This window comes from Musca domestica, unplaced genomic scaffold, assembly GCF_030504385.1.
Source record: "Musca domestica strain aabys unplaced genomic scaffold, Musca_domestica.polishedcontigs.V.1.1 15, whole genome shotgun sequence".
NCBI lineage: Eukaryota > Metazoa > Arthropoda > Insecta > Diptera > Muscidae > Musca > Musca domestica.
The window spans coordinates 11,407,634-11,479,722 of NW_026712207.1; the positions used below are offsets into that span (position 1 = coordinate 11,407,634).

A 72,089-nucleotide genomic window follows, 5' to 3' on the forward strand; every position below is an offset into this window, starting at 1 on the left:
CTCTTCTATGGCCTATAGAAGACCTTGAGCTCTTCTATGGCCTATAGAAAACCTAGAGCTCTTCTATGGCGTATAGAAGACCTTGAGCTCTTCTATGGCCTATAGAAAACCTAGAGCTCTTCTATGGCGTATAGAAGACCTTGAGCTCTTCTATGGCGTATAGAAGACCTTGAGCTCTTCTATGGCCTATAGAAGACCTTGAGCTCTTCTATGGCCTATAGAAGACCTTGAGCTCTTCTATGGCCTATAGAAGACCTTGCGGTCTTCTATGGCCTATAGAAGACCTTGAGCTCTTCTATAGGCCTATAGAAGACCTTGAGCTCTTCTCTGGCCTATAGAAGACCTTGAGCTCTTCTATGGCCTATAGAAGACCCTGAGCTCTTCTATGGCCTATAGAAGACCTTGTGGTCTTCTATGGCCTATAGAAGACCTTGAGCTCTTCTATGGCCTATAGAAGACCTTGAGATCTTCTATGGCCTATAGAAGACCTTGAGCTCTTCTATGGCCTATAGAAGACCTTGAGCTCTTCTATGGCCTATAGAAGACCTTGAGCTCTTCTATGGCCTATAGAAGACCTTGAGCTCTTCTATGGCCTATAGAAGACCTTGTGGTCTTCTATGGTCTATAGAAGACCTTATGGTCTTCTATGGTCTATAGAAGACCTTGTGGTCTTCTATGGTCTATAGAAGACCTTGTGGTCTTCTATGGTCTATAGAAGACCTTGTGGTCTTCTATATATGGTCTATACCTTGACCTTGTGGTCTTCTATGGTCTATAGAAGACCTTGTGGTCTTCTATGATCTATAGAAGACCTTGTGGTCTTCTATGTGTCTATAGAACACCTTGTGGTCTTCTATGGTCTATAGAAGACCTTGTGGTCTTCTATGGTCTATAGAAGACCTTGTGGTCTTCTATGGTCTGTAGAAGACCTTGTGGTCTTCTATGGTCTATAGAAGACCTTGTGGTCTTCTATGGTCTATAGAAGACCTTGTGGTCTTCTATGGTCTATAGAAGACCTTGTGGTCTTCTATGGTCTATAGAAGACCTTGTGGTCTTCTATGGTCTATAGAAGACCTTGTGGTCTTCTATGGTCTATAGAAGACCTAGAGCTCTTCTATGGTCTATGGAAGACCTAGAGCTCTTCTATGGTCTATAGAAGACATTGATTTTTGCCATCCCCAGTAACAGAAGTACGACAACCCTATATCTTTCCTGCATTTGCGTTGCATATTCCAACAGCTGGCTGGCTGACAAGAAAAGAGAACATCAAAATATTGACATAAGGTGAAATGTTTGCGTGACACAATCAGTTAATGCGTTGCTAAATGAACACGACAATGAAAACATTAACAGTTGCAACACCAAACGACCATCACGAACAGCAGTCATGCAGCCAAATTGACGAACAACAATTTTCTGTTGCTGTCGTATGCGCGAAAATCGTGTTGAGCAAATACTTACCGCACATCTCATTTTCGTGTTATACACCCGGCATTTTAAGTCATTAAAAATTAACGAATAAATTAACATTGTTTTGGTATTTTTTTCATTTATTTTTAATAAGTTATTTTATTTTCTCTCTTCTTTTTATTATCCTTTAAAGTTATGTTTTTTATAAATAATTGTCTGTTATACATGGGTCTTACTTAATGTGTACAATTTGTTGGTATGTATTTTATAATTCATTTTTTTTAATTGTTAGCGTTTCGTTTGGATTCCTTAGTTCTTCTTTTTCTTCTTGGATATTTTTGAGGTTATTTAATTTTTTAATAATACACAGGATATTTGTTATTATTGTTATTATTCGTTTTGTTTCTCTTTTCTTTTCATTTTTGTGGGAAAATAACAGTTTATTGTGCCAGTAACTCGAATGTTAGCCGTGTTGTTTGAGTTAAAAGATATTGAAAAATTAAATTCGAAATATTTTGAAGGTTGGAATTTTTAACCATTTTTGTTTTAAAATAAACCTAATGCAGAGCTATAGATAAAAGATTTTACAAATATTATTTGAATTATTTTGTTAATGTTTTTTTTTTTCTGTTAATAAGCGTAATTTTGTCAAGTGTAGGCTTTCAAAAAACCAAAACAAATTAATGATTAGTTTAACAAAACAGTTGTAGATGCCAGACTAGATTTGTAATATATATTATTATAGCATATAAATATTAGTTTAAGTTTTGATTTTATTCATTTTAATGGATTTTGAACTGAGCTGCCCACAATGTGTCCCAATGGTGTTCGATATGGTTGTTTAAAACAAGTATTTTCAATTAAATATAAAATACTTTGTGATACAACGTTAAATATCTATTAAGAAGTGGTTCCGCTATTATGGTCATGATGATGGACAAAATATGGGTCGATCTCTTCAAACAACTTGGAAAAATTTCTATCGGAAAAATTTATACACCTTACGAACATTCATTTGTAAATATCAGATCCCCTTATATCCTCAACCACTGTATAGAGGGTATATGTATTAAGATTGTCATTCTGTCAGATGGATATCTTAGACAGTTAAGCCATGTCTGTCCATCTGTGTGTGAAAATTACTCTCTGTTTCGAACGAAATTAAGTAGGTTGATAACATTTTTACTTAGATGTATTTTGTGTTCGTAGAAGAATGCTATTGAAAATGATCATATGGATCCAGGATTTTGTAGAGCTCCTCTATAACGGTTTCTCCAAATGTAAGTTTTTTTTTGTGGTTTCAGTCATAGTTTTAAACCGAATTTGTTGTAAATTTGACGTTTGTGTTCGATCTTTGGTAATTTGATGTTTTGTATCAAGTTTTCACCAGAATCGCTTCAAATGTGAAATTTGGAATTCGTAATGGATAATATTTTTAATGACAGAAAGTTGTACTTCTCGATATTCGCATACTATAGAAAACTAGTAAATAAAAAAACTCTCAAATACTTGATTTCAGCACTTATACAATTATTTTCAGATGTTTTACTACTCAATTTTTTTACAATTAATTCACCAGCTTTAATACGTTTCGTAAGATAGCATTTTTCCTAGTAAAATCGCCGAAATTAAGTTAAATTGATTGAAAAATGCAACGGATTTTCCAATGTTTGGGAAATTGGGTTTTTGCGCCACTTTGTCCTTGATCTACCTAAATAAAAAAATAAATTTACGAATAAACACGAATCCTTAACAAAATAACGTAGTCCTTCAATGATTCTCGATTGTCTTTACAATTGTCATAGATAACATTTTCAGGCCCACGATTTTTTTCCGAGAGTAGGCAAACCAATACTGTTCTCTTAAGGCCAATTATAGTGCCTTATAAATGTCCAATATTATCCTTATAAAATGGTTTGTTGTGCTTAGTTTTATAGGCCTTAAAAGATCCATAATAATCCTAATAGGGATTCACAAGAGCCTTTTAGTGAACTGCGATTGTCCTTAAGAGATATTCGAAAATCATTTACCTGTATAGTCCTTAGAAGGATCACGATAGTCCTTAAAAAGATAAAACGATTTTGAATTTTGAATCCTTAGAAATGTCATTGATTGTCCCTAGAGGGCCCACAGTTTTTCTCCCAGAGCTCCATGCTTAGACAGACCCATAGTCCGGTTCCGACGATAGTCCTTTTAAATGTTTACGGCATCTCTTAAGTAATCCACGTTTAATAAGGATTCACAAGAGCCACGATTGTCCTCATGTTATATTTGAAATTCCTGAAAAGTTTTATTCCTTAAATGATCACGATAGTCCCTTGAATGATTCACGATTGTCTTACAAATTTCCATGATTGATATCAGCTTCTTGCTTAGAGGAGCCAATATTGTTTCAAAAGATAGACACATAGTTATTTTTGAGGATCTTCATAGAATCACTTTCAAAGTCGATTTATGCATGTCGGTGCGTCCGTCCGTCTGTCCATGTATTTTTGTGAACAAAACGCAGGTCGTATTTATTATCCGATTGAGATAAACAATATTTATTTGGCCCAAGGATGATCCCTTTTGATATTGGTGATAATCGGATCAGATTTAGATATAGCTCCCACATATCTTAAACCGACTTCGGGTTAATTATGCACCAAATGCATACATGCATATATATAATGCATACATCCCACCGAATTCAGTCTAGAAGCAAGTACATTAAATTTGGAGAAATGAATATGTTTCATCCGATTTGTGGTTTTAAGTTCCAAACATGAGTAATATGCAGTCCACAAAAAAGATATTTAATACTGGACATCCGATACTGCTCGAAAACACCTCTGTTACATTTTATCGAGATCTGTTCAGATTAGGATATAGCTTTTATATATCCTGCTGTCTGTAGTAATTGCCAAAATTCAATCCAAATGGTTAATATAAGCCAGATTAATTGGATTTTGGCAATTACGACAGAATTCCTATTAGAAACATTACTTTAAATTTGGTGTAAATTTTATCCAATTTGGGGTTTAAAGTCCTCACAAGGGTAATATGCATTCCAAAAGAATGCTATTTGGTACCAGACACAGCTCTGAAATAAGTGTATCAAATTTTGTCAGGAAACAGCCCTTCGGGTTAATTGTGCACTAAATACCAGTACATGTCCAAATGACCTGCATTTTGGCACATCGACCGACTTCAGTCTAGAAGCAAGTACACAATTACAATTCGGTGTAAATCGATTCAGATATAGCTCGCATACATATGCTTTATCCGATTTGGGGTTTAAATTCCCTCACAAGCGTAATATGCATTCATTGATATTTGATACCGGACACCAGATACAGCTCTGAAATAAGCCCAAATGGATTGAATTTTGGGACGTACGTTTCCATTTTGTGGAACTCGGTTCCAATATATATATATATATATATATATTGTATATGTGTATATATATATATATATATATATATATATATATATATATATATATATATATATATATATATATATATATATATATATATATATATATATATATATATATGTATATATATATATATATATATATATATATATATATATATATATATGTATATTTTATAATCCTTATCTAGTGCAATGTTATTTGGTATAAAAGATAAAAATGTCTCCGTAAAATTAAGTGAAAATCGATTCTGAGTTGTATCTACCTCCAATGTATTAGTTACCTCTGAATCCAATCTATAACTGCTTAAAAGCGGAATGTTGATAGGTGATATGATCTACTTCAAATTAATTATTTTGTTACGGTTGATTTACTAAATATGCATAGTGGTGTAGGCTATCATACACTCGGTCCCGCCCGACTTTTAACTTTACCCTTCTGGTTTTTTTAAGATAGCCCTTTTTTGCCCTAAAGAAGTCATTCAAAGTTCCACGAAGATAATCTGAAAGAGATAGCGGTGGAGGAAGAAACGAATTAATTTTTGAAAAGAATGTACGACTATGTTTCGGATTATTGTCGTGTTACAAAACAAAGATTGAGTTCGCAGATGGGCAATATCCGATCCTTTATTTTGGTCTATGTTGAAGTAAGTGAGAAAATTAAATAAAACAGTATACTCTTTCTGGTACTTCTCCACAAAACTTCAAATTTTAGATAAATCATGCGCATCATTTATATAGAAAGAATCATGCAGACAATTTTCGCATCTTTTTTCAAAAGGACAAAAGCAATATTTATGTTAAGTCCCCCAAAAAGGGTATACACGGTCAAATAAGTGGTCATATGCTGAGGTGATATATCCTTCGGATAACCGACTGCATCTTTGTAATTTGTTAGTTGTTTTTTTTTTTTTAATAAGTAAACTCATGTCACAGCATCCATTGAGGCACATTGCAGGCAGTGTTATTTATTGCTCCATTAAATTAGAAATTATTATCGTTATATTTCATAATTTATACAATATCATAATTTTAACGTTAAATATTTATATATAGATTTATTAGATAATATATATTTATTATTACATATTTTTGATTATTTACATTTTATCAACGGCCAGGTTACCAACAATTGCCATTGTCATGAAAAAAGGGTTATCTTGTCTACATATGGCCATATTTTATAGGCTTATCAATTAAATCTGGAATATTGAAAATTTTTAAATAAGGTCAATGACTTTTGCGTCAAATCCTCTATGTATCTAAGGACTACTGTAACCTTTATGCAAATTTCTCGGTCGTTGATAGGTTATGTTAAGAGCTTTCTTGTTTTACTAGCGAAGAAAATGTCCTTTCTACAGTGCTCTATATGTACAATCTTCACTCACATTGGCTCCTGTCTTATGTTGTAGCTATTCTATCCTTTCATTCCATCGCTTGATTATATGCAAAATAGTTTCCTTTAATACAATACAGCGCTTTACTGACTTACGTGACTACCATAAATCTAGGTTTAGATACTTTAACAACAAAGTTAAATTAGCTATTTATGCTGGAAATTATTTGAAATAAATTTAAAGTGCGTTTTGTTCATTTACAGTCCATCCATGCCGGTTGGTTGGTAGCTTGGTTGCCTTTGCGTGTTCAGCCTGACCGGGTGAAAATATTAAATACAGTTGTTTAGTTTGTCCTCCTTTTTCCTATATATATGTGTGTGTGTGTGTATGTACTATGTATATATTTATGTTTGCAGGTATTTACATTGCAATATGTTCACTTTGGGATCCCCATCAACACTAAAGGGGACCACCGATTACTAGACTGAGGAAAGGCTTTTAACAAGTAATTATTGTTTGGCTATATTGGTCTGTTTCTTGTTATTGTGTCTATGTCTTTGTATCTGCATCTGTGTGTCTGTGTGAGTTTTGTATTTATTATAGCATATTTCCAATAGTCTTCGTCATAACTCACTAGGGATGTTAGGGGGTAGGGTTATTATTATTATTTGCTGTATAATAATTAGTTGCATTGAAATACGTTGGCGAAGATTGAACGGAGTAGAAGGAGGGGGAGGGGGGTTATCAGTAGAAGTATTTGTTATAGTAGTATTTTGGCCACTTTTCTTTTACTTTTAACTATTTTATTTACAAGCTGTTTATTATTGTTTTTTGTTTTTCTCTTTTCTTTTGCTAACGCCTTTTTTGTAATGCCATTAATGTGGTTAGTGTAACCTCGTTAATTTGGTCAACAACAATAAATGAATGAAAAACAACAACAAAAAACTGGTTATCCTAACCAATTATCATTTCAGCACGATGTCAGCAGCATTCACGTCACGTTGTTGCCGCAAAACGGCATTGTTGTAGTTCTGCCATTATATGGCATATTTTTTGCAGGCATAAATTATCAGCGAATTGATGTTTAACAAATGATTTATGTTTGCAGAAGGATGTGTAAGAAATTATAAATTATAAAAAATTAAAATTATGGGAGGGGAATAATTTTGGAAAGTGTGTGAGAGTTCTTGTAATGTTTGGGGGGAGGGAGATATGTACGATTTTAGGGATATGAGTTGATATGTGTTTATTTAATCGATTTAATTTAAGAAAATTTTCAATATCAGACCACAAGATTACCTAAACTCTTCTAAATGGTGAAGGGAGGGTTTGAATTCCAAGGTTGAAGTATTTATGACACTTAAAATGGTAAGGCGATTAAAATACTTTTTTTTTTTTTGGCAAAAGTAATAAGAAAGTCCCTTTTGAATCCGTACATGACTCGAATTATCAGTCAGTGTAGGCTACCAGAGAGGAGTCTTTATTTCCAAGGTTGAAGCAGTTATTAAACGTAAAATGGAAAGACTACTAACGGGAATATTTTTTGAAATACTTTTTTTTTGGCAAACATTAATAAGAAAATCCAAACATTAATAAGATGATTACAATTATCAGGCAATTTAGGCTACCAGAGGGGAGACTTTAATCGGAAACACTAGAGAGATTTTGGAAACGACGACGGGTGAGATGAAATAACTGCAACCAGTTTCAGACTGCTGTCATTTCTAAGCCACTAGTCCGACAGCTGTTTATATTATTGCAGTGACAACGTATTATGTTGTTCACGAGCGTACAAAAGCATTTTGGTGAGAATTTTAGAGAAAAAAAGTTATTCGTGATGGAATTCAAGCGTGATAATATGATTTCTTTATATTTGGCTAGAAAACCACAAGTGGTTATCCAGCATTTAAATGTAAATAAATCTTTTGTGTCTCGTACCATCACTCGTTTCCGTGATACTGACCGTGATTTCGAGGCCCGACGTCAAGGAAGTGGACGGAAGAAAACAGCAACATCAGCAGAAATGATTAGATAAGTAAAGAAGTGACTTGATCGAAACCCAGTGGTCCAAAAGTGCAAGAACTTACACCGCAACAGAAAAAAAAAAATAGACTCAAAAGAGTTGCTTCGCTTGTTCGAAAGTGCTGAACTGCCGAATTTGGTTTTCTACATCTCCGATGAGAAAACATTCGTTGCCAAAGAGGTCAGCTGAAAATGTGCACCTTTGGTTGGCCACCAGAACTCAAGCGGTCATGGTGATGGTGTGAGTCGCCATAATAGTAATGAAATGAGGTTCCTCGGTTTATTTCCAGCGCACAATAGCCACCAATTCGTTCGACTATTGTGTCTGGAGTATTTCGGAAAGCAATGTTTTCACTAAAAAAAATACAAAAGTGTCGATCACCTGAAGCAAGCGCTTCGCCAGGAATGGGCCAAAATACCGCAGAGCAACATTTGGACAGCGTGTGACGGTTTCATTCGCCGTTTGAAGGCCATAATTCGTGTCAAAGATGATCAATTCGAACATATCTAAACTTATTCTAAAATTGGATGCTACTTCCGAAATTTATTGCTTTCATCCAATAAAATTTAGAAAAAATGTAAAAATTATGGCGTATGACTTTGTTGCATTTTTTTATCTCAACCTGTTATTCTATTCTAAAGGATCTAAAGGATCTTCCTTCTAGAGGCCAGCTTTTATGAAAGACCAGAAGTCTTTTTTTAAACATCAAAAAAAGTCGGTTTTGAATCAATGAAGCAATCATAAATGACGAAGGCAATATGGAATCACTCATTCGTCTAGAAACTGGTGTATTGAACTATGAACTAGTAAAACGGACCAACTTTGCACATAACTCTCACCTGTAGTAGGTCCTTATAGCCGAGAACTTGGAAATTTTAAACGACGTTAACTCAGCAGTCTTTCTTACATTTAAGGGATTTTTGTTGGATAACCAAACAGAAGGTCTTATAAAATATGACATCAGGTCTTATAGAATAAGACCTCAGGTCTTATGGAATAAGACCTCAGGTCTTATAGAATAAGACCTCAGGTCTTTTAGAATAAGACCTCAGGTCTTATAGAATAAGACCTCAGGTCTTATAGAACAAGACCTCAGGTCTTACAGGATAGAACCTTAGGTATTATAGAATAAGACCTCAAATATATCTTGTGGTATGGGAACTTTCAATTAAATCCCTTAAACTTTTTAGTTTGATTTATATATGAAAATTAGGGGTGTATATGTCTCTGTGTCTGATATGTGTATCCTTTTTCTGCATGTGACTGTGTGATATGTATTATTTGCATTATTGTCAATTTCAACATTTTAAAGGAGAGGGATAAGGGGAGGGGTTTCTGTAATTCATAAACAGCAAGACTTTGCGGTCGTACTCAGATAGCTAATGTGACATGCTGCCATCCATCACAATTAACTTGACATCCTTTGTATTTTGAAACAAAAAGTAAAATGAATTGAATTGAATTAAATTAGTCTCCTGCTGGTGTACGATATTATAACCGGATATGGCTGTCAATACCATGACACTTTTACGCCGTCCATCTTAGGAACATCCACGCAAAGCCACTGCAGTAGACAATTAAGTACAGTGGGGGTTTCGCTGTCCAGGCTGAAAGGTGATAAGAGATATACAAGGAAAATGTTGGGTAATTTTTAATGAGCTAATAAAAGTTATAATTTATAAAAACAAAAAATTCTAAACAAACGAAATTTAATTTTGTATATTAATAAAATTTTTCATTTTCTGCTTAATATATTTTGTTCTAATATAAAATCTTCATTTACCTGATGAATCTTCTAGGTGATTGGGTGGAAGCTCAGTATAAGACATACTCTTTCCTATCGCCAGCAGTCCCTTGCGTTCCACAGAACTACTGGATGATCCATAGATTTGTAGATTATTTCCCGTCAATGACGGCACCAGCGCTGTTGCACCCTGCAAAGCTGGAGATGTGGAATCACTCGTCCCGAGTAATTCATTTTTCAGCGAATGCACATCCGTTTGTAATGACTTGAGAGAATCATTACGAATCGGTATGATATTGTCTATGGGAAAAAAGAGAAAAATATTGAAACAATTATAGAAAAGTAATATATATATTTTTTTTTAAATAAAATGAAATATTTAAACAAGGTACTTACTTTCTCTCGTATCTATTGTAGAATGCGTCACCTGCTTTGAAGGCGTTGATGGCAGCGGAATTTCTGAAAGAGAAATACATTAAAGTGTGAAATAAGCTAATAATTGGGAATTAAGCTGCGTGAACTTTTAGGGAAAATACGTTTAAAGAAAAATTATTCATATTTATATATCAGAATATCATATTTGATCCGGGTGTTATGTATTATATGAAAATGATCCTATAGTGTAGGTACATATTTTTGAGATAGACAAAAAAGGAAAAATGAGCAGGTCAATTTTTGAATACCCTCCACCGTTCGAAGATATTTGCAAATTTTCAAAAGATTCCGATGAAAAATACTGTTAAAATTATAAAAATGTCGAATGCCGTTATATTGCGGCCAATTCGAAGGTTTGCAAGGCAATTTTCTATCATAGACTTAGGAACTTCAAATACCAAATTTTAAACAATTCCGGTGAATAATTTCGCTAATATCATCAAAATACCGATCATTGAGTGGTACCGTTACAAAGTCCCGGACCTATATATGTAATACAACTCCGGGTCTCTGTACTCATTAGGAAATTTAAATTCCAAATTTGAAACACTTTCGGTGAAAAGTTTGACGCAAATCAACAAAACTTAGACCTATATAGTCCATTTTAAATAACAGAAGTCCTGCAGACTGAACACACGTCTAAATAAAATTTTATTAAGCTCCTTCATTTTGTTCGGAAGTTAGAGCTATTTCCACAGATGCATAGATATGCGAATGGACATCAATAAATCGACATACAGTTTATGCCGGTCAAGTATATACATAATTTGTGGGGTCTAAAATTTACGTTTCGAGGTGTTACTAGGGTGGAGGTAATAAAAAAGAGCGGCATACAAATAAACATACGTATTGTCATTTACGTATGAAAGAGAATCAAAACCTTAAAAATTAAATATATATGCGCAGCATCGGAGGGAAAAGTAGGAAATATTAGGTTAAAAATGACCCCATTAGACCTGACCTAGTAATGTATCCTCTAAATGTATTAAAAAAGGGTAAAATTGCACTCAATTCAGCAAAAAGTAAGACTCAAGTCAGAACTGGAAAATGTTTGCAAAAACCTCTTAACTTTTTGCAAAAACTTGACCGGATCAAATGAGATATTTCAATATTTTAACCAGATCTCAGATTATCTAGCTTGTGCTCTCAACTGAAACATATTTGGAAGCCGATTTGTTTAATCTCGACACTTTCGTTTTATGCGGGAGCGCTCACGATTTAAATCTGTTGCAATAACTGAGCGGAGGTCAAAATACTTGAAGTAGAGTAAGAATAAATAATAAAGAGAGCAAAAACGTGTGGAGTTTGCTGATTTGTGTGTTCGTGCGTTTAAGTTGCTGTATGCTGTGAGGTTTGATCGTGTACAAAAGCTATAAAGAGAAAATCAGCAGAAGCAAAGCGCCGATTGAGTTTGGGTAGAAGAACAACAGGAACATCAACACTATCATATGAGAAAATACGCATAGGGTAACTGTACCAGTAGTCGGCACTTTTATGATTTTCGCGTTTTTAATCGCTCACCATTCTGAGTGGAACATTTCAATTACTACAAAGTTAATTTATTCAGATTCGAAATTTTGTATAGTTTTTGCAATAATAAATAAGGTTTTAATAACTTTTTGTTAAATTTCATAAATTTGTAGTTTTATTAAAACAATCCTTTTTTGCCAGTAGTCGCACCACTTGCCAATTTTCTTTATGGCATTTTCCAACAGTCAACATACCATTTTTTGTAAGAATAATTAATAATAATAATAAATTAATTCATTAAAATATAATATTTTTGTTTAGTTAAACTGATTCGACGTCTTTATTGTACTTTTCTTAAGAATATGAATTGTTGAGGACGTTCACAGACAAAAATTTAATTTTTATTAGAATAATTCATATTTTCTTAGCAAAATTGTGCACAAAGATAGCTGACAATATATTTGAAGTAAACAAAAAACATTTAGTTATAATAGTTTAATTTATTTGAGCTTAAAAATAAAAAGTGCCGACTACTGGGACATGCCGAACTTAGGCACACTTACCCTACATATAGACAAAAAACAAAACAATACTCTTTAAGATTGGAATCTGATCGATTTACGGGTGAAATCTACCCTCACTCGAAAACGAGCAAGTCTACTCCCTCTTTTCGAGTAGCCCAAAAAAAAAGTATATTAAATTTCTGTTTTTTTTTTCTCGCAAAAGTACTCCCTCTCGAATTCTAGGTTCATATTGTTCATATTAGCAACCTAAATATGTAGCGACGTTATAGAACAAAATTAAGATTCTCTTCGCCTTATATTAGATTATTTCTACCCTAAGAAATATTTCAAATATATTGAAGATCCTTGATATTTTGACGAAATCTATTTCAGGAATTTCGAAGAAGTTCTATCGATGTCCGCCCATCTTACTAAGGCGCACCATAACTCTTGCAGGGAGCATTTAATATAAACCTTGTACGTTGTAATAATTCGATGAAACGTAGAATATGTTGGCCCTCTCCTACTTGTACAACCAACACAAATGTAATAGAAAGTCCATTTTTTCCAATTTTTTTTATTCACAAAAATAATGGTCCATTTCACACTCTAATCATTATCCGATGACCATCCAAATTGATAGGCTTCTGCCCAGTACCAAACTATAACCCCGTCCAGTGTTGACATATTTATAATTGTGGCCTGTGGAGCAACTGTAAAATCGGCATTTTTTTCTGTTTTCAGTCCATATCATCCCTGTGTTATACTAAAACGTTGACCTATATAGAAAATGTTCTTCCGGGGGGTCAAGTACTCACAGAGAACTCCTTGTGTAGCATTTCAGACAATGCCATTGAAAAATGTGACTAAAATCATCAAACTACCGAATTTCGGAAGGTACAGTTATATGGGGGATATACGATATCGTGGATCTATATAGACAATTACTTTTAGGGGGTTAAATACTTTCAGAGAACTCTTTGTGTAGAATTTCAGACAATTCCATTAAAGAATGTGGCTAAAATCATTAAAATACCTAATATTGGGGGTACCGTTATATGAGGGCTATACGATATTGTGGACCGATATAGCCCATCTTCCAACTTGACCCGCCTGCAGACAAAATACAGATCGGTGGCAAAATTTTAGCTTCAGTCCACGATATCGTATAGCCCTCATATAACGGTATCTCCGATTTTCGGTATTTTTATGATTTTAGCCACATTTGTAAATGGAATTGTCTGAAAATCCACAAAAGGAGTTCCTTCTGAATACTTTACCACTTGGAAGAGTATTATCCATATAGGTCCACGATATCGTATATTGCCCATACAAGGGTACCTCATTATATTCGGTGTTTTTATGATTTTTGCTACATTTTTAAATGGAATTGCCTAAAAATCCATACTAGAAGATCTTTTTAAGCGCTTTACACCTGTCAGAGAAATGTCTATATAGATCTACGATACAAATGTACCCCCCAAATTCGATATTTTGACGACTTTAGCTACATTATTCACCGGATTTGTTTCAAATTTCGTATTTAGAGTTCGCAATAGGACCTACAGTCTATGACAGAGAATTGTATATACAAGTCCTGGTGTTCCTATAGACCCCATATAACGGTACTTTCCTATATTCGGTGTTTTCATGATTTCAAGTACAATATTCACCGAAATTATTTAAAATTTCGTATTTCAAGTTCCTAACAGGTACTACAGCCTGTGACAGAAAATTGTCTACACAGCTCTAGGTCTTCGTATAGTCCCGAAATAACGGTACTTCCCAATATTCGGTATTTTGATGATTTTAGCGACATTATTCATAGGATTTGTTTCAAATTTCTTATTTGGAGTTCGTAATAGGATCTACAGTCTATGACAGAAAATTGACTATGCAAGTCCATGTCTTCGTATAGAAACCAATACAACGGCTATATTCGGTATTTTTCATATTTTAACAGAAATTTTTACGGATTTTATTTTTGTTGAAATATTCTAACTTCGTTCCAAATAGTGGAGGGTATCAAAAGTTCGGCCCGGCAGAAGTTGCTGTTTTTTTACTTGCTAAAGACCAAGTTTTTCTGGATACCTTCCCACCATTTGGGAGAATTACTTAGCAAAAATCGTGAATTTGTATATATGATCACATGCTGAGATTACATATCTATAGGCAAATAGACTAATATGGATTTTTTCCAATTTTCATTTCCAATTTTTTTGTTTTTCATGAGTCTATGAAAAATAGCAAGAAAATTTGTTGCAACTTACCGTACACTCGTATTGATCCTTCTGTTTCTCCCAGAGAATTTTTGGATATACATCGATAGTTTCCAAAGTCGCCATATTGGAGATTTCTTATTGTCAGTTTCATGTGGGCTCTAAAGTAGCAGAGAAAAAAGGCAAATTGAAAACATCAAAATCATCAAAAGAATTTAAATCTTTAAGTGATAAAACAGGGGTAAGCTTGTGTGACCTCATTACACATTCAACATTGCTTCACATTATGAAATGTCAAAGGAGTCTATTTAAATTATTTACATATAAATATTTTCCACGTAATGTTAATTAATACCGCTTAAGAGATTTAATAGTTTACCTAAAGCTCACTCCACTTTGATGTGGAAATATTCAACAATTTAAACGGTTATAATATTCAAATAAATTAGAAAATGTTTTCCCCCATCGCCTTGTAAGCCAACACGTGACTTGGCTGTGAGACCTCTCTTCCTTCCCTTCACTCAAGAGTTTTTCCAATTTAATTAAGCAGGAATTGTTCTCGTTACGCGGTTTCCATGAATTTCAATTTAAATAATTGTCATTAAATTCATTAACTGAAAAACTTTAATGAGTGACAAGCGTGTTTATTGGCCTGAAATTTATGTTTAGTTTCAAACTTTGTGTGCAACTATTTAAAAAGTCCTTAAATATTTCCTAAGAATTTACATCTTCTTTTTGGCAAATTTTTATGTCATCCATTCCTAGCTACTTTTGGGCTCCTTCTCCACCTCTGTCTTCTTCTGCGTTCTGGCAATTTTTCATTTCCTTGTGGATGGAAACAAAAATAACAACAAACAAGTAAGCAAAGGCTACAGTCGAGCGGGGCCGACCGTTGAATACCCTACAACACTATAATAAACGATACAGTTTATAAAGGCGAGATACTCGAAAGAATTCCACAAGATATTGTGACAAATTATAAAAGAAAACCATCAGGTTTCGTTCTCTAATTTTCGAATAATAGCAACTTAAACTAATTTGCTCATTTCCAATTTATTGGTAGATGTTGCACTCAAATGGTCTTCCTAGATCTGGAACCAATATTTCCCAAAGACATATAGTCTCTCAGAAGTGGCAAAAGATTAACATTTATTATTGGTTTTTGACTGAAACGCATCTATGACAGACATTTGACTAAGTTCGTTAACGAAATTGTCAGAAGTGTGTCTTTCCTGTATTTGTGAATTCTCGAAAAAGTCTCTGGAATGGACATTTTCGTATTTTGTCTACAAAAGTTGGCAAACTATTTCACACATTGAATATTTTTGGATGGCCATCCAAAACTGCTTGGCTTTTGCAATGTCCCCCTTTCAAATGTGCGTGATGATCGGGCGATAATTACGACCTGCCGACAATTTTGCAGTTTTTTGGTCCATTTCAACCCCTAAATATATGGCGTTCATCTCCAAAAAGAGTAGGCTTCTATTCTGGCCCTCATCTTATCCCCATACAAAATTTCGTAAGGATCGGGCCATAAATGCGATCTGTATATGATATTCTGATATCCTAACTACTTAGTTTTGTTAGCTGTAGAAATATTACCAAATGTTTAATTCAAAATGAAAATATGCCAAAAATATGACAAAATTGAAAAAATATGAGAAAATTTTACAAAATCAATATTTTCATCTTTAGAGAGATATTTTTATGCGATTTTTTTAGACGTTTTTTCTTTCCTGCCAAGAGGCCATTCTGAATTAATGAGAACTGTCGAAATCAGTTCAGCCGTTCTCGACATATAAGGGATTTTTCAAGCCTATCTTCTTTGATAGACATATATATCTTATCCCCATACAAAATTTCGTAAGGATCGGGCCATAAATGCGATCTGTATATGATATTCTGATATCCTAACTACTTAGTTTTGTTAGCTGTAGAAATATTACCAAATGTTTAATTCAAAATGAAAATATGCCAAAAATATGACAAAATTGAAAAAATATGAGAAAATTTTACAAAATCAATATTTTCATCTTTAGAGAGATATTTTTATGCGATTTTTTTTAGACGTTTTTTCTTTCCTGCCAAGAGGCCATTCTGAATTAATGAGAACTGTCGAAATCAGTTCAGCCGTTCTCGACATATAAGGGATTTTTCAAGCCTATCTTCTTTGATAGACATATATATCGCACATTTTTTATACCCTACAACACTATGTGTTGGGGGTATTATAAGTTTGATTGGGCCAAAAATTATGTAACACCACGAAATATTGGTTTCCCACATAGGAAAGTATATATGGATCATCCTAGCTCGCCGAGCTGAGTCGATCTAGCTATGTATGTCCGTCCGTCCGTCTGTCCGTCTGTCCGTCTGTCCGTCTGTCCATGTTAATTTGTAATCACTCTACAGGTCGCAATTATGGCCCGATCTTCACGAAATTTGGAATGGAGGTCGGGGTTGGGCCAGAATAGAACCCTATTTCTTTTTGAGATGATCGCCAAATGTTTAGGGGTTGAAATGGACCAAATACTGAAAAAATGTCGGATTTTGCAGTAGCTATACAGGTCGCAATTATAGACCAATCGACGCGGAATTTCGCATGTAGCTAGAGTTTAGGACGGGGAAGAAGCCTACCAATTTGGGTGGTCATCGGATAATATTTAGCGGGTAAAATAGACCATATATTTTGTGTTGAAAAAATTCAACATTTTTCATTAAACCGCGAATATTTTAAATCCCGGCGAAATCACAAAGCCATGACAAGGTTACTTCTGACCTTTACATTGATGTTAACATCCAACAAATCGGATATATAGCAAAAAAAATGTGCGATATATATGTCTATCAAAGAAGATAGGCTTGAAAAATCCCTTATATGTCGAGAACGGCTGAACTGATTTCGACAGTTCTCATTAATTCAGAATGGCCTCTTGGCAGGAAAGAAAAAACGTCTAAAAAATCGCATAAAAATATCTCTCTAAAGATGAAAATATTGATTTTGTAAAATTTTCTCATATTTTTTCAATTTTGTCATATTTTTGGCATATTTTCATTTTGAATTAAACATTTGGTAATATTTCTACAGCTAACAAAACTAAGTAGTTAGGATATCAGAATATCATATACAGATCGCATTTATGGCCCGATCCTTACGAAATTTTGTATGGGGATAAGATGAGGGCCAGAATAGAAGCCTACTCTTTTTGGAGATGAACGCCATATATTTAGGGGTTGAAATGGACCAAAAAACTGCAAAATTGTCGGCAGGTCGTAATTATCGCCCGATCATCACGCACATTTGAAAGGGGGACATTGCAAAAGCCAAGCAGTTTTGGATGGCCATCCAAAAATATTCAATGTGTGAAATAGTTTGCCAACTTTTGTAGACAAAATACGAAAATGTCCATTCCAGAGACTTTTTCGAGAATTCACAAATACAGGAAAGACACACTTCTGACAATTTCGTTAACGAACTTAGTCAAATGTCTGTCATAGATGCGTTTCAGTCAAAAACCAATAATAAATGTTAATCTTTTGCCACTTCTGAGAGACTATATGTCTTTGGGAAATATTGGTTCCAGATCTAGGAAGACCATTTGAGTGCAACATCTACCAATAAATTGGAAATGAGCAAATTAGTTTAAGTTGCTATTATTCGAAAATTAGAGAACGAAACCTGATGGTTTTCTTTTATAATTTGTCACAATATCTTGTGGAATTCTTTCGAGTATCTCGCCTTTATAAACTGTATCGTTTATTATAGTGTTGTAGGGTATTCAACGGTCGGCCCCGCTCGACTGTAGCCTTTGCTTACTTGTTTTGCTATATATCCGATTTGTTGGATGTTAACATCAATGTAAAGGTCAGAAGTAACCTTGTCATGGCTTTGTGATTTCGCCGGGATTTAAAATATTCGCGGTTTAATGAAAAATGTTGAATTTTTTCAACACAAAATATATGGTCTATTTTACCCGCTAAATATTATCCGATGACCACCCAAATTGGTAGGCTTCTTCCCCGTCCTAAACTCTAGCTACATGCGAAATTCCGCGTCGATTGGTCTATAATTGCGACCTGTATAGCTACTGCAAAATCCGACATTTTTTCAGTATTTGGTCCATTTCAACCCCTAAACATTTGGCGATCATCTCAAAAAGAAATAGGGTTCTATTCTGGCCCAACCCCGACCTCCATTCCAAATTTCGTGAAGATCGGGCCATAATTGCGACCTGTAGAGTGATTACAAATTAACATGGACAGACGGACAGACGGACAGACGGACGGACGGACATACATAGCTAGATCGACTCAGCTCGGCGAGCTAGGATGATCCATATATACTTTCCTATGTGGGAAACCAATATTTCGTGGTGTTACATAATTTTTGGCCCAATCAAACTTATAATACCCCCAACACATAGTGTTGTAGGGTATAAAAAGTAAACTTTTAAAAGTCTCTTAAGACATCTTTGACAGTTTTTGTTCGACTCTAGACTATTTGCCATAAATAATGTTTTACCGTTGTTCGACACATAGATACAAACGTACGAGTATATAGGTGTGTGTGTGCGTGCGTGTGTTTGTACACACAAGAAAATTGCTGAAGCCGAAATTATAAAGACATAGGATTCTGAGTCTGTCTTTCTCTTCATGTGTGATATCAAAGTTATCAATTCACATTTGATGCATATTGTTTTTGTCGTTGTTGTTGCTGATGCATACATACTTATAAAATTCACACTATAATAGACTTTGATAGAGTGGATGAACAGCCAAAGGTCATTGGATTAATACCCATTAATTCAAATCTTTAGGTTCTATTATTATATTGTAATAAATTAGCAAATATCAATAAAGTTATATTTAAGCAGTGTCAACCTCTTGATGCTCCCTTGGTATTTGACCTTAAAAATTCTAAAACCTAGAATAGAAGAGGTCAGAGCTGAAGCGATGCTTGATAGACATATAAAAAAGTTAAATAGTATAAGTTTATATTGCCGACAGATGTTTACCCCCAGCCATGAGTTATAAATATTCCCACTCTCGTCCCTTTATGGGGGAGGTACCAGAATAAATAGTCCGATCTCTTCCATCTTAATACCAGATCTTGTGTTGATGGAAGTGTTGAGAAGTACCAAGTCTGAATGGGATCAGATGTTAATTTCGCGACTTATGAGCTTCATGGGCATTCAAAATATTGACTTTTTGTGTAGAAGCTACCGGAAGGAGGGCGCCGATATATTCACAGCAGATCTTATTTGAAGAGAACTGGATAATTATTTCGGATTTTATGATCGTTTTGATTATTCATAGTTTTGACTCATTGTGGGGGTGGTACCAGAAGAAATGGTCCTATCTCTACCATTTTTAAAACAGATATTGTGTTGCTGGAAATATTGAGATGTACCAAGTCTGAATGGAATCGGATGTTAATTTCGTGTTTTTATACCCTCCACCATACATAGTATTTAGGGTATATTAAGTTCGTCATTCCGTTTGTAACTCATCGAAATAATCATTTTAGATCCAACAAAGTATATATTCTTGATCAGCGTAAAATTCTAAGACGATTTAGCCATGTCCGTCCGTCTGTCCGTCTGTTGTAATCACGCTACAGTCTAAACGAATTAAGATAGAAATCTAAAAATGCACAGATCCCTCTTTGGTCTGCAGGCAGGTCAAGTTCGAAGATGGGCAATATCAGTCCACAATATCGTATATCCCCCATATAACGGTACCCCCCCTTTCTTAGGTATTTTGATGATTTTAGCCACATTTTCTAATGAAATGGTCTGAAAATCCACACAAGAAGTTCCTTGTGGGTACTTTATCCCTTGGAAGAGAATTATCTATATAGGTCCACGATATCGTATAGTCCCCATATAACGGTACCCCCGATATTCGCTATTTTGATGATTTTAGTTACATTTTTCAACGGAATTGTCCGAAATTGTAATTGTTCTTTGTGAGCAGTTTACCCCCTGACATATATAGGTTAACGATATCGTATATCCCCCATATAACGGTACCGCCGTTATTCGGTATTTTGATGATTTTAGCCATATTTTCCTATGGTATTGTCTGAAAATCCACACAAGGAGTTCTTTGTGAGCACTTTAACCCCTGAAAGAGAATTGTCTATATAGGTCCACAATATCGTATATCCCCCATATATCGGTACTGATTTTAACAGAATTTTTAATGGATTTTATTTTTTGAAAAATTTCTAATTCGTTCCAAATGGTGCAGGGTATTCAAAGATCGGCCCGGCCGAACTTACTGCTTTTTTACTTGTTTGAGCTTCATTTATATTCAAATTTTTGACACTTTGTCGGCGATGTACCAGAAGGAGTGGACCGAAGATGGAATATATCGAATATATCAAGCACATTTGGAATAATCATAATTCTTGCCAATTTTCGCACCTGACTTAGTGACGTAGGATTTGCAAAGTTGGAGCAAAATTGAAGTATATTTCTCTTTCTGTGGAGGAGTTACCAGAACTACTGGACCGATATTGTCCATCTACGAATACGATATAAGTTTAATAATAATATTCTGATGTACCAAGTTTGGACCAAATCGGATATTTCCCTCGAGAGTTATCGTGCGCACCAGCCAGCCAGACAGACAGACGGACGGACAACTCTTGATCGACTCCAAATGCCCTGAAACCGATTTGGTCCAAAGAGACCTAGAGTCTAAAAGAGTTATTTCGACTAGGCACGTTTTGACTATCAAATAATATATACCCTCTCTAGCCATATGTCTGAGAGTATAAAAAGCGAGAAGTTTAGACGGTACGTATTAAAAAAATATGTGTTTTCGAAATTAGCATCCTTAGTAGTTTTAAAGCTGAAATTTTCATATAAGTGTAGGATCTACTAAAAAAAAGTATATTCCCTTCAAGCCTTCTCTTTACCTCCAGTCACATCATAAGCCAGAATGGCGTTTAAAAATCGTCACCTGGTGTATATATAACTTAATTTGGACAGATTTCCAACAATCAATTAATGGAGTTTGTCCTGGGGCCCAAAAATCTGACTTGTGTACAATTTTTTCTTAATCTATATTAATAAAAGAGCACAGAAATTGACAGACTGGCTGGAATCTTGAAAATTTATCCGAAGGAGTCAGATAAGGCTGGGTTTTTGGAAATTCGTATTATAACGGTATGCTAAAGGTACCAAATATGGTACTAGATATGCTAAATATGGAGGAAGCAGTACAGCTAGAACTCTTTAATTTGTAATGAGGGTGACGGATGGAGTGAGTGCTAGATGTACCATGGGGTTTTCGCAAATTCGCACTATAAGTGTACGAAAAGTACGCATATGTACTACATTTGGTACCATTTTGTATTATGTTAGCGGTTGGAACTAAAAACCTGAAATTTGAAATGGGAAATTTACTTTGGCGTAATCAGGTTAAAAGTAACTACCCCATATAGGGGTTTATGTCATTTTGGACATAATCCTGATTATTATGTCCGCTATTTTTTGGGGATTATAACCCATTTTTGCGACGTAATTCTCATTCTATTCTATGACCGAAAAAAAGGTCGTAACCCCATAATAGAATGGGGATATGTCCGTGAGGATTATGACCTAGCACCGGGTATAATGACGATTGTAATTAAAATCTCATGCATCGTTACCCTAAATCATAATTCAATTTCCCGCATACTGTACCTGGTACTCAAGCCTCTTTCATACATCAACTTCAAACTCTTGGGACAAGTTTTGTCAACTTTTGATAAAATGACTTTTGTTTATTAGTTTAAAATCCATAGGAGAATATTAGCAACTAATGTTCGTACGAATGGCTGTAGTTGACTTAAGACATATTTAATATTTGTCCTCTTCTATTTAGTTAAATGGCTTCGTCCGTCTTTATGCCTGTCACACACACATGTCATGCATACCCTCTCCTCGTCACCGCCCCAAACATAAGTTAAGCACACTTTTGAATAGTAAATTGAAATGATTGTGACTTACCTGTAGGAATTCTCCGTATAGTCGGTTTTATACTTCTTACTTGGCAGGACCATAACCGAATTGTAAACCCAATAGATTATGGCTCTAGATGTTAGGTTTGGGGGTGACACAAGGTACGAGAAAACGAGAAAGAATATAAAATTGTTAAATAATTAAAAACTTTCCATTCCTCTCCTCAGTTTGCATGAGTAGGGAGGACATTTACGTCTCTCGCCTCCTCGAGAACACGCAATAGGCTTAATAAATGTCAACTTACTTGGGATGTGCTTCCGTATGGCAATCAATGGTAACATCAGTGCCAGCTGGAGCTCCAACAAGTTGATTCGGAACCCAAATCATTGGAGAAACTATTATGGCCAAAGGTGGGTGTGTGTGTGTTGAGGCAAAATATTGATGATGGTAAGGTGAATGAAGGAAAAGGAGAACAATAATAAATTTGAAAGGAAGAAAAAAAAAAAGCAGAGAAAACATTATAAACATCTTGTCTAGTGTGTGTGTGGTGTATGGTGGTGGTGGTGGTGCCTACCCATCACGAGAGTGAGAACAGCAAAAACGTGTAAAAGGAAAATAGAAAATCCCCAGACGTTTTTCATTTCATGGAAAATAAAGAATCCTCCAATATTTACGTGCAAAGCTTAAAATGGCTTTGTTCACAAACAGAACAAAAAATATGCAACAAAATTTTGTGGTGTCTAAAACAACAACAACCACGTGTATTGAATAACCAATTAGATTTTTTTGCCATTTCAAAATTTACAAGAAAACACCTTCAAAATTTTACTTTCGGATCCATGTTATTGTCAAGCATCAACACCAAAGACTTTAATACTTTTTTAAGTTTGGAAGAGAGAACGTAAACTCCAACAAAATTCCCTCCGCCTGTTTTTTTTAGTCAAACTTTTCCAACTGTTACTTTGTTTCGGCAAACAACACCTTGAAGTAAAATGAAGTGTAATTCTTCGAATGATTTTTAGTACGTGACTCTTGTTTCAAATCCTGGATTTTCTGTGCGGCACAGTCAAATATGGAGAGTGGTACACAACAGTTTTCCCATTGTACCATGACATTGTAAAATAATTGATAATTTGGCATATTGAAAAGTGGATGGCGGAGAAATTGGTAGCAAGTAATGGATTCTCTTTAAAACAATTGGTAAATTTTAAAATTAAGAAACTGGGAGACTACATATTTAACATCAAAAATACACAAAAATTCAAGAAGAACACTTAAGTTTTTTGGTATATATTTTTTATATATATAAAAAAGCTGTAAGTTCGACCGGGTCGATCTTTGAATACCCTGTACCATTTGGAATGATTTTGACAATTTTCAAAAAAAATAAATAAATAAATAAAAAATAAAAATAAAATAAAAACCAGTAGAGAAAGTCCTAAAGTCGGGCGGGGCCGATTTTATGATACCCTACACCACTTGACTAATTTAGTTGAGATCCACATAAAAATTAACAGTTTTTATGGGAGAATTCAATCATAGACGCTATGATTATAATTATAATTTAAAGTTCAAAAGCCTAAATATGCCAAAGCATTTGTATCTTTTAAATTCGGACTTGTATTGCCCATTTGGTGCAAAATTAATTTGAAATCAGATAAAGATATATATATATATATATATATATATATATATATATATATATATATATATATATATATATATATATCTTCTTCTATATCTATAAAAGAGGAAAATGTTTGTACGTTTGTTTGTTTGTTTGTTTGTTTGTTTGTAATTTGTGGACTCGAAAACTGCTGAATAGATTTTTCTGAAAATTTCCACATATACTGCAACATCGCCTGAAAGTAACATAGGCTATATACATTTTTGAATTTCCACTTGGAACTGGAGATATAGCATCAGAATCGGAGGTACCTCCCAAAAATTTAGATTTTATATGCACATATCTATTGATCGGTTAAAGATACAGTATACAAATTTGGAATGTGTAACGGAATTTGGAACAAAAATAAGTTTGCTAAATTATATTGTAATCGGTTCAGATTTGGATATAGCTCCCATATATATTTTCGACCGATTTCGTTCATTTGATGCCTCAAACACAATATGAATGTTCGATTCCAATGAAATTTGGAATATGTGACGGGATTTGATCCGAAAATAAATTTGTCAAATTATATTGAAATCGGTTCAGATTTGGATATAGCTCCCATATATATTTTCGGCCGATTTCAAGCATTTGATGCACCAAACACGCTATGTATCCCCAATTTCAATGAAATTTGGAATCTGTAGGGGAATTAAAACGAATATACATTTGTCAAATTATAGTAAAATCGGTTCAGATTTGGATATAGCTCTCATATATATTTTCGACCGATTTCATGTATTTTATGCACCATGCACGATATGTATGTTCGATTCCAAAGAAATTTGGAATATGTAACGGCATTTTGATTAGAAAATAAATTAGTCAAATTATATTAAAATCGGTTCAGATTTGGATATAGGTCCCATATATATCTTCCGCCGATTTCACATATTTGATGCACAAAACACGATACGTATTTCCGATTCCAATGAAATTCGGCATGAGTGGCTAAATTTGGTACAAAAATAAATTTGACAAATTATTTTCAAATACGCTCAGATTTAATTATAGCTCCCATATATATACTCAGCCGATTTCACATATTTGATGCACCCAAAGCGAGAAAGACGAAATCTGGCACCAGAAAAAATTGTCAAATTTTATTGAAATCAGTTGAGGTTTGGGTATAGCTAACATATGTGTGGTTACAATAATAAATGTGACAAATTAATTGGAAATTAGTTAAGATTTGGATATAGCTCCCATATATATATTCTCGGCCGATTTCACGTATTTGACGCACCAATTTCAATGAAATATGAAAGGTGTGGCGGAATTTGGTGTAAAAGTATTTTTTTTAAAATTATATTTAAATCGGATCAGATTGGGATATGATTTTAATAAGAACCATTGACCCACAACGCCTTAGGCTAACACTAAAAAACAACACAACAATTAATTTGAAATACGCTTATTACGGCGAAGTATGTTGCTATCTCGAATTCATTAATTGCAACAGAAATGCCACTCAACTTCAAAAGATTGCAGTTTACTGCACGCTTGGTATTTGCTATGAAATAAATAAATCAGAAGGACAAACCCTTCGTGTATGTATGTCATGTTATTGTTTTTCTAATGGTTTTGTATATTTACGCATTAAAGTAGTCCAATAATTTTTTTTTTTTAATTATAAAATTTGTTTTTTTTTAACCAACATATATTCGTAAATAAAATTTTGAATGCATTTAAAATCAAAAGGGGTAGCGAAGCGCACCGGGTTCAGCTAGTATATATATATATATATATATATATATATATATATATATAGACGGACGGACAGACGGATAAATCAACTCAGAAAGTGATTCTATGCAGATCATCAAAAGGAACTATGGGTTTATCTCGTTTCCTTTGCCTGGGTACAAAAAAAATAAAATCCGTTAAAAATTCTGTTAAAATCTTAAAAATACCGAATGTAGCCGATATATTATGGTCTATACGACGATGTGGTCCTGCATAGCCAACTTTTGTCATAAACCGTTACAATATTTAAATGCGAAGCTTGAATTGGTGGTGCACGAAGACGTGGACCTGCACAGACAATTTTCTGTCATAGGCTGTAGTACCCATTAAGAACTTCAAATACCAAAATGTGAAACATTTCCGTTGAATAAAGTCGCTTAAATTATCAAAATACCGAATATCTGGAGGTACCGTTTTAAGAGGGCTAGACGAAAACGTGAACTTGCACAGATAAATTTCTGTCATAGGCTGTAGTACCCATTACGAACAAATACCAAATTTGAAACATTTCCGTTTAATAATGCCTCTAAAATCATCAAAATATCGAATGTCAGGAGGTACCGATATATGGGGGCTATACGAAGACGTGGACCTGCATCGACTATGTTCTGTTGTAGGCTGTAGCACCCATTACGAACTTCAAATACCAAATTGTAAATAATTCTGGTGCATAATATTCATCAATATTCCGAATATCGGGAAGTATCGTTATATTGGGGCTATATGAAGACGTGACCTGAAAAGACAATTTTCTATCGTAGGCTGTAGTATCCATTACGAACTTGAAATACCAAATTTGAAACAATTCCAGTGAATAATGTCGCTGAAATCATCAACATACCGAATTTCGGCAGGTAACGTTATATGGGGGCTATACGAAGACGTGGACCTGCACAAACAATTTTCTGTCGTAGGCTGAAGTACCCATTACGAACTTCAAATACCAAATTTTAAACATTTCCGATGAATAATGTCGCTAAAATCATCAAAATACCCAATAAAGTGAGGTACCGTCATATGGGGGCTATACCTTAACCTGAACCAGTTTCATTACCAAAAATCCTGCAGACCAAACACACATTTGAGTATAATGTTATCAATCTACTTCAATTCGTTCGGAAGCTAGATGGGTTTCCACAGACGGACGGGCATCTTAAACTCGATAGAATTTTATGTTGACCAAGAATATACAGGGTACTATAAAAAACCTGCAACAAAGTCACACACCATGATTTTTACGTTTTTTTAATGTTATTGAATGAAAGCAAAACTTGTCGGAAATGGGAACAAATTTTAGAACAAGTTTAGATTTTTTTTGAATTTGTCAGCTCTGGCACGACTTATGGCCTTCAAACGGCCAATGAAATCGTCACACGCTGCTGAAATGTTGTGCTGCGGTATTTTGGTCCATTCCCGGCGAAGCGCTTGCTTGAGGTGATCAATACTTTGGTATTTTTTAGTGCCAACCTTGCTTTCCAAAATACTCCAGACACAATTGTCCAACGGATTGGCATTCGGAGATTTTGGTGGCCACTGTGCGCTGGAAATGAAGCGAGAAACCTCGTTTTGTAACAATTCTTGGGTGACGCGTGCTGAGTGCGATGATGTTGAGTTCTGTCCATGGTCTGCGGACAAAATGTTGGCGTGCCCACGGCTTTAATATACCCTTCAGAATATGTTGGCGATAATATTCTGCATTTATACTGATGCCAGTCAATTAATACGAGCGGAGAGCGACCTTCGGCTGTTATGGCGGCCCACACCATCACCATGGCCGGCACTTGAGTACTGGTGGCCAACCGAAGGTGCACATTTTCAGCTGGAATCTTTGGCAAGTAAACACGATCATTTTGTTTGTTTACAAACTGCTGGACAACGAATGTTTTCCCATCGGAGAAAACCAACTCTTTAGCTCTTTTGAGTCTATTTTCTTTCTGTTTCGTTATAAGTTCTTGCACTTTTTGGAATTGCAATGGCTTTACCCCGAGCTCATTTTTCAATATTTACCGAATGAAATATTGCGATATGTTCAGCTCACGAGCCATAGAGTCATTCGGCCACTGCAAAGCGGGTGTCGATCAAGTCGCTTCTTTACTTTTCGAACCATTTCTGCTGATGTTGCTGTTTTCTTCCGTTCACTTCCTTGATGTCGAGCTATACTATAAGTATCACGGTTACGAGCAATGGTACGAGACACAAACGATTTATTTACATTTAAATGCTGAAGTGCTCTAACGATAGCCACTTGTTGTTTTCCGGCCAAATATACAGAAATCACACTATCACGCTTGAATTCCATCAGGAATACATTTTTTCTGGAGAATTCTCACCAAAATCCGTCTGTGCACTTGTAAACAATATAATGAGCTGTCACTGGAATGATTTTAAAAGCTGTCGGACGATTGGCTTAGAAATGAAAGCTGTCTGAAGTTGGTTGCAGTTTTTTTATATCATCCTGTAATAGAATTTTATCACAACAAACTTTGTGGAGTATGTTGTCTTTCTACAATCCCGTCTAAAGGGAGTTTCACCCATTTCATAAAACAAGGACCACAAAAACCCTTTTTTATAAACTGGAAAGTTGACATTTTTGTCCTAAATATTTCTTGTATTTCTATCCGCAATATTGCCTAAGATAATATATACAGGGTTGCCCATTTTCGACGGACCCATCTGGCAACGCCATAACTTTTGACAGAGATGTCACATCGCTTAATGACATACCGCGTGTGAAGCGTCAGTCCAAGCAGATTTTTACCATGAACCAATACACGCCACGCGAGCGCTCTGAAATAGTTGAAATTTACATTCAACAGAAGAAGTCAATTGTGAAAACTCAACGTGCTTTTAAAACATTAAAAAATGTGAGAAGGGCGCCTTCTAAGAACACCATTAAGCGTTTATACGAAAAATTTTCGACTGGTAAGGCTCTTTCTAATCCGAAGAGGCCATATAAAGGTCGAACAGGCGATCGGCCGAGAATATCGCTGTCGTACGAGCCAGTGTTGAGAGGTCCCCACGAACATCCCAAAAACGCCGTTCTCAGCAGTTGGGCATGGCTCGGTCTACTTTACAACGGATTATTCGCATTGATTTGCATTTGTTCCCGTACAAAATTCAATTGACGCAAAGAATGTTGCCTGCGGACAAGCCTCGTCGATTGGAATGGGCCCAAAGGTCCGTCGAATATGGGCAACCCTGTACCTAAATTGCACGTATGAATCTTAATCCAAAAATTGGCAAAAATGTTGAAAAGCGGGGAACTTGTCCCCTCTTTTAAGGTTACTTTGCGATGTAAACTTTGAAAAAAAGCCGCTACACTTGTATTTTTATTTTAACTCTGCTTTCATAATTTGCTGGATTTTCCCCGTAATGATTGAAATTTGTAGCACAGTGTTGCTTTTTGCAGCCTAAAAATAAATTGCAATAAATATGGCCACCTTAAAAATCGAATAAAACGCAAATCTATATCTGGCATAACAAAAGTCAGTGGACAATTGTTTCGTATTTAATCTCCTGAATACACAGATTATGCTGTAGGCGACATAGCTTTGTATTTTCCACATCGCTAAGTGATGGGCTATCCACCACCACACCTAGGTCTACACATACGACTGGTCATCGACATTGATGCATTGTATGGATGAGTGTTTTGGAACTATTTGACAGAACATTTGTCTTTTAAGAGGCCATAAAAATGACAACATCAACAATCCTTAGGTGCATCTTTCCACTTTTCGTCTCACATCTTCGCACTCTCATCCCCTTCCCCCCACCCCACTACTATGTCAAATGGACAAATGAATAAATCACCATTGAAAGGATATATGTATGTATGTCGGTGTGTGAGAGACAACCACCACAAGTTAAAAGTCATTAATCTATTACTTACACTCGACATCCAGTATTATACGCTTTGATACCGAAGGTGGTACACCGTTGGTGGCGATGCAGAGATAAGCACCCATTTCGTTGCGACTCACTTTGGTCAGCGGCAGGACTTCACCGTCGTAGACCAAAACTGAGAGCAGCGACAAAATTTTGGCAATAAAATATTTGCATGGGTTATAACAAAGGATAAGGACCCAGAATGGTTGCACAGCCGATACAAAAACAGCAGCAAAAAAGAAATCCGACAATATACCGGACATTCATTGATGATAGTTTGCCAGGACAACAATTTTCATTCCATTGTTCATGTAGTTTTTTGTTGTTTTTGGATTTTTGTTTTGTGATGTTGCAGTATTTTCAACAACAACAATAAACCCAAGAAGAGCAGCATCAACAACAACGACAACAAAAACAACAACATGTAAATTGATGGCATATTGTGTTGTTTGAAGAAGCAGCAGAGGAATTTGTTTTTTTTGCAGGACAAAGACAAAAAAAAAAAAAAAACAGAGACATCCGTGGTGACGATGGTGATTTTGAGACGACGAGGCGATGTCATGCCATTGCATTGCCAAGGCATGGGGATGAATTGTGTGCATTGTTGTGTAATAGATTCATCCATCCAGCATGGCAGAAGTAGGTACCATATTCCATGCAAGAGATTACGGAGATTGTGTTTGTAGTAGTTACGTTTTTTTGGTACGCCATTGTTTAGGTTCAAAGGGTCGATGTAGGTATGGTTATCAATTCCAGCAGAGATTAAATAGACAGTTTAAGAGTCAACAAGAGAATCGGAAAAGAGACAAGAAAATGAAAAAAAAAAAAACACAACCTAAGGTTAGAGGTTTCGTTCGGTTGTAGCAGGGATTATCGTTGAATTACCTTTCTTTTTCTTTTCGACTGCAATTTCTTCGCCATCTTCTCGCCGCCATATTATTTTTGGAGCCGGAAAGCCATCTGCCCTGCAAGTCATGTTGATATTTTGGTTTTCCCTTACGGCCACCGAGGATGGAGTGCTCTCAATGTCCAATATATTGGGTGGCACTAAAAACAATGGAGACCCCAAAAAGGTAGGGAATAAGAAGGAACTCTTCAAAAAAATATAGCATAGAAGATACTTACCGACTACCTGCAGATAGCCCACTTGACTTATCATGGGATTTGTATTCACCTGGCACATGTAGTAGCCACGATCGTCCTGGTGCGCCTGGTTCACATGCAGCAGCCATGTGTTGGCATTGTCGTAGGTAATGCTGTAACGTGGTATCCTCGAGATAACATGGCGATGTATTGTCAAAATCATTTGTCTGTCAATATGTATCCAAGCAACCTGGCGGTGACAGTAAGAAAAAAAGAATGGAAGAAAAAGAAAAGAAGCAGAACAAAAAAAAAAACACATTTCAATATGTTGCCAGACACAAAAGATGCTAAGGTCGGATAAAGAAAAAACAACTTCTTCTCCTCAATACCAGGAATGCAAATTGTCAAGTGAACATTAAACAAGAAACAAATATTCTACAAAGATATTTATATTGCCCTTATTCTCTCTTTGATACTGCGGTGGTGGAGAGTAGGGGGAGGGAAATCGTTGTCCTTTGTATTGCTGGATAGCTAAGGATAAGAAAAAGAAAACTATTTCTTCTACTTTTGTTCGCCTCAAAGAGTTGCAAATGATAGCTAAACAAAAAGGAACTTCAACCAACGGAGTTAAAAGGGGACACCGAAAACAATATGGGAATACAAATGGAAATATTGTTACAAATTTATTCTCTAATAATACCATGAGAAGTACTACAGTTCAGGTGAAGTGGTTTGTCGCAACAACCTGATAAGTAGTCAAGAGGAACTCCACAAAGACATGAGAAGGTTAATGGCCAAAAAGTACCACTTAATGGGCATATTACAAGTAGTTACTAATATCTATCTTGATATGAAAGGAATTTGTAATGAGTACATGACTAGAATAGATTGGGACGGATCGAAACAGTTCTAAAAAAGCAATGAGCCAAAGAATTCCGCCATTACTTATTGGTGAGAATTTTTAATCCCCACAAACGTATATTTCAATCAAGATTTGCTAGGAATTCTAGGAATATTACTAAGAAAGAACCCTATCAGGGGGATATAATAATTTTCTCATATGTTGTTAGGGACTACGAAAACATAACTCTCCCAACTAGATAAATGACTAAATATTCTCAGACAAAAGCCTCTTTGCCCTTAAAAAAATTAAAAAAAAATTCTAGAAAAATAAATTAATTCCGAAGAAAAACATGGAGTACGAATATCCTAAGTTGTAACAACAAAAATCACAGCTTTGCTTTTTGTCTACAAATCAACACCTGTACAAGAAGTTTTTAGAAGTGGACAACTGTAGTTTCTGTTCCTGGGGGTTAGACACCCGTCGTATGGAATCTGCTTTACAAAAAAAAAAAAAAAACAGAACCACTACCATTAGATGAGGATCACATGTAGTTTTGTTGTAAAAACTCCTTCTGCCCCATGATGCAACACGTGGCAAAGCCTTATAAGAGGGCAAATAATTATAGAATCATACAGTCAGCGCAAGAGGCAGACAGAAGAGCTAGAATGTGACGTAAACGCCTTTACCATATTCTACTAACAGCCTGGTTTTTTGTCTATCATCCCTAGACCATTGGGTTGGAACTCCAGAGCGATCCATTACAGTGTGGGCAGAAGACTTGTAGCTTTGTTTAGAGCAATAGAATAAATGTAAGTCCTATCTTTGAATTCCCTGAGAAATAAATGTAAATTCCGCAAGAAAGACTCGTCTTGCTATCTCAATGAAATGCATTTCTGTTATAAAAAATTTTTTTCGTTACTCTAGCCAAACGAAACCATGTTTTGAAATAAATAGCAGAAACGTACCAAAATATATTTCTATGGATGACTGGTATGTAATCACAGCCAAACTGTGGAGAAGCCACAGGAGCCTGTGTATTAGATCTGGAAACCAAGTTAAGTGGAAATTGTTGTAAAGAAATAGTTAATTTTTTTACTGGTTAAGAAAAATATACACCCAGACATGGTTCATGCACGATATATACCCACCCAGACATGGTGGGTATATATCGTGCATAGACGTTAAGAATAACATTTCCCTGTCTAGATAGTACATCGAAGTTCTCGTAAGCTTAAGTCAATTATCGTTCTCTGCTACAGTTATCTTCGATCTGTCAAAACCTTTAACACTCTATACCATTTGGAACATACATATTTTGAAAATGCGTATATAAGTGTCAAAATTCAGTATTTAAGCAGTTTTATATTATGTCGAAGGAACATATCCATTTAGAATCACAAATGTCAGTAACAAAGCCAACTGTTTGCCACCTATGAATCGTTAAAGCAACTTGCAAAAAAATCGGTAGAAAGGCAGTCAACATCATTAACATACCAAATATAGGGACTATTCCAGAAGGTTAGTTACTGAAAAGCTGAAAAATCTACATTGGTTAACCAAAAATGTGCCTAACATCACCAAAATACCAAATATCAGGAGCTATATTTATATGAGGTCTTTAAGAGCGCGTGGGCCCAATAGACAATTTTACCCTTAGTTTCTAAAAATTTTGAAACAACATTCGACGTCATCGAAAATATGGAATTCGATGTTAAATATATTAAAACTAAGAAATTTCAAAAAATAGATTAATCAATTAGAAATTGTAGGATTATTGTCTTTAAAAGTAGGATTATTGTCTTTAAAAGCCGTAAAATTAATTACTGCAGCGTTTTCACAGCATGATCTTCTTTATTATACCCTCAGTCATATAGCTAAAGAATATATAAGATATATACATCATTTGATACGACCAAAACGTGCCTCATCGAAATAACAATTTTAGACCCTAGTTCTCTTTGCTCCAAATCCATTTCAGAAAATTTGCAGTCGATCTAGCGATGTCCGTCCGTCTTTCTGTCAGTCTGGCTGGTGTGTACGATAACTCTCGAAATGAGTATACGATATGGTCCAAACTTTGTATATCCTAATATTATTATCAAACTTAGATCGATTTCGATCGATGGGCAATATCAGTCCACACCTTCTGGGAATGTCCTTCAAAAAAAATAAAAAATAATAATTAATGTTTTACTGCACAGAAAGAGAAAGGATAATCGGATTTTGCTCCATCTTTGCAAATCGTAATATTTGCAACAGTGCTAGGTCAAAATAGATAATATCGGTCCACTCACTCAAGTACCTCCATTACAAATGGTCAACATTTTGAATAATTATAAATCTTATAAAATGTAATGTAAGAGTCCGATTGTCTCCAAACTACACAGATCAAAAATTTTTATTGTCCCAAGGTCCGGTGTTAAGATGAATTTCATCGGCCCACTCCTTGTGGTATTGACGTCCGATTGCATTCAGACTTGCTACATCTCAATATTTCTATCAACACAAAATCTGTTATAAAGATGGTAGAAATCGGGTCATTCCTTCTGGTACCTCCCCCACAAAAGTTCCAAATTTTGAATAAGCAAAACGATTATAAAGTCCGAAATAAGCATTCGGTTCTCTTAATATTTCACACATCGCAATATTTCTACTAACACAAGATCTGCTGTGAAGATGGAATATATCTGTCCACTCCTTCTGGTACCTCCCCCACAAAGGATCTATGCTTTTGAATATCCATGAAGCCCATAAAACGTGACATTCACAGCCAATTCCATTCAGACCTGGTACATCTCAATATTTCCATCAACTCAATATTTGTTATAAATATGGTAGTGATGGGACCATTTCCTCTGGTACCTCTCCTAAATAGGGCTCAAGATATTGAAAAATAAAACGCTCAGAGAAAGCGAAATAAGCTCTCTTCAAATTTCACACATACAAACATTTTTGCTGACTCAAGATCTTTTATGAAGATTATATATATCTGTTTACCCCTTCTGGTACCTCAGCCACAAACGTCACAATTTTTAATACTTTTATCTGTCGTAGCGATTTTTCTAAAAATTACCACATATCTCATATAAAATGAAGGAAGTAACCAATCTCATAGCTGATCCTTGATGTTTGTAACCATTTTGGACCGTTCGTCCGTGTGTGCATCTGTGGCAATCACTCTAGATTTCGAACGGAATGAAGTAAGTGGGCAACATATATGCTCGTCCATAAAATGTTTGGTATTGAAAATGGGCCAATAGGACCAGGTTTTTGTACAGTCTCCCTATAACTGTAAATTGATGGTTTATTTTAACAGTATGTAGGACATATCCTTGCATAGAACTGTCCAAGTTTTGGTACAGACCCCAAATAACTATACATACTGATATTCGGTATTTTGATGATTTGTGTCAAAAATTTTACCAGAATTTTTTCAAATTTGGCATTTTGAGCTCATAATGGGTACCACTTTCGATTATTCGGATCAGATTCTCAGATTTTCTTATGTCAACCATATAATGATTATCCCTTCCTGTATTCGGTATTTCAAATTTTTCATTTGGAGTTCGATTTTCCTGGTTTATAATTGGCTGTACATGTCTTCGATTACGTATAGCCTTCAAATACACGTACCTAGCAATATGAGCAACATTTTTTCAGTGGAAGCTTTTGAAAATGTCCAATTGGTGGAGGCCGGACTTAGCTGATTTTTTATACCCTACACCACATACTGGTAAGGGGAAGGGGGAAGGAAGCAAGATAGACTCATAGTTACTTTTGAGGATCTTCATGGAATCCCTTTCTGAGTCATGTCATGGAATCACTTTCAGGGCATTTCAGCCCGTCTGTCCGCCCATATATTTTTGTTAACCAAATACAGATCACATTAATTTATTATCCGATTTAAATGAAATGTCTCAAACCATATTTCTTTGCTCCAAGATCGAACGCTTTTGAAATTGGTGAGAATTGGTTCAAATTTTTATATAGCACCCCTACATATCTTCAACCAGTTTTGGGTTATTTGTGCACTAAATGACTCATATCAGTCCAAATGACCTGATTTTTGGCACATACGACCGAATTCAGTCTAGAAGCAAGTACATCAAATTTGGTGAAAATCATTTCAGATATAGCTATAGCTTCCATATATATGTTTCATCCGATTTGGTGTTTAGGTTCCTCACATTCGTAATATGCACTCCACAAGAATGATATTTGGTACCAGATATTAGATACAGCTCTTTAATGTGTGCTTAAAATTTTGTCAAGTTCGGTTCTGATTTGTATATAGCTTTCACATATATATGTGTCCGATTTCAGGTTTTTTTGTGCACCAAATAGACTAATTCCGGCGAAATTCAGCCTAAAAGAAGTGCTTTAAATTTTGGTGAAAATCGGTTCAGATATAGCTATAGCTTCCTTATATATGTTTCATGTCCACAACAATGATATTTGATACGGGGCATCAACAACTGCTTGAAAATACCACTGTCAAATTTTATCGAGATCGGTTCAGATTTTTATGTACTTACGATATACATCTTTATCCGATTTTACAGTTATTATCCACCATATATGTAATATTAACCCAAATTGGATTAATTTCTTCATATTCATGCAAATTTTCCACTTGGTGAATCTCTTTCTGGTATAACTATTCCTCCAATAAATATTTATAGCCTACAATACTATGTGTTGGGGGTATTAAAAGTTTGGTTGGGCCAAAAATTATGTAACACCTCGAAATATTGTTTTCCCATATGGAAAGTCAATATGGATCTTCCTACCTCGCTGAGCTGAGTCGATCTAGCTATGTATGTCTGTTCGGCTGTCCATTTTAATTTGTAATCACGCAATTATGATCTCACGAAATTTTGAATGGAGGTTGGGTTATGGTCAGAATAGTAGCCTATTGTTATGTTTCGGGGTTGAAATGGATCAAAAACTGAAAAATTCCCTGATTTTGCAGTTGCTCTAAAGGTCGAGATTATATAGACCAATCGACGCGGAAGTAAGCATGGGATGGTTATCGGGTAATAGAAAATAGATGAAATTTTGTATTGGAGAAATTCAGATGTATAACATATTTTTAGCCATGGTCAAAGTTAAGTTATTGTTCACAGCTAGGTCCCAGACTTACACTCTGCTCGGCATATCGATTTTACATATTTGACGTGTTCCGCAGTCTAAGAGCTACACCAAACTTTCTTATGAACCCATTTAACGGCTTTTTACAACCTCCTTACTAACTTATCTCTCAATTTTACTGGGAGTACTATGTTTTCCACATTTAAACATGTTTTTTCCTGCTTTACTAATCTCTTCATTATGACTTGTAGGCTTCTAAAAACAAACCCTTGTAATATAATATATTACATATTAAAGTAGGTGTTGCAAAAAAAGAATATTTAAAAATCCCTAATACCTTTTTCATTCAAAGTATACCGACCCCGTTTTAATAGTTGCAATAACTCTTCTCATGTATAGATTTATTGCTTTGGGGTTTTAATGTTTCATTTAAAAACAAAACACAAAAAAATAAATGTTCGTCTAGATGTATGTACGTATGTCTGTTGCCTTGTTTTACAATAAACAAATGATAGGATAATTCATTTTGATGACTGGCATATTGCAGAGGTCATTAAACTAACGTTTTGTAATTCATGCGAAAGTAGCCCTTTTTCCAGATGGATATCCATTCGGTGATGATGAAGGCATCTGTGGTGGGATGCTTAGCTGCTGCTTCTTCTTCTTCTTACCTTATAGCCGCCCAAATGCTCCACAACACAGGGTAAATTGGCATCACGTCCCACGGCCACTGTTACATTTGGTATTGGTTGGGCAAAGCGAGGTTCATTCATCATAACTGCAAAGAAATGAGCCAAACAGACAAAATAAATAGAAAGGCAAAATATTATGGAAGCAGAAGGGATAAAACAGTAAAGAGATGTAATTAATTTTAGAGATATGTAGGGGTATGTGTGTGTGGTCAACTTGTAGAAAACAAACACGTTCCGAATTATGTTCGAATTGAGAAATAAATTTTGGCCAAGAGAAGTCGCTGGCGTAATGAATATCCTAGCACTCAAGAAATTGCAAATGTCATTCTAATTCTATGGAGATTTCCGTGATAAATGTGAACGGCCAAAGGAAAAAATGTAATAAATATATTATTAATATAACATAATTGAAATTGTAATTTCCAAATTACAATAATTTAATTGGTTGGTAGTTGAAAAAATGTGGAAGGATCTTAAAAAAAATATATTAAAAAAAACACTACTTCTCGGCACACAGCTGCTGAAAAAAATATTAAAAACAAGTTCAATGGAATCAGTCGGTAATGCCGACAGCTGCATACCTTCAGCCTATGCCGGTTTATAAAATATGTTTTAATAATCAAAATGTTGACCCTTTATGGAGGAGATTCCGAAGAAGTGAGCCAATATTATACACCTCTCATATGAAACCTTCACTTTATATGAGGCATGTGATAATTTTTGAAATATTCATGAGACCAAAGCATTCCACTTCATCTGCTACTGATATAGATATTTGGATGTGCACAATTTGAAGAAAATCAGGTTTATATAACCAATTCCAATATTTTATCCATTTATTTATTTATTTATTTTTTTTTTTTTTTGAATAATTGTTAATCATCATTTTAACCTCTTGTGGGGAATGAGCCGATAAATTTCATATTGGTATCAGATGTCTGGTGGATCGAAATATGTAGTCGCTGTCATGTTTCGAAAGATATAATTAGTTAAAATTGTGAAATTTTGTGTGAGAGGTGGCACAAGAAGTAGTAGGCTGATATATATTATTTTTACGTCAGGACTTGTATAAATAGAAATATTAGGATGCGTGACATTTCATGCGGGATATAAATTTTAACAATTAAAAAAGCAGAAAGGTCGGACCGAACTTTGAAATTTCTACCATTTAGAAATAATTTGGAAATTTAAAAAATAAATAAAATCCGAATATAAAAAGCCGCCGATAATACCGAATATAAAATATGATATCTACCATTTGGAAAGAATTTTCATAAAATTAAATTCTCTACAAATTCTGTTAAAAAAAATACTAAAAATACCGAATGTACGAAGTCGCCGTTACATTATTCGAAGACGTGAGCTTCCATAAGTAAATTTTGTCATAGGCCATTACAATATTCAAATACGAAACTTAAAAAAAATCAGGTGAATAATGTTGCTACAATCATCAAAGTACCGAAAATAGGGAGGTATCATCATATGGGTGCTACACTAAAACGTGGACCTGCATTTTCTGTCTAAGGCTGTAGTACCGTTTAGGAACTTTAACTACGAATTTTGAAACAACTCCGGTGAATATTTTACCTAATATCGTCAAACTACCGACTATAGGGGCTATTCGAAGACCTGGACCTTCATAGACAATTTTCTGTCAAAGACTGAAGTTAAAGTACGGAATTTGAAACAATTTTGGTGAATAATGTCGCTAAAATCATCAAAATACCGAATATAGCGAGTTACCCCTATGTATGGGGGCTAGACGAAGACGTGGGCTGAATACGACATTTTCTGTAATAGTCTATAGTACCCATTAGGAACTTCTAATACGAAATTTGAAACAATTCCGGTGAATAATTCCTCTAAAATCATCAAAATACCGAATATCGGGGGATACCGTCATATGGGGGCAATACAAGAGATGGGCCTGCATACACAATTCTTCTTAGGCTGTAGTACCTACTAAGAACTTAAAATACGAAATTTTAAATAATTCCGGTGAATAAGGTCCCGAAAATCATCAAAATACCAAATACGATATTGTGGAGCTATATAGACTCTTCCAGGAAGAAAGTACTCAGAAGGAACTCCTTGTGTGGCTTTTCAGACTATGTTTATGGGGCTATACGATTTCGTGGGCCGATATAGTCCATCTTCGAAATTAACCTGCCTGCAGACTAAGACTGATCTTTGCAAAATTTTAGCTTCCTATCTTAATTCCTTTTGACTCAAGCGTGATTACAACAGACGGACGGATGGGCAGGGCTTAATCGTCTTAGAATTTTAAGCTGATCAAGAATTTATGTACTTTGTTAGATCTTAAATTATTATTTCGATGACAAACTTCATACACTATTTATACTAAGTATAGTGGAGGGTATACAAATTTTGACCCGTTGTGGGGGAAGTCATACCCAGAAAGAGGGGACCGGCACATTCTATCTTCCCAGCAAATCTGGTGTTGCTAAAAATATTTAGATGTGGTTAGTTTGAAAATAATCGAATGCTCATTTCGCGTTCTAAATGTTCAAAATGTTGACCCCTCTGTGGGGGAGGTAGCAAATTGAGTGCAGCGACATATCCCATCTTCACACCAAATCATGCATTTGCACAAATTTAAGGATATATGCAATTTGAACAGGATCGGATGATTATTTCGTGTTTTATAAGAATTATACATGGTGAGATAAAAAAGTGCAACAAAGTCAAATGGCATTTTTTTTATTTTGTTTTTTTTGGTGCTGAGTCCTGTTGGATTGTCCAAGGTTTGCGGCCAGAATGTTTGTGTGCTCAAGGCTTTAATATATCCTCCTGAATATTTTCGCGATAATATTCGGCATTTATTCTGATGCCACGGTCGATTAATACGAGAAGAGAGCGACCATCGGGTGTTATGGCCGCCCACACCATGACCATGGCCGGCGCTTGAGTTCTGGTGGCTCACCGAAGGTGCACATTTTCAGCTGACCTCTTTGGCAATTAAACACGATCATTTTGTTGTTTACCAACTGCTGGACAACGAGAGAAAACCAAGTCATCGGAGAAAACCAAATTCGGCAGTTCACCACTTTCGGAAGAGCGAAGCAACTCTTTAGCTCCTTTGAGTCTATTTTCATTATGTTGCGGTGTAAGTTCTTGCACTTTTTTGAATTGCAATGGCTTTACCCCGAGCTCATCTTTCAATATTTGCCGAATGGATATTGCGATATGTTCAGCTCACTAGCTATGAATGGGGGCATAAAACCCCGAATTTTAGCCAAAAAATAATAAAAAATCCAAGAATTTTTCGAGAATACTTAAAATTGGACAAATTCGGAGAAATTGTTCAAAAAACAAAAAAAAAAAAAAATAAATAAATAAAATATCAAATATTTGAAGATCTATCAGAAAAAGTGGACTGATGTTTGGAAATTTTTTATGATTTTTTTTTTATTAATTAATTTTTTATATATTTATTTATTTTTTTAGTTATTTATTTATTATTTTTATTATTTATTTGATATTTTATTTTATTTATTTATTTATTTTTTTTAAGGTGATAGAGTTATAACCCTGCATGTTGGAATCAAATCATACTCTCCCTCTCTCTGAAAGTTATATTGACCACCAGACAAAAGGATGGAAAGATGGTCATAGCTGCATGGACTTCAAATGTCTACAATTACCTTCGAAAGAAATGTGATTCCAAATTATTATTTCGGGAATGCACATTCTGGTCATATAAAATTTTATATCCTCTAAAGCTATAAGGTTTAGGATTTAAAAGTATCTCGCACTCTCTGTGTTTATTTTTTTGTTAAAACTCTCATTACCAAGTAATGGGAACAGATCCACAATATGCAGCCCATACTTATTACTTGGTAATAATAAAAGTACATTTCCTTACCTTATTGATAATGCTAACGATATTTTGATTACATTCCCCTGTAATGGGTTATTCGGTTCATTGATTGCCACATCTTTATCTGGTTATTTATCGTGGCTCAGTCTTGGCGCAAAATTGCAATTATTCCTACCCCTTAATTTGCTTTTCAAATAAAATATTAAGATTTCAATCTCATTGGAAAATTCTTTGCCATATTTATCAACTTAAATTATTGTAATTAATTTCAGTGCAAAATGTGAATCGATTTGAAAGCAAAAAATAAATTCAATACCATTTTAGTCCATTCAATGGCAATGCAGTGTCGGGTGGTGGCATACCCACTTATAACCGCATGTTGATCAATTTGTTATTCTCACTGGGATTGTGAAAACCTTGAATACAAAAAACCCAAAAACAAAAAAAACAAAACGAAAAATACCCATCTCACAACATCAACTCGAATTCCCAAGGTGCTAAACTAAAACAACAACAGAATATAAACCAAGCCCCTCTCCCCTTAACTACCTCTCTCATTCCCATACCATTTCACAATACATTTCCATTTTGCAAAGTAACACCAAACGAATGGAAACAGCTCTGAAATCCCACATTGTGGATAAATTTGTCTGTGGCAAAACCACAAATCACCAATTAAATATTTATACTTCAATCTACTCAGTGAGTATCGAAAAATATAAAGGAATTTGTAATAAAAAAAAACTGAAACTGTACACAACAACAACACTCACGTTCGCACCAAACCGCAACAGAATTCGGTTGTTGTTATTTTGCTGCTTCTTATTTTTTCTTATTTTCAGTTTCAGTTTTATTACTTCTATTTTTTAAAGAAAAAAAAAAAAGATGTTAACTCATCAGATGTTATGGTACTGGAAGGCAGCAACAAGACACACACATGTGTTGGTTTAGGTTCGCCCACATATGCATGCATATATACATACATATAATATTGAGAATTTACGTCTTATGGTGGGTAGAATTTAAAAGATTATTTCACTTCTTTGGTGGCCTTGTTAGGGGAAATATTTTCAGGGCTGCATATATGAAAAATAAGGTAAAACTTAATTTATTTATCTTGCAAGTAGAGGTTACCTTTGTGAAGAGTGCAGTTTTAGGAAATAAATTTGACTTTTCATGATATTAAATATTATCATATGTTCGAGATAAGAAGGGTAGATTTTTTACTAAAAATAAATGGCAAATCCATTATAGATGTCTGTCAATAGACAAAAGAACACCCAGCTTTTTAACATAACGAAGAGATTTTCTATAGGCAGAAAGAGAGCCTTAGAGAAGTCTGTTATAGTTTGCCTTTTACCTCCTTGTATAGACTGTAGTAATATCAGTTTTTGGTAACAAATAAATAAAATTAAGAGGTTTTAATAAAATAAAATAAGTAGAAGAAACGGATCTCCGGTATATAGAGGAGTCTATATGTAATTTTTAAATACATAGATCTTAAATTGATTAAATAAGTTGAAATTAGATTTCTAAGCGAAACTCCAGGGAGTTTTCACAGAAGAGCCTTCAAGGGCATATCAGGAGTAAAGGAGACTAGGCCCCACCTATGGAAACACTATAAATAATAATTGCAAGTATTATGAGTTTCAAAACTGGTATCGACCGATGTAAGGTATTACTAACTCAGTACTTTCAATGCTATATTAAAACAAGTAAGCAAAGGCTATAGACGTGCGGGGCCGACCATGTGATACCCTACAACACAACAATATGTTAGAAGCACCTTTATGCCCAAATCCATTTTGGAAGACTCTGCTTTTGAAATTATGTCATAGAGCATTTCCCAGATATTACCCTTAGCTTTTTGTCCAGTGACATTGAAAAATATTGCGCACTCCATCTGTTGTTAGTTGTTGTGGTCCATTTTACAGCTAAATATAATCCAATTGTCGTCCAAAATGCTAGACTTCTTCTCTGTCGTTAATTCTCTTCTCAGGCAAAATTCCGTCTCGATTGGCTTCAATTGTGTGATCAGGTTCTTTCTGTTTTTGGTTCATTTGAACCCCTATAGTTTTTGCGATCATCTCCAAATGCAAGAGGTTCCACTGTATTGTCAAATTTAGACAAATCTCTACGACATTAGGTTATATTCTTCAACGAAATCAGATTAAAAAGACAGAAGTTCGGCTTTTGTTTTTTGGATTTCGACTGTAAGTTATTTTCAGAAATATTGGTATTTTTTCATAAAAAAGTAGTGGTTCATTCAACCCGCTGTCCTAAACTCTAACTTCATGCGAGATTTCGTGTACTGTGTACTTAGATTTCTATTTGTGACCTTAATAGCGGCTGCAAAATCAGGAAAATTTTTAGTTGTTGGTCCACTTCAACCACTAAATATATTGCGGACATTTGTAAAAACAATAGACCTACCCTTGAAAAAATAGCATGCCATAAAAATATGAAAAAGTTAAAAAATGTCACAAAATACTACAAAATAGATATAAACATCATTATTGTCATCTTTTTATGTTTTTTTTTTGAGATTTTATTTTTTTGTGCCACGAGGGCATTCTGAATTAAAAAAAAATTGTCAAATCGGTCCACCCATTTTTGAGATATAAGCAATCTAACTAACATCCCTTTCCTTTGTATATACGCATTGTACATATTTTGCTATAAATAGCCGATATATTAAATATCGGCATCTACGTAACGGTCAGGATTGACCTGTTCGTCTATTCGTGATTTTACCGGGATTAAATATTTTCGCGGTTTAATGGAAATTTTGACTTTTATTTAACAGAAATGTTATGGTTTATTTTACCCACTAAGTATTACCCGATGACCATCCAAATTGGAAGGCAACTGCCCAGCCCTAAGATCTAGCCCCATGCTAACTTTGCTCTATAATTGCGACCTGTAGAGCAACTGGATAATCATGCAATTTTCAGGTTTTGGTACACTTCAACCCCTAAATATTATGCGATCATCTCCAAAAGAAATAGTGTTCTATTCTGACCCTAACACCACCTACATTTTCAATTCCGTGAGAATCGGGCCATAATTGTTACCTGTAGAGTGATTATAAATTAACATGGACATACGGACATACATAGCTAGATCGACCCAGCTCGGCGAGATAGGAAGATCCATATATACTTTCCTATGTGGGAAACCAATATTTCGAGGTGTTCAATAATTTTTGCCCAATCAAACTTATAATACCCCCAACACATAGTGTTGAAGGGTATAATTATATGCTGCCACAAATGTGGATATAAACTTCTCAAAACTAAGGTTTGCAGTACCTCCCCACACAAGGCATATCACAATCTAATTTCCAAAAAAACAGCCGTTGAAAAAGGTTTTCTTCTTTATGAAACCCGTTTTACATCCTTTGGAATAGAACAATTGAATTTCTTTTCATAGACTGTACAGGGTGAGATGAAAAAAACTGCAAATTCAGACTGCTGTCATTTCCAAGCCACTCGTACGTCAGCTGTTAAAATTATTCCAGTGACAGCTCATTATATTGTTTAGAAGCGTACAAAATCATTTTGGTGAGAATTTTCAAGAGAAAAGTTATTCGTGATGGAATTCAAGCGTGATAGTGTGATTTCTTTATATTTGGCTGGAAAACCACAAGTGGCTATTGTTAGAGCACTCCAGCATTTAAATGTGAATAAATATTTTGTGTCTTGTACCATCGCTCGTAACCGATCTCGTGATACTGGTAGCGTAGCCCGACGTCAAGGAAGTGGACGGAAGAGAACGGCAAAATCAGCAGAAATGGATTTGAGGGACTTAGATATAAGATCGGATGAAACATATATGTGGAAGCTATATCTGAACGCAAATTTAACACCCTAGATTCTAGTCTCTGCCAAAACTCAACCCTTTTCCGTTAATATTTCAAATTTTGCAGTCAATATATTTGAAATAGGACGAGATATATATGGAAGCTACATTCAAGTCTGAACGGATCTCAGTAAAATTGAGTATAGGTATTTCTGAGCTATATCTAATATCTAGTACCAAATATCTTTGTCGTGGAGTGCATTAAAATACCAAAAGTGGGGCACTAAAATACCAAATCGGATGCAACATATATATGAGAGCTATAGCTAATTCTCACCAAATTTAACATAAAATTCGGTCGACCAAATGTTGGCTTATATTACGCATTTTGTGCATAATAAGTCTTAAATCGGCCGAATATATGTATCGAGCTATAACTAAATCTTAACCGATTATGACATATTTCAATAGTGTTCGTCTTTGGGCCAAATAAGTTATCTGCGCAAATGTTGTTCACAATCGAGCAATAAATGCCACCTGTATTTTGTTTACAAAAATACATGGACAGACGGTCGGGCGGGCATGCGTAAATCGATTCAGAATGTGATTCTATAAGGATCATCAAAAGGCACTATGGGTCTATATCTTCTCATTTTGCCTGTTATAATCAAATTTATAGACATAACAAGTAAAGCAGGTAAAAAAGCTGTAAGTTCGACCATTTGGAACGAATTTGGCAATTCTCAAAAATAATAAAATGTGTTAAAAATTCTGTTAAAATCTTAGACATACCGAATGTAGCCGTTATATCAGGGTCAATACGACGACATGGACCTGCATAGGTAACTTTTGTCATAAACCATTACAATATTCAAAAGCGAAACTTAAAAAAAATCGGTGAATAATTATGTCTTAGGCTGTAGTTTTTATTACGAACTTTAAATAACATTTTTGAAAAAATTCCGATAAATAATGTCGCTAAAAATATTCAAAATACCGCATATCGGGAGTTACCGTTCTATGGGTGCTATACGAAGACGTGGACCTACATGCCCCGTTTTCAATACCAAAAGTCCTGCAGACATAATACACATGTGAGTAAAATTTTATCAACCTACTTCATTTCGTTCGGAAGCTATTGTGATTTCCACAGACGGACAGACCAATAGACGGACGTACATATATACTTTATGGGGTCTAAAATGTATATTTCGAGGTGTTACATACGGAATGACAAACTTGAGGGAGGGTATAACTAGTACTCACCATGTGTTACGAGATTTGTCAGGTAGATCAGGAACATCACCTTGCGATTGGTGAAGCGACTTGGAAATATGTTCAGTGCGATGAGCAGCACTTTGATAACTGTCATTAGGAATATCATTTTGTTGTGTTTTTTTTGTTGTTGTTACTGCTGCTATGGCTCTTATTCTATTCTCTCAACTCAGTCCTTCTTAAAATGTAACTATGCTGGCGGTGGGATTTAAGTTTGATTTAATATCTCTCCTCGGTTAATTGCAAAACGAAAACGCAATCGGAAACTTCATTCGCATCGATGGTATTTAAGCCAAATTAAATGAAGTGAATGTGTTATTTAAACACTTGTTTTCGTCCTCGCTTCTTTCGTTTTCGAAATTATTTCGTTGTATTGAAACTGCATTAAAATCTCACGGGGGGGATCCAGTATGGTTGCCCGGTAGCAGAGATATTTATTTATTTATTGGGGGTTTTTCAGTTTTTATCTTTTTTTGGGTTTCTCTGAAAAGTTCGGTTCGTTTGTTGCGGAAGTAAAATGATTGAAAATCGTTGCAACTGACATCCATCAGGGAATGGTTGGCTGGCTGGCTGGATGGATGAATGTCACTTGGATGAAGCAGGCGTTGACAAGTGCATAACAAATTCAGGTCGTAGTGGTAGTTGTGGTTGCTTGCCGCTCCTCGATGAATTGTCCTTCCAGAGAGTATTGCTAGGTAGACCGTAAATTCCAAATGTTCAGACAAAATTTAAATATTCAATTCGATTTTTTTTCTGAGTTCTTTGTTTCTTTTATTCTTTAGTTGATGATGCTGGGATGTTGTTTTTGTTGGACATCATTGTTGTACCAGAATTTCGGATGTTGCCACAAACATACCTGTGAATGTGTGTGTGTGCGACAGCAACTGGGAAGTAAATGGAAGTTTATTGTTGATGTTGCCACTGCTCCAGATTCTGCTTCAGCATCAATTTTCCGAATGATTTATGATTGTGCATGCGACACAACTTCCTGCTGCTCCTTGTTGCTGGTGTTTTTTCGTTCATTATTTACACAAAATACTACCAGTGTACCAGGCAAGGAGTCGGGAGTGCACATTCCTCAATGGATAGTAGCCGTTTTACATTCACCTGCATCAGTTGAATTGAGTTGAGTTTTTCCCCCGTTTTTTTTTTTTTGGAGAGAAACAAAAAAGTTTCACTTGAATATTTCTCTGTATGATTTTTCATTTATGACATACTCCTGGATTCAGTTTTGTTGCCGCTTGCTGTTGCAATGCACAATGTCCTGACACGGCTTATGTGCTGCTGACATGCTGTTAAGACAACACTTGCAGGTTTTCAGACCGGGTTTTCAACTTTCATATATCACATTCAACGCTCGAATACCTGCCATCTGCTGTGCGAACTTTGCCATGCAAAATCTGTTTATGGAAAGGCTAGAGAAGAGAGTGGGAGAGAGAGAGAGAAGAAAAGAGAAGGGGTAAAATGTGTGCAAAATGAGACATATTCATAATTTAAAATGTACAGCATTATCTAAAGTAAAATGTATATTTAATGGAAAAATTGTTCACTATTTTGACATTTGAAGTTGAAACTCTATGTGATGTGATGTGGAGGTATTATTATTTTTTTTTTCAATTTCATAACATTTTGCTGTGAGGGGGTTGGGTTCTTGCATCTGACATGAAAATCCGATATGAAAAATTATCACAAATCACTCTTGCATGTTATATAAGTATGCAAGTTTATTTGTGTGTATGAGTTTATAGTTTCAAAAATAAAATCCTAATATTTTGGTTAAATAAATGAACAAAAATTGAGAGTGATATTGCCAGACAGGGCCGACCTTGTGTCAGTAGACATCATTACAACTATGAACGGTGTAAAAGTTTGTGTTATAGCATTTTTATTCAACCACCAACAAAAATGTTCTTGGCAAGATAAGTCGGAAAATCAGTAACTTTATGTTGGTGAAAAAATTAATGTTAATCTCTTGACTAGAATGAAAATTCCCCCAAGAAACATCCCAATATCAACAATATAATAGAAGCAAATACTGAACCAAATTCGAACTATCATCACCAAAAACATACGATCTCTAAAAAAATCAAACAGATGTTCCTACTACGTCAACTACCGAATTCGCTCTTTCAAAAAGAACAGAAATTTAATATTCAAAATTTTATCCATGCAAATTGAATATTTTATTTTCATTTCATTCCAGAAATAATGTCACATAGTACTGTAAAATTTGTAATCCTTTGACCGAAACCGCGAAGTCATGCAAATCTTCGTAGCATTTGCTTTATATTTATGCCCTATGTCGTGTTAATGGGCATTCAAGACCATATATGAAAATTAAGATTCCTCTACATAATTTCGCATATTTCCGATATTTGGCTATATTCGTGAACAAAAGCACCATCAAGAGAAAGATCAGAGGTGCGTCTTTTATGTTTATGTTAATTTTGTCATTTTGGCATTTTTCACACATTTCGCAAGACTATCCAAAATGATAGGCTTCAGTGCTGTCATAAAAAATATCACGTCCATTGTTTCTTAGTTGAGAAATATACGGCGAGTACAAAGTATAAACAATTTTTAAGTTTTTGGTCCATTTTAAATCCTGATCTTAAACCTACCCCCATGCAAAATTTCGTGAAGATTGGACGATAATTGCGACCTGAAGTTATTATGCACATTGTGTTGTAAGGTAAAACCAGTAATAAGAAGATCAAAAGGTTTATGATAACCTACACCTCTATGTATCTTTAGTAGAGCTACCGGTTATAAATAAACACTTATATTGGGAAGTGGATCCAACCAATTATGAACTTTTTGAAATCGTATTATAGCTTTAGAACACTTATAATTTCGAATTAGAGGGAATTAATATATGGGATGACTATCCTACTCTGAATCGATTTCCACTAAATTTGACGAAACGATATCGATAAAATTTGGCAGTGGTATTTCTGAGCTGTATCTGATATCTGGTACCAAGTTCATTTTGGTGAAGTGTGTATTACAAATGTGAGGGACTTAAACCCCAAATCGCATCAACCATACAGGGTGAGATGAAAAAAATACAACCAATTTCAGACTGCTGTCATTTCTAAGCGACTCGTCCGACAGCTGTTAAAATTATTCCAGTGACAGCTCATTATATTGTTTACAAGTTCACAAAAGCATTTTGGTTAGAATTTTCCAGAAATGGAAGCGTGGTAGTGTGATTTAATTATATTTGGCTGGAAAACCACAAGTGGCTATCGTTAGAGCACTCCAGTATTTCGTACCATTAGCGTGATACTGGTAGCGTAGCTCGACGTCAAGGAAGTGGACAGAAAAATGACCAACATCAGCAGAAATGGTTCGAAAAGTAAAGAAGCGACTTGATCGAAACTCGCGTGGCAGTGGCCGAAAAATGGTTCATGAGCTCAAAATATCGCAATATTCCATTCGGCAATTAAAAAAAATAATAAAAAAAATGTATACCTTCAGCGACATGGCTACAGAGGGTATATTTCATTTGATACGGTCAAAACGTGCCTCATCCAAACAACAGCTTTAGATCCTAGGACTCTTTGGACCTAATCCGTTTCAGGACATATGGAGTCGGTCTGACTGGAATATCTGATTCCGTCCAAGTTCGGAGATGGGCAATGTTGGTCCACTCCTATCCATCAACAACATCCTCCACAAAGTGTCAACATTTTAAAAAGTGAAATAAGAGTCTGATTGTCTTAAAATTTCACGCATCGCAATATCTTTATTAAAACAATATTAGATTTGGACTATATCGGACCGCACTTTCCAGTACCAACTCCAGAACGGTTCACAATTTTGAAAAAACTTTAAGCTCATAAAACGCGAAATGAGCATCCGATTTCTTTCACACATGCCACTAATATATTCAAAATAGTCCTACGATAGTAAAAATTAAACACAAACAAGTAACAACGCTGTAAGTTCGGCCGGGCCGCACTCTGAATACACTCCACCATTTGGAACCAATTTAGCAATCCCCAAAAATTATTAAAAATATAGAAAGTAGCTGTTATATAGGGTCTATACGACGAAATGGACCTGCATAGGTAACATTTGCCATAAGCCATTACAATATTTAAATGCGAAACTTAATGTAATAATATAATGTTACGTAATAATGTAGCTAAAATCATCAAAATACCGAATATCGGGTGTTACCGTTATATGGGGGCTATACAAAGACGTGGACCTGCACACAATCTCCTGTTATAGGCTGCAGCATCTATTTCGAACATTAAACACCAATTTTAAAAGAATTCCGGTGAATAATGTCGCTAAAATCAACCAAGTACCGAATATCGGGAGGTACCGTTATATGGGGGCTATACGAAGACGTGGACCTATATGGCCCATTTTCAATACCAAAAGTCCTACAATAATACACATTTGAGTAAATTTTTATCAACTTACTTCATTTCGTTCGGAAGCTAGAGTGATTTCCACAGACGGATAGGCGGACGGACATCGCTAAATCGACATAGAATTTTATGCTGATCAAGAATACATATACTATGTGGGGTCTACAATATATATTTCGAGGTGTTACAAACGGAATGACAAACTTAATATACCCTCCATACTATGGTGGAGGGTATAAAAAGTTTTTTTCCCTCAAAGACATATAACTTTTAAGAATTTAATACCTCAAGTTCTGCCCACGGTACTTTATTTTAGTATTTTAGTTCTTTTCGTATTCTCGTCCCATTTTAGAATAAAACATATTCTAACAAGTTAAAAAGTTTCGGTCGGTTTTGCCGACAGATGTATACCCTCAGCCAATGTTCGATTATTTTAAAATCTTTTGACTTCTGGTTTGATCGATAAAATGTTTAAACCTTTATGCAGTTGGTTTCGAAGGAATTGGTCAATATTAGCCATTTTTTGTCGGACCTAAATAAATATGATATAAATATTGCGACTGTGTTGTTTTAATGGAAATTTTGGGATGTATCAAGTCATGAATAGAATCGGATGTCAATTTCGCTTTATGTGAGCTTCGTGGATTTTCAAAATTTTGAGCCTTTGTGGGGGGGAGGTACCAGAATGAGTGGACCGATATATCCCGTCTTCACAACGGATCTTTTGTTAGTGGAAATAATGGGATGTGTGAAATATAAAGAGAGCCTGATTTCAGGTTTTATAAATGTTTTGGTTATTCAAAACTTTGACCCCTTGTGGGGGAGATACCAGAAGAAGTGGACCGATATATTCCATCTTAACGCCAGATTTTGGATTTGGGAAAATATTGGAATGTGTGAAATTTTAAGACAGACGGATTCTTATATCACATTATAATTATTCAAAATGTTTACCCTTTGTGGTGGAGGTACTTGATGGAGTGGATAAAGAATATCCATTTTTGTACCAGACCTAGAACTGACGAAAATATTAGGATTTGCCAAGTTGGAGCAAACCCGCTTCTCCTTCTGCGCAGAAAAAAAAAATATTTTTTTTTTTTTGAAAATTTTGACCCTGTATGGGGGAGTTACCAGAAATAGTGGACCGATATTGTCCATTTTAACACCAGAACGTGGGTTAATATAAATATTGGGATGTGTGAAATTTGAAGACAATCGGGCTCTTACATAAAATTTTATGAGAGTTGTAATTATTTAAAATTTTGACCATTTGTGGGGGAGGTACTTGATGGAGTGGACCGATATTGTCCATTTTCACACTTAACCTAGCACGGATGCAAATATTAGGATATGCAAAGTTGGAACAAAATCAGATTATCCTTTCTCTTTCTGTGCACAAAATATTTTTTTGAAAATTTCGACCTTTTGTGGGGGAGGTACCAGAGGGAGTGGACCGATATATTCTATCTTAACACCAGAGCTTGGGTTAATATAAATATTGGGATGTGTGAAATTTGAAGACAATCGGACTCTTAAATCACATTTTATGAGAGTTCCAATTATTCAAAATTTTGACCATTTGTGGGGGAGGTACTTGATGGAGTGGACCGATATTGTCCATTTTCACACTTGACCTAGCACTGACGCAAATATTAAGATTTGCAAAGTTGGAGCAAAATCGGATTATCGTTTCTCTTTCTGTGCAAAAAATAATTTTGTTTGAAAATTTCGACCTTTTGTGGGGGAGGTACCAGAAGGAGTGGACCGATACATTCCGTTGTTGCACTACACCTTGGACTTATAAAATGATTGAGATGTGTGAAATTTAAAGACTATCGGACTCTTACTTCACATTTTATAAGAGTTTTAATTATCCAAAATTTTGACCCTTTGTGGGGGAGGTCCCTTATGGAGTGGACCGATATTGTCCATTTTCGCACATGACCTAACACTGATGAAAATATTAGGATTCGCAAAGTTCCAGCAAAATCGGATTATCCTTTCTCTTTTTGTGCAAAAAATATTTTTTGAAAAGTTCGACCTTTTGTGCGGGAAGTTCAAGATGGAGTGGGCCGATACATTCAATTTTCGCACCAGACCTTGGACTAATAAAGTTATTAGGATGTGTGAAAATTGAAGACTATCGGACTCTTACATCACATTTTATAAGAGCTTTAATTATTCAAAATTTTGACCCTTTGTGGGGGAGGTCCCTGATGGAGTGGACCGATATTGTCCATTTTCCCACATGACCTAGCACTAATGCAAATATTAGGATTTGCAAAGTTGGAGCAAAATCGGATTATCGTTTCTCTTTCTGTGCAACAAATAATTTTTTTTGAAAATTTCGACCTTTGGTGGGGAAGTACCAGAAGGAGTGGACCGATATTGCCCATCTCCGAACTCGATCTAAGTTTGACAAAAATATTACGATGTACCAAGTTTGAACCAAATCGGATACTTCCTTCGAGAGTTATCGTGCGCACCAGCCAGCCAGACAGACAGACAGACAGACAGACAGACGGACGGACGGACGGACGGACATCGCTAGATCGACTCCAAATGTTCTGAAATGGATTTGGCCCAAAGAGACCTAGGGTCTAAAACCGTTATTTCGACTAGGCACGTTTTGACCGTATCGAATTGTATATACCCTCTGTAGCCATATGGCTGAGGGTATAATAAAATGATAAGTTCATTCAATTCTAATTCATTTAATATTTTCCTTCAAATATTGTCCACAAACTTTTCCCGCTACTGTGTCCTACAGCCTCTTTCGTTGTTGTTGTTGTTGGTAGACATTGTGGGCTATTTTTATAAAAGTTTAGCACTTTTTCACTAGAATTCTGTGGTCATGACAGTTAGACGTTTGTTTGTCATTTTGTTCGTGTTTCCGTTTTTATATGGCCATCATGGTCTGGCGGAGCGGTGCAGTCTGTATACTTTTTCCACTTATGTTTGACATTTGGAGAGAATGAAAACATTCAAACACAGATTGTTACAATTCAATTTTTACCCTTGTTCTGCCATTTACACATTCACGCAAACACAAACACACACGCACCAACAAATTCCCATTCACAGGCATGGTCTGCCTGGCAGTGAACAATTCCTAGGGCCAAACACAACACTAACCCCCCATTAAGGTTTTTGCGGATTAGGATGATGTTTATTTCGGGTTCCTTAAATGGGGGTAGTTTGCCTTAAATATTTTTCAAATTTAAAACTGTTTGCGGAGATTGTAATAATGCTTTGCTGGATTTAATATATATCGAAGAAATCAGGTGAGAGTGGCTGAAAAGAAAATGCGGAACATTCACATCTCTTTCAGTTAATTAACAATTTTTTAGAGGAAAGATTGCAACTGGAATTAATATAGTTTCCCTTTTTCAAATTACTTAATTTTCCCTAAGGTTAAATTGAATAGGCTTCCCGTCCCTAGCAGTGGCATGCTCCAGTCTCTTCATTTAAATTCCCATTTATTAACATCCAAGTTCTCTCCCCATCCATCGCACTTTCACCAAGGATAACAACCAGCTAAAGGCTGCATTAAATTAATTTGTGTCCATTTAACACAATTGTTAACTAATGCAAATTTTCTTTGGCGACTCTTTCCCATTCTGATAACTTATTGCTGCACTCAATTTGCCAGCAAGCACAATGCAAGCGAAAGAAAAAAAATGGGAATTCTAAAAGAAAACTTTCTACTCCGCTAATGTTCCATGGAAGGCATTGTCAGGAGACGACACTCACACACAGAAAAAAATGACTAAAAGTTTGTAATACTAAAAATATCACAGGGCGATGAATGTGAACGATGTGAATAATGTGAGAAGCAGGAGTACAAAGATGAGGGTAAAGAAGAACCAGAAGAATGCCACCCACTTATTTACATTTCGAATAAATGCCGCCAAAAGATGACAACCACTTTAGGCATGAATATTCCAGGAATGTTTTATCCTCAAAATGAGCTGTTTTTAATGGTGAACAGGAAAAACGAATTTAAATAAAGTTGAAACTCGATTATCCTACTTGTGTGTCTTTTACTTTTTTTATTTTTTGTTGAAGATCCAGGATGTGGATAATTGAAAAGAGCAGTTAATAGCCTTATAATTCATGTAAAATAGTCGTTATACTGGGTCAGCAGGTGATGAGGGTCGATGAATTGATTTTTTGGCTGAAGTGATGCCTTCAGTTTCATATACCGTTCTAATATCCTAATTTTTGAGACAGTGTATTTGACAAATAGCTATAAGGTGACCATGTGATACCCTACAACACTGAAATATGTTGGAAGCCCTCCTTATGTCTAAATTGAATTTGGAAGATTTCGATATTGAACTACTGTCATAGAGGCCTGCCCAGATGTTACCCTTATTTACGCATTCCGCGTGTTGTTATGTATTCAAAAAAATTCACAAAAGCCATTGTCCATTTTACAGCTAAGTATAATCCAATGGTCAACCAATATGCTCGACTTCTTTCCTCTTTCAATAAAATGTTTTTTTTTTTTTTTTGGTCCGTTTGGACCTCTGATTTTAAATCTCCATAACAGTAGGCTTTAATTCTCACCCTAACACTACCCCATGAAAAATTTCATGAGGAACGGAAGATAATTGCGACCTGTATATAATACCTTCAACACATAGTGTTGGGGGGTGTAGAAAAACTTTAAAAATTTACAATTCAAAATTGTAAGTCAAATTGAAAAAATAGCATGCGATAAAAAATATGACAAAAAATGAAAAAAAGTAAAAAAAATATTCACTTTTTCATTGGTAGATTTTTACGCGATTTCCTTGATGTTATCCTTTTCTGGCAAGATACCATTCCGAATTGATGTGTATGGTGAAAATCAGTCAAGCGGTTCTAGACTTATCATCGATCTAAATAACATTATCTTCTTTGATATATGATATTGTATATATTTTGCTATATATGCGAGATTTTGGATATGAGCATCAATGTAACGGTCAGAAGTGACACTTTCGTGTATTTGCGATTTCGCCAGGATTAAAAATATTCGCGGTTTAGTGGAAAATTTCGTATTTTTTACAAAAAAAGTTATGGTCTATTTTAACCACTAAATGTGGTCCGATTACCATTCAAATGTGTACGCTTCTGCCATGCTAAGTTCCGCGCCGATTGGTTTATAATTTTGGCCTGTAGAGCAACTGCAAAATCACGTATTTTTTTCTGTTTTTGTCCATTTCAACCCCTATATATTTTGCGAACATCTCCAAAAACAACAGGGTTCCATTCTGGAGGTGGGGTTACCATTTTAAATTTCGTGAGAATCAGGCCATAATTGCGACCTGTAGCTTGATTACAAATTAACATGGACAGACGGACGGACGGACACACATAGCTAGATCGACTCAGCTCGGCGAGTTAGGAAGATCCATATATACTTTCCTATGTGGGAAACCAATATTTCGTGGTGTTACATAAATTTTGGCCCAATCAAAAACAAACCAAAAACTGAAAAAATTCCTGAATTTGCAGTTGCTCTACAGGATGCAATTATAGACCAATCGACAAGAAAGTTAGCATGGGAATCTAGGCTGGGCAGAAGCCTTCCATTTTTGATGGTAATCAGTTAACATTTAGTGGGTGAAATAGACCACAACATTTGTGTTAAATAAAAGTCAAATTTTCCATGAAACAGCGAATATTTTTAATCCCGGCGTAATCACAAATTGACGAACAGGACAATTCTGACCATTACGTAGATGCCGATAGTAAATATATCGGATTTATATAGCGAAATATATACAATGTGTATATACAAAGGAAGCGGATGTCAGCTAGAATGCTTATATCTAAAGAATGGATGGACCTATTTTGACAAATTTTGCCAATTCAGAATGCCCTCTTGTCATAAAAGTATTTAATCTAAAAAAATCGCATAAAAAGATACCAATAATGATGTAAATATAGATTTTATAATCTTTTGTGACATTTTTATTTTTTTCATTTTTTTTATCGCATGCGATTTGTTCAATTTGACATATAATATCGAAGTATACATTTTGTAATATTGTTTCAGCTTACTGTACAGGTTGGGGTTATTATATACAGATTGGAATTATCGCCCGATCTTCACGAACATGTTCATGCCTCTTGCTTTTGGAGATGATCGCAAAATATTTAGGGGTTCAGAACCAAAACCAGAAAAAATTTTTTTTCGACAGCGAAGAAGTCTAGCATTGACCATTGGATTATATTTAGCTGTAAAATGGACCACAACAACTAACAGCACGACGGAGTGTGTAAATATTGGCAAGGCCACTACTTCTATTGGGTCCGATTTTTCTTAAATCCCTTTTTTTGGATAAAATGTAGGATTATTGGTTCAACCACCAATTTTGCAAAATAGTATTTAGCAGAGCTCAGATTTGAATATAGATAATTATTTACACTTTTTTGCCATGCATTTGAAAGATTTAACAGGTTGGATCCTATCGCGCTATTTAACTCATTTTACAATTGAGGGATTAGGTTTAATATATGACAACAATATGCAGTGTGAGATAAAAACAAAACTGCAACGAATTCAAAAACCACAATTTTTACATTATTTTTTTTTTTAAATTTTATTGAATGAATTTTAGATGAAGTTTAGATTTTTTGGAATTGGTTACCTTTAGCACGAATTATGGCCTTCAAACGGCCAATGAAACCGTCACACGATGCCCGAATGTTGAGCTGTGGTATTTTGGTCCATTCCCGCCGATACGCCTGCTTGAGGTTATCGACACTTTGGTATTTTTTTTAATGCCAACCATGCTTAGGGTTCTGGTGGCCAACCGAAGGTGCACATTTTCAGCTGACCTCTTTGGCAAGTAAACACGATCATTTTGTTTCTTTACAAACTGCTGGACAACGAATGTTTTCTCATCGGAGGAAAACAAATTCGGCAGTTCATCTCTTTCCGCCAAGCGAAGCAACTCTTTAGCTATTTTGAGTCTATTTTCTTTCTGTTGCGGTGTAATTTCTTGCACTTTTTGGAATTTCATTGGTTTTACCCCGACCTCATTTTTCAATATTTGCCAATTGGAATATTGCGATATGTTCAGCTCACGAGCCATTTTCGGCCACTGCGACGCGGGTTTCGATCAAGTTGCTTCTTTACTTTTCAAACCATTTTTTCTGATGTTGCTGTTTTCTTCCGTCCACTTCCTTGACGTCGGGCTACGCTGCCAGTATCACCTAATCGGTAACGAGCGATGGTACGAGACACAAAAGACTTATTCACATTTAAATGCTGGAGTGCTCTAACCATAGCCATTTGTGGTTTTCCAGCCGAATATAAAGAAATCAAACTATCACGTTCGAATTCCATCACGAATAACATTTTTTCTGGAAAAATCTCACAAAAATGCTTTTGTTTAAACAGCTGTTGGACGAGTCGCTTAGAAATGACAGCAGTCTGAAGTTGGTTGCCGTTTCTTCATCTCACCCCGTATATCTCCCAATATTCGGTATTTGATTGATTTTATTCACATTCTTCAATGAGATTTTCTCGAAGTTGGTATTTGGAGATCGCAATATGGTGCAGCTTCTCTGACAGAATCTGCTCTTGCAGGAAATAATATGTCTAGAATTTCGTGTAGCCCTCATATAACGGTGCTTCCCCATTATTTATGTAATTTTTTGAAATGTGGTTTCCCAAGTTTTTGATTATATATACCGGAACTATACCCTCATAGACATATCTTCGAAAATGTTACATTTGAAATAGCTAGGGATATTAAAAGTGCGGCCTGACTTTAACAACTGTTAACATGTAATAAATTACCTTGTACAACAATCACTAACTCTATTCACATTCTTCAACATTTTTGTAAATTCTGCCAAGTCATTTGATAGGGTCACAAATATTTTATTGAGAAAATGAAATTTTAAATATTTAAAAAGTTTTCATTGTCGCCCTGTTGCAACACATGGAATGACAATTTTCATCAACCCGACCTCTATTTTCAACATTTCATTTTTTAGCAATTGTTGTCTTTTTTTCGTTTCAGTTTCAACAACATTTTGCAATTTTTTCTCCTCTTTCCTCCGCATCAGTTTGTTTTCAGTTCAGTGAATGTTTTATGCTCTCCACCAGACGCTGGAGATGATATCACATCACTGGTCAAACATCAACATCAACAAATTTCGCTGGTGTTTTTTTTTTTGTTTTTTTGATGAAAATTTAACCCCTCACTTTTTGTTGTTGTGTGCTTTAAATAGTTTGCTTTCTTTTTGCAAACTTTTGTTCAAGAAGATGTACATTCATTTGCAGTTGCACTTGCAGTTCAAGAGATGGAACCGGAGATAATATTCACCCAATGCATCCATCTCTTCGACACTACACACTCACACACACACACCCACACTTACAAATGCGTGCATTCAAGCACTTGTTAATTTGACCATTCAATTTGAGTTGGAAATTTGATGAGAAGTCAACATCGAGAAAACGAAACGCATTGCTAGCCCACATTTTGCCGAGACGAGGAGATACTCGTACGTATTGCAATTTAACGTCATTTCAACGATGCATGCCACACTCGCACACATCTAGGCGAAGTAAATTCTGCCCTTATTTCACTTCTCCATTTAAATGTCTTATATATCTCTGAGGGGAGAAGGAAAGGACGAGAGAGTGTTTGAGTGTTGCGACGACTGGCTGGTAACGAAAATATGCTATTTGTCGTTGTACGTATCCTTCTTATCCTCCCCAAACGATGCGTATCCAGTGCACTCCAATGTAAGTGGATGGGCGGAGGGGGCGGACAGATGGATGGATGGATAGATGATATGCAGCTTCTGAGAAGCAGCATGGCATGTAATGGTAAATGAATGCATGTGCGATTTTTGCATTTAGAGTGTGACGCGTTGAGATATTAATATTGTGCTTGTTGAATTAGACACATCGCATGTTGTGCATTCGTCATTTTGTCGTTTCGTCTTCTGGAAAGGTTGGATGTTTGGTTGGTTCGTTGCTTGCTTGCTTGGCTGATGGTCTTATAAACTATATTTTGCAACATATTTGTGTTGCTCTCATAAAGGTAGCGCATTTGCAATTTAATACCGGGGTATTGGGTTGTTCGGTACATATATATGTAGGTACTCTTAAATGTTGTAGCTAAAGAGCATGGCATGAGATTTTCGCACTTTCCAAGTAAGAATATTAAATTTAACTTATTGTAGAAAGTTAAGTTGAAGTTGTTTAGGAAACATTCTGGCATCATATAGCCACGCGCATTATTCATGCATGAGACAATTTAACCCCTTTAAATAACCTAAAGGGAAACATGGAATTTGGAAATTCGCTCCTATCGAAATATCTAATAAAAGTGTGTATAATACTGCTCTAAAGAAATAACATTTCAGACAAAAAAATGATAAATCATTGAGACATGATTTAAAGATTAAGCTATGCCCGGAAATTATATTTACTAGTTAATAAGTAAAATACGCATATAGTGGGAACTTGGGTCTGCTAAATTTTGAATATGGGTATTTTACTGTCAGAATGCCAAATAAAAATATATATTACTTATTTGTGTAACTGATAATAGTTTCTCAATAAGTTTACTGAGGAATTGTATAAAAAATAATATTAAAAATAAAAGCAGTAACGGAAAGACAAAAATCAGGCGACTATATGATACTCTAAACCACTACTAGTTAGCTCTAGCGTTAGCGTAACAAATAAACGTTTTCATTAGGAATTTATGTGAAGTAGATCCTACCAACCATGAATCTTTTTTAAATGCGTATATGGTTTAAAAGCAGTTATAATTTGGAAACAGAAAGAATTAATATATGGGTTATATATCCAAGACTGAACCGATTTCCACAAAATTAGAAGGAGGCATTTGTACCTCCAGTACCAAATAACATACGATATCATACGCTATGATATGAATTCGAGGCCTAAATTAAAGAATACATATCAGAGGTATAGATATAGGGAGATCGAGTTTTACCAGGCGTTGTAATTGCTTCAGGGTAAATTCGTTTTGTTTGAAAAAATCCATTCAATTTGTTGCGTAAAATCGGATGAAGATATATATCCTTATCCAAATCTGAACCCATCTCAATCAAATTTGGCAAAGGCATTTAAGAACTGTATCTAAGATCTGGTATCAAATATTATTGTAGTAGAGTCCATATTGTAAATGGGAAGGAACGTAGACACCAAATCCCATCAAACATTCAGGGTGAGATAAAAAGCACTGCAACAAAGTCAAAGCCATCATTTTTATTTTTTTTTTAATTTTATTGAATGAAAGCAAAAAATGCCGGAAATACCATCAACTTAAATAATAAGTTTAGATTTGTTCGAATTGGTCAACTTTGACACGAATTATGGCCTTCAAGCGGTCAAGAAACCGTCACACTTTGACCGAATGTTGCTCTGGGGTATTTTGGTCTATTCCAGGCGTAACGCTTGCTTGAGGTGATAGACACTTTGGTATTTTTTAGTACCAACCTTGCTTTCCAAAATACTCCAGACACAACAGCCCATTCTTGGGTGGCGCGTGCTGAGTGCGATGGTGCTGAGTTTTGTTGGAATGTCCAAGGTCTGCGGTCAAAATATTTGCGTGCCCAAGGCTTTAATTCACCCTCCAGAATATTTTCGCAATAATATTCGCCATTTATTCTGATGCCACGGACGATTAATACGAGCGGAGAGCGACCATTGGCTGTTATGGCGGCCCACACCATCACCATGGACGGCGCTTAAGTTCTTGTGGCCAACCGAAACCGATGTACATTTTCAGCTGACCTGCTCAAACTGCTGTACAACGAATGTTTTCTTATCGGAGAAAACCAAATTCGGCAGTTTACCATTTTCAGCCAAGCGAAGCCACTCTTTAGCTTTTTTGAGTCTATTTTCCTTCTCGTGCGGTGTATGTTCTTGCACTTTTTGGAATTTCAATGGCTTTACCCCGAGCTCATTTTTCAATATTTACCGAATGGAATATTGCGATATGTTTAGCTACACGGCCACTGCGATGCGGGTTTCGATCAAGTGGCTTCTTTACTTTTCGAGCAATTTTTGTTGATGTTGCTGTTTTCTTCCGTCCACTTCCTTAACGTCGGGCTACGCTATCAGTATCACGGTAACAAGCGATGGTACGAGATACAAAAGATTTGTTGACATTTAAATGGAGTGCTCTAACGATAGCCACTTGTGTTTTTCCAGCCAAATATAAATAAATCAAACTATCACGCTTGAATTCCATCACGAATAACTTTTTTTCTGGAAAATTCTCACCAAATGCTTTTGTACGCTTGTAAACAATATACTGAGCTGTCACTGGAATAATTTTAACAGCTCTCAGAAGAGTGGCTTAGAAATAACAGCAGTCTGAAATTGGTTGTAGTTTTTTTCATTTCACCCTGATATGGAAACTACATCCAAGTCTGAACTGATTTCAATAAAATTTGGCAGTGGTAGTTTTGAGGTGTATCTGATATCTGGTATCGAATATCAGTGTAGTGGAGTGCACAATACGAATGTGAAGAACTTAAACACCAAATAACACATTGTGACACATCAGTTGGTTTTTTAAGGATATCGACATTTTGTATAAAATTTTTCGTCAGTAAGTCTTTGAGACAAAAAAAAAAATACTTTAAACCCATGATTTTGACAGATTATATAATTTTTAAATACGAAGTCATTAAAATTGATTTTAAAAAATATTAAATATTTTAATAAAATTTTGATTTTTTTATAATATACCTACTTATAAAAAAATCATGACGAAAAATGTCTGTAAAAATAGTAGGGCCCAAATTTCTTAACAAAATAAATAAATAAAGAAAATATTTAAAAATGCTTTTTTTCAAAGGATTCCTTGGCTACAAATTTTGAAAAAAAAAATCATGATTCTTTTTGTTCAAAAAGTACTAATGATGCCAAGCAGCTCTGAACCGCCTTCCTGCTGACTCCATTCATTTATGGTATGATTTTCCTAATTCATTTACACATCTTCTTGAACAGTAAAAAAATGTATTTAAAATTCCTTACAAAATAGATTCCTGACAAGTTAAAATATATATTGGGCCAAAGTGGAGGTCCCACAAGGAGTGTGCCGGTATCTACCATATTCGCAACAGACGCTGTATTGATAAACATATTATATGAGAGGTATAATTATTCAAAATTTTGATCCGTGGAGCCTCCAGAAGTAGTAGTATGTTCTATCCGTTCTTCAAACCGTTGGTAAAAATTTTAGGATGTGTGAAAATTGAAGAGAATCGGGAGTTTGTTCCAAATTTTTATTAGAGATCCAATTAAAGAAATTTTGACCCTTTGTGAGAGGTAGTTTATAGATTGGCAAGATATTGGGCATCTTCCCACCGGTACTTGCTCTCATACAAATTTTAGGATTTGCACAGTTTGAACAAAATGGAATTATCCATTCTCTTTCTATGAAATAAATTATTTTCAGTGAAAATGTTGTCTTTTGTGGAGGAGGTAACATATGAAGTGTACCGATATTGCCTATCACAGACTCGATCCAAGTTTGAAAATAATGTAAAAAGTTTGGACCAAATCCCTTCGAGAGTATTCGGGCGTACCGACCAGACTGACAAACGAACGAACTGGCGCACATCCCAAAATCGACTACAAATGTCCTAAAACGGATTTTTTCCACAGAGACCTAGTGCCTAATGTTTTTTGGTTATTATTTTTCTTTAAATCTGCGATTTCTCCCAGAAAATCCTTATGAAAAAAGATAATTTTTACTAGGAAATCCTTGAAAATATCCATTTATTAATTCTAGTCAGGTTATCGCAAAACAGTCAAAAAATCTTAAAAATCATAAATATTTCGCTAAGAAGTCTTGATCTTGGAAAATGCTCCTCTGTATATGTTTGAGAAAAAAATAGATTTTGCAGCTCGTAAAACGAGTCCTTCCAGACTCCACGATTTTGGAAATTAAATCCTTAAAATCCATTTCCATAATGTCCTTTCAAAAAAAATAAATAAAATAAAATTTTTTTACTTCAAAGTTCTAAAAATCTCTCAGCTTAGCCAATACATTTAAAAAAAAATCCTTTCATCTTAAGACTGGATTTCCTTCAAAACAAATTTTTTGAAAATCGAAACTTAAAAATAAAAAAATCAGAAACATCCACGGTTTTCCACCTGGGCGCCCTTACACCCTATTCCTTGAAGTCATGATTTTTGGCATAAAGGCCTTAAAACAGTTTTCAAATAAAAATTCCATTTTTATCAAGGGAGTCTTTAAAAAATATTAAAAAATCATGTTTTTTTTTAACCAGAATGTAAATGGGAGGTCAAAGCAAACAAGTTTCACGATTATTGCCGGAAAAACTCTATAAAAGATTTTGTTGAAAAAAAATCCAAAAGTGTTTGCATCTAGTCCAGTTTTGGCAAACATAATAAAAGGTAAATAAAATGACTCAAATTTGTGACCTCGATTCCTTTATGCAGGATACCTGATTTAACAAATGTGTGAAAAGTTTGAAATATGGACTTAGGTGTTTAATGTTTTTAATCACGCGACAAGGCACAATTATAGGCCAATTCTCACGAATTTTTGGACAGAGGTGGGTAAGGGTTTAAATTGAAGCCCATTTTTTTGGAGATTTTGGGGCTGAAGTGGAAAAAAAATGTAAAAATTAGTTGATTTTGCAGTTGCTCTATAGGTCACAATGGAGAAAGAGACAAGGCAGAAGTCAACATTGGGTTTTTTGAAGTTTTGAAAATTAGGAACTAATATCACGTTTTATGCGATTTAAGCTTATTTTAAGTTATACCATTTGTGGTGGAAGTACCAAGATGAATCGACCGATATATTTCATTTTCAGGTCGTGTTCAATGTTAGCAATAGTATTTGGAAACGTGAAAATTAAATCTTTCTGAGTGAGAAAATGGAGCTATAGTTTTAAAAATGTATTTTATATATTGTGGTTTGGTTTTAGAAGGAGTGGACTGAAATGTCCATTTGTTAACTCCTTCTAAGTTTGATAAAAAATTTACCTTGAACCTTCAAAATGAAATACCAATCAAGTCTGAAATACAACTTTTTAAATATTTTTGCCTTGTTTAATGTCATATTCTTCTAAGGAACCACTACCACTTTCCTTGCCACACATCTCTTTGGAATTTCATAAAAATAAAATCTCTTATGATCCAAAATTGCATGTTTCAATAATGCCATTTAACGATACGATACAGGTCTCGCTCGGTCTTCGCTAGGGAGTTTGCCCGCCATAAAATGCCTGGTTTGGGCACACGTACATTCTGTTCCGTTTTGTTCGTACATAGCATTTCAGCTTTGGGAAGAACTTTACAATTTCAATTAAAACTAAAGGTTCCTCTGAGGGCTGCAGCAGCCACGAAACAAACAAACAAAACAAAAATAATTGATGCAAAGCCCTCCTGCAATGTGTGTGTGTGTGGAGCTGTAGAAGCGAAAGCAAAAGCTGCAGCAGCTACAACAGTAATGCCACACCACACCAACAGGATGATGGCGATGGCGATGGTGGTGTTGGACGAGAACATGCAACTCATAAAAATAAACAATTCTCTGCAATGTGCAATGCGCTTTTCGTATCCTTGAGCAGTGTGCATGCACATGAGTGTGTGTGTGACTGTGTGTTTCGTCGAATGGCATCAGTATTCCCCAGTTACCTCCCGAAAAACATAAACACCAACGAAATGAACAACATTGTATGGACTTAAATAAAGAGGCTAACAAGTAAAGGTGCAGCAGCAGCATCAGTATCATACCATTGTCCTTTCGTCAGTCCATCCGCCCACCACCAAAAGCCCTGTTGCTAGACCACAGCCAGCTGAATTCGATCGTTTGTTGGCAATGTCAAAATGAAGGTAAGGTAAACCCAAAGAGTCTATCACCCGCATTAGAATGCAATAATACGGTGTAATACCCACACAGTGGGCGTTAATGTCAATGAAAAGAGGAAGGAATGAAGTACAGGAAAATCATTTCTTTGAAACTTCATTTGAATAGCCAAGTTCAAATTTGTTTTGGAAATTGATCCAATAATATAAATTTCGATTTTGAATAAATATTTTGATTTTATCGAAACTACTCGCATATGGTCAAAGTTTTAATAAACGTAACTTTTGTGAAACACGATACGATAACAAAATTAGATCTATCGAGAAGATGGGATATATGAGAGACATGAGTTTTCGGTTATCAATACTAAAATTGGTAGTAAATCTGGAAGAGATAATGGTTTCAAAAAGAATTTATAGGAAATATATAAGAAGTTATTAGCTATAGAAAAAATATTCCAGAACAAGTTTCGGCATCACATAAGTGAACTATGCCCTTTTAAAAAATAACAATGTTGATGAATGTAAAGAGGCGACTGGACATCACATCCAATGAACAAAGCACCCAGACTAGCGACCTAAAGTAAATGATATGGAATTAAAAATACCGAATATCTGGCGACACATTATATATATTATATTGGGGCTGAGTAGTATGAAGGGAATGGGGGAATAATTTCGCAAAAAGGTGACCAACGTTTTCCAAATTTCTATGTCATTTCTTAGCCACTCGTCCCACAGCTGTTATTTATTAAATTATTCCGGTGACAGCTCATTATATTGTTTACCAGCGTACAAAAGCATTTTGGTAAGAATTTTCTAGAAAAAAAGTTATTCGTGATGGAATTCAAGCGTGATAGTGTGATTTATTTATATTTGGCTGGAAAACCTCAGATAAAAAACAAGGGAACTAATGAGGATTGGTGGCTCCTTCGGAAACTTAGGTATTCCCTGCCTTAACCCCTGGTAAACATTATCATCGTAATCCACTAATTATCAAACGTTGTTTATATAACAACAACAATAAAGGGATTAAACCTAACCATTTTGCAACAAAGAGTGGCTACCGTTATATCACTCCAGCATTTAAATGTGAATAAATATTTTGTGTCTCGTACCATCGCTCGTTACCACGATACTGGTAGTGTAGCCCGACGTCAAGGAAGTGGACGGAAGAAAACAGCAAGATCAGCAGAAATGGTTCGAATAGTTAAGAAGCGACTTGATCGAAACCCCCGTCGCAGTGACCGAAAAAGGCTCGTGAGCTGAACATATTGCAATATTCCTTTCGGCAAATATTGAAAAATGTGCTCCGGGTAAAGCCATTAAAATTCCAAAAAGTGCAACAGAAAGAAAATAGACTCAAAAGAGCTAAAGAGTTGTTTCACTTGGCCGAAAGTGGTGAACTGTTGAATTTGGTTTTCTCCGATGAGAAAACATTCATTGTCCAGCAGTTTATAAACAAACAAAATTATCGTGTTTACTTGCCAAAGAGGTCAGCTGAAAATGTGCAACTTCGGTTGTCAAGCGCCGGCCATGGTGATAGTGTGGGCCGTCATAACAGCCTATGGTCGCTCTCCGCTCGTATTAATCGATTGTGGCATCAGAATAAATACCGAATATTATCGCGAAAAGATTCTGGAGGGTGTATTAAAGACTTGGGCACGCAAACATTTTGGCCGCAGACCTTGGACACTCCAACACGACTCAGCGCGCGCCACCCATGAATGGTTACAAAATGAGGTTCCGCGCTTAGTTTCCAGCGCACAATGGCTACCAAAATCTCCGGATACCAACCCGTTGGACTATTGTGTCTGGACCGGCAGTGGGCCAAAATACCGCAGAGCAACGTTAGGGGAGCGTGTGATTTCATTGGCCGTTTGAAGGGCATAGTTCGACATGTTTTGCTTTTATTCAATAAAATTAAAAAAAAAAAAAATTAAAAATTATGGCGTTTGACTTTGTTACAGTTTTTTACCTCACCCTGTATAAACGAGCAAAACATGCGCCATCTAAACAACGGTCTTAAACACTGGGTCTCTTTGGACCAAATCCATTTCTAGACATTTGGAATTGATATAAGGGTGTCCGTCCGTCTGTCTGTCTGGGTGGCTGGTGCGCACGATAACTGTCGCAAGCAGTATACGATTTTATCCAAAATTAATACCTCGTGTTATTATTATCAAACTTAGATCGAATTCGGAGATGGCCAATATCGGCACACTCCTTATGATACGTCCACACAAAAAGTTACAATTTTGATTAACATACAATTGGCAATAAATTATCAATTTCCTTGAGATTCTCAATTGGGCGCCAATTTTTGTTTTTGGAAATTCCCAATGATTTGTAGAAGAAATCCGCTACTTGTCTCCAAAAATTTGTTATATAAAAAACGTCACAATGGGTGTCAAACTATTTTCTTAAAAATCAACTATAAATCGATGTAGTTTTTCTAATATCTATGATTGGGCACCAACAAGTTATTTTCTTATAAAATCCACGATTTGGCACCATGTTATTTTCTAACAAAATTCACTATTTGACCAAGGCTATTTTCTTGTAAAATTCATGTTTGGGCGCCATCTAATTTTTATAAGAAACGATATCAAGTTATTTTTCAAAAAAGTCCACGATTGGAGACCAAAATGTTTTCTCATCAAAATCCACGATTTTGTACCGTGTTATTTCGTATCAAAATTTATGATTCGAACCCATGCTATTTTCTTGAAAAATCCATGATTGGGCGCCATGTTATTTTCTTGTCAAATCCATGAATGAACGAAATCGAATGCTCTTTTCTGTTTCTGCGAGATATTACAGTTTTATACATTTGTGCCCTTATAGAACTCTATCTATGTTTGACACAAGAATACCGGAATATGCAATGTTGTGATAAAATCACAAAATTTCTTCAGGTATTATCGTTCCATATAACAGTGGATATATGTATCACCAAAACGCACAAAATACTTTAAATCAGGCTATGTAGGCCGATTTCATTTTTTTTTTTTTGGTAAGGAATTGAGTCAAAACTAAAAACTCTTCAAAATAATCAGATATTGCAAATTTCGTTTGAAATTTAAATGTCTTAAATGTTGGGAAACAAGAAACACCAAAAAAACCCTAAAATAAGGGGTACCACTATAGGGAACTACAACGCAATTTGAACTGATATGGACTTGACTCGAATGTTGGCGTAATTAAAATATCGATGGCCAAATCGATTTCGAAATTTAAATATGCAAAATTGTGTATGCTCCCTTGAGTCTAAAATTATTATTTTATGATAAACCTCAGAAATATGGAGTTAAAGATACTAAGTTGATTTGGTATTCCTCCAACCGTGGAAGCCTTAGATTCTGGTAAAAGATCGTTGAAATCTGCCATGAGACCGATAATAGTACGATTTAGTACAATGTTATTTTCAAACAAATATCGAGATTCAAAGCCATGATTGGTCGCTAACAAATTTTCTTACAAAGACCGGCATCACGTTACACTCCAACAAAGTCCACGATTGGATACAAAGATATTTGCTCATCACAATCCACGATTTGACAGCATGTGATTTTCAATCAAATTTCGCGATTCGAATCCGAGCTATTTTGTTGAAGCCGCAATTGGGCGCCAAGTCATTTTCTTGAAAAATTCATGATTGAATGAAAAAATAAATATTTGTTAATTCTTATACCCTCCACCATATATAGTATGGAGGGTATATTAAGTTCGTCATTCCACTTGTAACTCATCGAAATAATAACTTTCGACATAACAAAGTATATATATTCTTGATCAGCGTAAAATTCCAAGCACTACCCGTCTGTTGTAATCACGCTGAAGTAAAAACCGATAAAGATAGAAAGTTAAAATTTTTCACAGATCAGGAATTGGGCTATATCGGTCCACGATATCGTACAGACCGTATGCATGCTCACGTCTTCGTATAGCCTCCATATAACGATGCCTTCCCATTATTCGATATATTGAAGTTTTTAGCGACATTATTCACCGGAGTTGTTTCAAATTTCATATTTAGAGATCGAATCAGGAACTACAGTCTATGACAGAAAATTGTCTATGCAGATCCAGGTCTACGTATAGGCTCCATATATCAGTACCCCCTATGTTCGGTATTTTGACGATTTTAGATACAATATTTATAGAAATTGTTTAAAATTTCGTATTTGAAGTTCGTAATCAATACAACAGCCTATGCTAGAAGCAGGTCCACGTTTTGGTATAGCCCCCATATAATATCTATATTCGGTATTTTGATGATTTTAGCTACATTATTCACCTTTTTTTAAGTTTCACATTTGAATATTGTTATGGCATATGACAAAAATTGCCTATGCTGGTCCAGTCGTCGTATAGACCCTAATATAACGGATATATTCGGTATTTTTAAGATTTTAACAGAATATTTAACTGATTTTATTTTTGTTGTTGCATGTTTGTATGTGCATGTCATGTATTTTTGTTGTCATGTTTTTATAAAAATAATGTTTTTTTATTAGTGGAGAACGATGGTAATATTGAATAGCTTATGCCAAAAATTTGTCTATGCAGGTCCACGTCCTCGTATAGACCCCAATAAACTTTTTTAGAAAGTTTCCAAATTTGTTCCAAAAGTTGTGCATAGACATTGGCAAGCACCTCACAAAACGTTCTTTTAGCCCTCAAACCGAATATTTTTGGTATTGCTAAAGTACCAGCTATATTTCTCAATCGCCGTGGCAGAAAAGTATTCTCAAAATTCTAATTCCTCGATTAAAGAAAGTCTTTATATACCAACAACACATTAGTCTAACCTGCTTCCTTTATCTCCCACTGTTCTCAATCTTGCCATTAACATCGTCAACAGTGTGTTGAATGTGTACCGGCTGTATTTTTGTGTTACCTATGTGCATTGTCGCCTTCAAGTGAAAAGAGAAAGAGCGAGAGCGAAAGCTGGAGCAATAGACCCACAAAAAAATCCCATATATTGCTGTTCATGGTCATATTAAAGTGCACAAATGGATGGATGGTTGGAAGGATGGATGAATGTGATGTGTTGTGATGTTGTTGTTGCTGTTGCTTTTTTGCTTTGCTCTTGATATTGTTGCGCTTAATCGTCTGTTAAAACATTTTACATTGTTATTTATGTCCATACAATGTGAATTAAATATATATGTCCCTGTGTCAATATCTAACCGGCACACACGCTCCACCGGCCAGGTCAGTGTTGGTGTGGGTTTGTTTATATGCACCATGGATGTGACTAAACGTGAAGGGATTATGGAAAAATGCAAGAAATCTTCATATATCATCATACCTTTCACAGACTATCCTTTTTCGTGGAATAGTTTCGTTATATGCTCCCGTATCCTTGTTTATCCTTCTCTCGAAATTTATTTATTTTACTAACAATAATTTATATTTATCCTTTGAACACTTAAATCTCTGTTATCAAATATTCCGTGCAACACACACTCGACAACTACCGTTTTAGTTAAAACACCGATAATCCCGAAAAAGGATTTAAAAATATTTCGCTCATCATAAATTGGCTTTACGATTTATTATTCATTACTTTTTTTGCCGATGACTTTATTCCACTGCCTGAATAATTAAACAATTGTAATTTATTTGCATTTATCCCACAAATTACGACATGTTAAGATCTTTCAATAAATTAACACTCTAACTCTCTCTGTGTGTTGTGATACAAATTGAATTGGATTATGAATATTTTATCATCTTCAACATCACAAAATTCAGACACATCACAAAAAACACAGGCCGTAAATTTCGAAACACGTCTGGGTCCGGCGCAAGCTTAAATCAAACTGAATTTTCCTAACAGGCTGTTGGTGTTTAACATTTCCATACCAGGGACGCGCTTCGTGAATGTTCGTGACAATTTCGGCTCTTTGTTATTGGTTGATTGTGCTGGCCTCAGATAGAGAGACAGAGAGTTTCGTTGAATTTACTGTATCAGCGAAAACGAAGTGAGAGATACACTCACACACACCCACAACGCAATGAGAATGAGAGCACGAGAAACTGAGAGAGCCCAAGGATAACACCGCAGTAGACATATAAACATTGGATAACAGTGTTGCTCTTGTCCGTATTGTTTGAGTGTCATTTTAAATCATATGAACAACTATGACCTACCTCAAGGATAATGAAGAAATTCCAATGGTTTTTTTTTTGTTCAGTGCGTTCGTCGCACATATAGACAGCGACCATAACAGACATGACACTCATTTTTCTTGGTATTTACACAGTTTTAATGTTAACTTTTTTATTAGCTTAACGAGCTTGGCCCCTATCGAAGGGAACAGGTCACTATACTATGGGAAGTGTAAAAATAATACAAGAGGCATGAGTTATGATATCCTAGAGCAATCACCAAAGCGCCTTCTAAG

General features: G+C 35.3%; 1 protein-coding gene across 1 annotated transcript; it reads right to left on the reverse strand.

Moving 5' to 3' along the window:
• Positions 1–9,350: 9,350 nt before the first annotated feature.
• On the reverse strand, positions 9,351–47,837 carry LOC101892155 (lachesin-like). The gene is made up of 11 exons (XM_059119831.1): positions 46,435–47,837; positions 37,506–37,612; positions 30,942–31,149; positions 30,702–30,863; positions 29,821–29,949; positions 22,815–22,905; positions 22,559–22,642; positions 14,610–14,719; positions 10,328–10,390; positions 9,971–10,231; positions 9,351–9,794 (listed from the first exon to the last, which is right to left on the reverse strand). Exons 1-11 carry the CDS (start codon positions 46,550–46,552, stop codon positions 9,715–9,717), a joined length of 1,413 nt encoding a protein of 470 aa, XP_058975814.1. The 5' UTR covers positions 46,553–47,837; the 3' UTR covers positions 9,351–9,714.
• Between the last annotated feature and the right edge of the window lie 24,252 nt (positions 47,838–72,089).

Excerpts from the sequence above, each read along its gene's own strand:
- LOC101892155 (XM_059119831.1), bottom strand. The coding sequence starts at position 46,552 with ATGATATTCCTAATGACAGTTATCAAAGTGCTGCTCATCGCACTGAAC. Across the intron at positions 29,950-30,701 it reads AGTCGAAAAGAAAAAGAAAG|TTTTGGTCTACGACGGTGAA; the intron begins GTAATTCAACGA and ends CGCTGCTCTCAG. Across the intron at positions 22,906-29,820 it reads TATAATACTGGATGTCGAGT|TTTCTCCAATGATTTGGGTT; the intron begins GTAAGTAATAGA and ends TGGCCATAATAG.